The 71,025-nt window shown below is 35.7% G+C and overlaps 7 protein-coding genes and 2 pseudogenes across 8 annotated transcripts; 4 read left to right on the forward strand and 5 right to left on the reverse strand.

Moving 5' to 3' along the window:
- The first annotated feature begins 2,679 nt into the window (after window positions 1-2,679).
- Window positions 2,680-5,761, forward strand: LOC125204055 (protein MANNAN SYNTHESIS-RELATED 2-like). Its single transcript, XM_048102594.1, has 6 exons — window positions 2,680-2,889; window positions 3,734-3,857; window positions 3,930-4,000; window positions 4,369-4,454; window positions 4,572-5,148; window positions 5,243-5,761. Exons 1-6 carry the CDS (start codon window positions 2,788-2,790, stop codon window positions 5,519-5,521), a joined length of 1,239 nt encoding a protein of 412 aa, XP_047958551.1. The 5' UTR covers window positions 2,680-2,787; the 3' UTR covers window positions 5,522-5,761.
- Window positions 5,762-8,572: 2,811 nt separating this feature from the next.
- Window positions 8,573-9,430, forward strand: LOC125207044. Its single transcript, XM_048106252.1, has one exon. It carries the CDS (start codon window positions 8,573-8,575, stop codon window positions 9,428-9,430), a length of 858 nt encoding a protein of 285 aa, XP_047962209.1.
- Window positions 9,431-11,233: 1,803 nt separating this feature from the next.
- On the reverse strand, window positions 11,234-19,649 carry LOC125205895 (calcium-transporting ATPase 9, plasma membrane-type-like). The gene is made up of 32 exons (XM_048105073.1): window positions 19,413-19,649; window positions 18,973-19,089; window positions 18,843-18,882; window positions 18,355-18,470; window positions 18,133-18,264; window positions 17,938-18,027; window positions 17,570-17,639; window positions 17,302-17,372; window positions 17,115-17,198; window positions 16,967-17,044; window positions 16,812-16,883; window positions 16,257-16,340; window positions 16,090-16,172; window positions 15,914-16,022; window positions 15,780-15,835; window positions 15,650-15,692; window positions 15,471-15,554; window positions 15,241-15,378; window positions 14,990-15,052; window positions 14,806-14,907; window positions 14,463-14,573; window positions 14,198-14,365; window positions 13,904-13,963; window positions 13,538-13,702; window positions 13,332-13,448; window positions 12,925-13,161; window positions 12,666-12,766; window positions 12,354-12,399; window positions 12,118-12,252; window positions 11,904-12,011; window positions 11,726-11,817; window positions 11,234-11,651 (listed from the first exon to the last, which is right to left on the reverse strand). Exons 1-32 carry the CDS (start codon window positions 19,560-19,562, stop codon window positions 11,531-11,533), a joined length of 3,243 nt encoding a protein of 1,080 aa, XP_047961030.1. The 5' UTR covers window positions 19,563-19,649; the 3' UTR covers window positions 11,234-11,530.
- Window positions 19,650-19,964: 315 nt separating this feature from the next.
- Window positions 19,965-22,169, forward strand: LOC125203365 (60S ribosomal protein L7-4-like). Of its 2 annotated transcripts, none has more exons than XM_048101695.1 (7): window positions 19,965-20,079; window positions 20,587-20,764; window positions 20,847-20,944; window positions 21,034-21,091; window positions 21,480-21,559; window positions 21,640-21,742; window positions 21,830-22,169. In XM_048101695.1, the coding sequence occupies exons 2-7, from the start codon at window positions 20,588-20,590 to the stop codon at window positions 22,043-22,045; spliced, it is 732 nt and encodes a 243-aa protein (XP_047957652.1). In that variant the 5' UTR covers window positions 19,965-20,079; window position 20,587; the 3' UTR covers window positions 22,046-22,169. The 2 variants fall into 2 exon arrangements, with proteins under 2 accessions (XP_047957652.1, XP_047957651.1); XM_048101694.1 differs by lacking the exon at window positions 19,965-20,079 and adding an exon at window positions 20,086-20,103.
- Window positions 22,170-25,173: 3,004 nt separating this feature from the next.
- On the reverse strand, window positions 25,174-28,229 carry LOC125207045 (polyphenol oxidase I, chloroplastic-like). Its single transcript, XM_048106253.1, has 3 exons — window positions 27,711-28,229; window positions 26,278-27,081; window positions 25,174-25,607 (listed from the first exon to the last, which is right to left on the reverse strand). Exons 1-3 carry the CDS (start codon window positions 28,227-28,229, stop codon window positions 25,266-25,268), a joined length of 1,665 nt encoding a protein of 554 aa, XP_047962210.1. The 3' UTR covers window positions 25,174-25,265.
- A 3,507-nt stretch (window positions 28,230-31,736) lies between these two features.
- Window positions 31,737-35,267, reverse strand: LOC125207046 (annotated as a pseudogene).
- Window positions 35,268-39,353: 4,086 nt separating this feature from the next.
- On the reverse strand, window positions 39,354-39,632 carry LOC125207047 (VQ motif-containing protein 1-like). Its single transcript, XM_048106254.1, has one exon. It carries the CDS (start codon window positions 39,630-39,632, stop codon window positions 39,354-39,356), a length of 279 nt encoding a protein of 92 aa, XP_047962211.1.
- Window positions 39,633-46,295: 6,663 nt separating this feature from the next.
- Window positions 46,296-50,501, reverse strand: LOC125207048 (coiled-coil domain-containing protein SCD2-like). The gene is made up of 18 exons (XM_048106255.1): window positions 50,331-50,501; window positions 49,985-50,251; window positions 49,762-49,904; window positions 49,588-49,672; window positions 49,188-49,218; window positions 49,032-49,096; window positions 48,802-48,851; window positions 48,692-48,719; window positions 48,445-48,519; window positions 48,224-48,334; window positions 48,077-48,137; window positions 47,758-47,871; window positions 47,415-47,536; window positions 47,255-47,321; window positions 47,004-47,048; window positions 46,880-46,920; window positions 46,615-46,741; window positions 46,296-46,548 (listed from the first exon to the last, which is right to left on the reverse strand). Exons 1-18 carry the CDS (start codon window positions 50,499-50,501, stop codon window positions 46,418-46,420), a joined length of 1,734 nt encoding a protein of 577 aa, XP_047962212.1. The 3' UTR covers window positions 46,296-46,417.
- An 8,477-nt stretch (window positions 50,502-58,978) lies between these two features.
- Window positions 58,979-60,758, forward strand: LOC125207430 (annotated as a pseudogene).
- The last annotated feature ends 10,267 nt before the right edge of the window (window positions 60,759-71,025 follow it).

The raw sequence follows: 71,025 nt of genomic DNA on the forward strand, positions 1-71,025 counted from the left end.
TGGCCGACAGTAATTACATGTATTGAATGAATATGTTTTATGTTTGGTTTATTAAGATGAATATCATTTTAAATGATTTTAAATGAGTAATTATATAATAATGAGCTATGGTCATTTCTTCAATTCAAATTGTTTCACAACTTAATTAATCTTGGATGAATAATTAATGAGGTCATAGCATTGTACGACATCGTTTAATGTTCACTTAATGATATGATAACGAGTAATAGGCACTCCTCCAACCAAAATAATCTCACAACTTAATCCTATATGAATATTCATATAACAATGAGTCATCACAGTCGAAAATAATACAGTCCTTAGAAAAATTTATCCATAAACGATAAGAATAAAATCTTGTCTAATTAATTAATTAGGAATCAAATTGAAGTTAATTACAGATGAGATTTTAATGATCTGTCGGATGACTCTTTCCATATATAAGTGTTAACTAATTTAACATATAATCTTAATATATTAAATATGTGCTTTTATGCAATGATTTAGGAAACAAACAATTTATGCAATAATTTAGGATATAATTACAATATACAAATAATTAAGTATTCATAGGAAAGATTAATTTACAAATCATGTCTAAATTTATCTTACTAGCTATTTCCATACAAACTTTTGAAAATATATCTATATATATGTACCAGTCGCATAACACTCATCACCACTTTCTTGCTTTGTTCTTTTCTTTGTCGTCATTAATACTCATTATAGGTATGTATTAGTTGCCCTAGATTATTATGTATATGTTTTTTTGTGCTTGATTGTAGTTATTATGTGTGTGTCTCTTTCTCTCCTGCATGAATTTGAATTAATGCATCATATTACAAGTTGAGTATTAGTTTTCTTTGCTTTTTTAATTTTTTAATTTTTTTTGTTACCTTTTCCTTCTTTTTTTTGTATTAACCGTTAATGGATGCTAGTACATATATTTTCTCAAAATCATGTTTCTTTTAGTGTTGTACATAAATTTGTCAATGATCATACATGTAAAAGGGAATAGATAAAGGTTTAAGAATGTTACTTCGAGCTTATAATTAATGTTTTTTAGATAAATTTACTAAGAATGAACTCCTTTAAATTAATGTCAATGTAACCTTTAATTTTGATTTTAGATTGTTTTTTTATGATTTCAAGAAAGCATTCTAAATCGGAGCTTTTACTTTTAATGCAAAAATGGGGACGTGAAATCATAGTGCTTTTAATACAAATATGAAAAAAGAAAGAAACACATAATTTTGGTGATGTTATTAACTGATTAATTTTATGTTTGCTTGATCATTTTAAGAGGCTTACTTATTCTTGATTAATCAGTCAAACAAAGTATTTTGGAAGTTGCAAAATGTCAGATGTTACTAGAGAAGCCCTTCTAATGAAGATACAAACGGTAAGTTTTACTATATGATGGATTGGGTGGTTATCTCATTTATAATTATAATTATATCTTTTTTGGGTAATTCTCTATCCAGAACTTGAACTTCAACATTATGTTGGAAATTTCTCAACATATAAGTATAACTTTCTCAACATAACATGTAAATTTAAATCTCAACACAAAGACATAATTTTATCAACACAAATCTATTGAGAAAGTTTTGTCTTTGTATTGATAATTTTAATACATAATATTGAGATAGTTCTGAGTTCTGGATTAGAAACGTTGGTTTTATCTCATTTATAATTATAATTATATCTTTTTTGGGTCTTCTCTAAACTTCTTGTATGTATCAGGTTCACCACCTTATCGAAATGTGCATTCAACTTTACATGAATAAGGAGGAAACGATTGATTATTTGTCACAAAAAGCAAAAGTTGAACCTGAAATCATTAAAATTGGTAACTTTAATCAAACTAATTTACTTTCTTCCAAATATTTGGAGGACGGGGTAGTATATTTCTTCATGTGTTCGAATTTTTATAATTCATTAATAAATTTGCTTTTCTTCCAAAAAGATTATGTGGAAAGACTCGAGGTTTAAAATACTAAATTTTTTAAGGCCTATCATGCTGTAAATTTGTGGCTGGAAGGATCGGATAGTAAAGATTTAACTGAGCTGCTCAAGAAGCGAGGTTGAGCTTATGCGTAAAAGAGCAGGGATATTAGGACCTTTGAGCCGCTTGAATCGATCTCGCATGCATTCAAGTGAGCTTTCCTCGGCTTAGCCACTATATGCCACATTAAGTACTCCGTCATCACTTGATGACACGTTTCTTTTTTAGTTTGTCCGAATTAAGATTAGACATTTAACTTTTTGATACTCCCTCGAGTCCCGGATAATTTGGGGCACTTTGACCCGAAACACGAGTTCAATATAATGGAAAGTGGGTTGAAAAAGTTGGTGGGATGTGAGTCTGCTTTTAAAGTCGTCCGTGAATAGGAGTCTCATTTCTTTCTGACACGAGTTTTAAGAAATGTTAAGAAAAATGAGTGGAAAAAAGTTAGCAAAAAAAGAGATACTAATGCTGAGATTATGGAGACCAATCTTTTTCGGAGAACTGTCGGTGGTCTTTTTCAGTGGGAAAAAAAAAGTACACACACTGGAGGTGCCACTGCGCGTATAAATCTATAAATACAGTGATTATTCAAATAAATAATGTTTTATCGCATAATTCGCATTGATATAATTGTAGTTTTAAATATAAACAGAGGCAGAAGAAGACGATTAAACCATCGATAAGCGCCAAAAAGGATAAAGACACGCTGCTGCAGCTCAGCTCTCTTTCTGTTTCATAGCTATTGGGGGAGAGAGAGAAGCTGAGATCTGAAAGCAATGGGCGTGGATCCGAGGCAGGTGCTGGCGGGGGTGCTGACGGTGACTATGTTTGTAATGCTCGGCGACATGATCAAGCGCGACCATTTCGACGCGGTTCAGGTGTGATTTTGACTGCCAATTGTGATCGTAGTTGAGTGTTACAGTTTGATTTGATTGCTTGATTTATCGTTGCAATGGCGTGAGCTAGCTAGTTAGGTGATTTGTGTGTGGATTGGATTTGAGGTGTTTTGATGATTAGAGATTCGTGATTTGGAATGTATTGCAGATTTCTGTGGTGAATTGAGTGGTTTGGTGTGGATTTCTGTGGTCAATTGTGATCGTAGTTGAGCTGCTGTTTGATTTGATTGCTTGATTTATCGTTGCAATGGCGTGAGCTAGCTAGTGGATTGGATTGAGGTGTTTTGATGATTAGAGATTCGTGATTTGGAATGTATTGCAGATTTCTGTGGTGAATTGAGTGGTTTGGTGTGGATTTCTGTGGTCAATTGTGATCGTAGTTGAGCTGCTGTTTGATTTGATTGCTTGATTTATCGTTGCAATGGCGTGAGCTAGCTAGTTAGGTGATTTGTGTGTGGATTGGATTTGAGGTGTTTTGATGATTAGAGATTTGTGATTTGGAATGGTTTGCAGATTTCTGTGGTGAATTGAGTGGTTTGGTGTGGATGTGTTTTGTATGTTGATTTGATCTGATGTGAATTGATTTGTGATGTGCATTTGGAGTGATTGATGAATCTGTAGATTTTTCGATTTTGTCTCGATTTAGGGAGATACAGATCATCATTGACTTTGATTTTGCTATGTGGTGGTGCACTTGAGAAGGAAGTACTATCAAACAGAGGAGTTGAAAATTGGAATTGTGGAAATGATGCTTTTCCTTTTATAGTTTTTGTTTTGCATTTTGATGAAAATGTATGTCCTTTTGCTGATTTTACTCTTTGCACAGCCGGCTGTTCATGATACGAGCAAGGCCGTGGAGCATACGATTGCTAGTGTTGCAAAAGGAGTGGATGGGCCTTGGAAGGAGGATGGTGTGACGTTGAAGCCGTGTTGGAAGAAGGAGGTTTTTGGTAAGCTCATTAGATTTCTGAAAGATTTGGAACCTTTTTGTGAATGTGTCTTACTTGATGTTTTGGTAACAGAGGAGGCCGATGAATCACTAGGGTATGTCACCTTCTCGCTCACTAACGGCCCAGAATACCATGTTTCTCAGGTAGCTTCGTATACTTAGCCGTAGACATTGTTGTAGTCTTTATTTTGTTTCTTGATTGGGATGGGGCTAATCCAAGTTGATATTAATCAAATTCCAAAAAAAATTTGAACTTTCCAACCCACTCAATAAATGCATCAGTTAACCTTTACAATAAGCTTCTTGGCACTCATGTTGAGGAGTCAGCTTCTATATTTGAAAAGGAATACCATTATCCTAGATATAGATTTATCAGGATCAATTTGCATATTAGCATCCGTATTAAATGCTTCATGATTTGCAAATTTGGGGGATTCTGCAGCTTCTCTATCAAAAATGCTTCATTTCTTCTTTTCAATTGCTTGCTCATTTCTGGTTATCATCTTCATCAGATTGCTGATGCTGTAGTTGTTGCAAGACAACTACGAGCGACACTTGTGATCCCGGATATTAGAGGAAGTGAACCAGGTGATAGAAGGTAAGATGATGAAGCACAAATAGTTTCGTTGTAAACTGTTGCATGCTTGGAAGATGTTAAAAAGTAATACTAGCTGGAATCTGAATATTGACTTAGTACAGTGTTCGTATCTTTCAGGAACTTCGATGATGTCTATGATGTTGATAAATTCGTTACAAGCCTTGATGGAGTGGTCAAAGTTGTCAAATCTCAGCCTAAGATATCAGCTCGTAATCTTGCAGTAGTGAAGGTCCCTAATCGCGTTACTGAAGAATACATCGCTGACAATATCGAAACAGTTTTCAAAACCAAGGGAAACATAAGGCTCGTAACCTACTTCCCATCAGTTAACATGAAAAAAGATAAAGAGAGGACCGACACAAACTCTGTTGCGTGTTTAGCCATGTTTGGGACGCTGGAGCCTCAGACAGAAGTTCGTGAAGTTGTTGACTCCATGATCGACCGCCTCAAGACCCTCAGTAAGAAGTCAAACGGACAGTTCGTGGCGATTGACTTGAGGGTCGATATACTTGAGAAAAAGGGTTGTCACAAGAATGGTGGCTCTGGATCCAAAAGTTGCTACAGTCCACAAGATATAGCTTTCTTTTTGAGGAAGCTGGGCTTTGAGAAGGATACCACGGTGTACGTGACCCAAACGAAATGGCATAGCAGCCTCGATGCTCTGAAGGACTTCTTCCCAAAAACTTATACAAAGGTATGAATTTCATCTGAAAGAAGCTCATTTGATTCTTGATCTAGATACACATTTTGATAGTACATTACTTTTCTTTCTCTTTAAACTGATGTAGGAGTCCATAATGCCCATGGAGAACAAAGAAAAGTTCCTGAACTCGGACACTACTGAATTCGAGAAGGTGATAGATTACTACATTTGCTCGGAGAGTGATGTTTTTGTTCCGGCGATATCCGGGCTCTTTTATGCCAATGTTGCCGGAAAGAGAATAGCTTCCGGCAAGACGCAGATACTTGTGCCTGCGGATATTTCTACCCCAACTGCAGCTCCGGAAGAATTCGTATCATCGTACGTGACAAAAAAGAACCACTTTGCATACTCATGTTTTTGCTAGGATCAAGCTATGGGCAATTTTCCAAGATACCAAGTTGGGGAAAAGGTTTGTTTTGCAAAATGTATTTCACTTGAAACTTCTCTCGTTTTGCGGTTTTTGGTAGGTTGCAGAGGCGTTTTGTTGTGATGTAGTAATAGTTAAAAGAGACACTTGATTTATTCATACATTGCATAATTAAATGTAACTAATGTCACATCCATGTTTGATATATTCATTTAAATAAGTGTGATTGATACTTAACTTTCGTATTGAGTGATCCAATTGCTATTTTCATACAATGGGTAGCGAAACGGGTAGCGGATAACGGTTAATTTCCATCCCGACTCGATACCCACCGGATATCAGCTACCCGCTACAGTGATGGGATGAAATATACAAATATATACCATCTATATATATGGAATATATATTTGCAGTGAATTAAGAAAAAGTTGTGTTAGAGTTAAGTAAATGAAGAATAAAGTAGGAAATGAAAAAGGTAGAGAGATGTAGAGAGAATAAAGTAAGAGAGAGTAAAGTAGGTGGGAAGAAATGTGTTGACTTTTACTAAAAAAGGAAATGACTCTAATACACTTATTTGAAACAGTGACACTTAACATGGCACACTTGGTGTCGATTTTGTACTTAATAATACGAGTGTCACACCCGTGCGATGCACGATTGAACTGTTTTTGTTATTTGCACTAAATCAAAGCTGTAAATTCACATAAGAAACAATAACATTATATAGCAAATAATAAAAATCCCAAATGTATTCAATAACAATAATTTAGTATACCAATATAAACTCATATAATCAAATGCTTTTAGCACCCTAATCCAAAATTAAGACTAAATCTCCATCCTTGGATTTTAAAATGAGTGGATTTAAAATGAGTGGATAAGATTAAAGCTCACAAATCTCAATAAATAATAGACAAAATATCAACAAAAGAGTAATATCGTCATTATGTTATCATATGATAATTTTCGTAGGTGTTTTTTTATATCAACATTGTGTATTACAAATATCAACAATATGACATTAGAATATCAATACAAGGACAAGAAAATATCAACACATTTTTATTGAGACATGCATAATATTGAGATTTTGTCTACAATATATTGAGATTTTTTGTTGTATTTGTTGATAAAAGCTGCTTATCAACATGTACGAAAATTGAAATATAATTTATCAAATTTCATCACCCGAACATCGGAACATATGCAATTGAGATCTCGTTGGAATCCTTATTAAATTATTTTTAATTTGATATATTTTTTTGCGAAAAAATAATTTAAATTGAGAGAGTTACGTAAATTTAAAGATTTGAGATGATTTTGAAGAGAGAAAAGTAGTTAGTTATAATTACTACATATATGATTTGACATTAATACCCTTTAATTTAATTAATAATTATTTAAATTTAAAATATATTACACTTGGCTACAGCTTCAAGGATCATCGTGGGATGCTTGGCTTTGAAGCGGGAAGTGTGTATCGCCTTCCAGGTGGCGCGGCAGTTCCTCCACTCAGCACTGCATATCGATCGATGCTGCCCAACATCCCGGGGAACCCGTGCACGAGACCCGTGCATATTAATCGACGGCCGCTGGCTCTTCGGGGCTCGGGCCGTCGAAGATACTGATCCCCGAATATCGCTCTAACGCCCGCGCAAAATTCCAACGAGACACTTTGGACAGGCGGAAGATTCCCCAATGTGGAGGTACTCGTCGAACATGTCGGCCGGCCCTCCGTACGCCAGTTGCCTGATTGCGGCCGTACACTTCTGTATTGGCGTGTGTCCGGGTTTGCCAGCCAACATCCTCCACCGATCCTGAAAAACTCGTACCTCCTCTCTAATGCACCAACGATATGCATAAACCGAGAGGACGATGCATCCGAAAACGTCGGCGGAATAAGGCATCCCCAAAACGCGGCTGCGGGCAAAGTAGTCCTCATACAACCGAATATGTGCGGCGCAATGTGGTCACAGGGGTGCATGCCGTCGGCGATGGATCGGCCAAGGTACGGCCGCCGCCGCTGCTGCCTCTGCCGGAGCCGTCGATCAATCGCCTCTTGCACAGCGAGATCCAATTCATCATCGCTAAAACCATCACTATCACTAGCGCCTCCGCCAACACCACCCGCGCATTCTACTCGCCATTATAGATAGTTGAAAAATGAGGTTATAGAGAGAGAAACTTGTCAACACAAGTGGTGTGAATGAAATGAAGTTGGAGGAGCCCTATTTATAGAGTTTATTAAAAAAAAAAAAATTTAAAATGTCGGACGTCCGACCTTCGCCACAGTGGCGGACGTCCGGTCGGACGTCAACGCGAGGGGCGAGCCCATCGCAGGGGCACTCGGGACGGGCGTGGGCGGACGTCCCGCTCACTACGGCAGACGATGAGCTCGCCCCTCGCCATTATACCAATATAAACTCAAATAATCAAATAAGTTATAAATATAAAAATTGCACTCAAAACACCCGTCAATTATACTTTTCAATCTCTACTAAAAAGAATCAATCACAAATAAGTATCAAAAAATCTAGAAATATATATTAAAATATACATAAAATTCAAAAGCATCATGACCAACAAAAAGATCAAATGTCACATATTTTTTGTCCAAAATAAATTATGAGACTCTCCTAAAATATTTTACCTTCTCAACCTTGTGGGGGACTAATTAAGTATAAAAGTGGCCATAAATTAATCCAGAATCATTTTCATTGAACTAGGATTTCTCTGATTTCTTCTTCTTTCAGTCAGTTTCTCTATACGTTTTGCATCATTATTATAGTAACAAGTTTTAATAATGTAATCAAATTTTAATCATTAAGATTTGGTGCCAACTGCAAACTTTTAGACCATCCCTATCTACCCTTTTCATCATTCTATAATCGAACAACCTCAATTGTCACCTATAACTCTTAATACATTACAACAAATCACAACTACATATCAGATGATACGGTACATCTACAATTTAGTTTGCCCAATACAGATATACGATATACTAACAAACTCTCCATAGGGCTCCAACACAACGGGAAGTCATTAATGTCGTATGAATCCGACCACTTCAACGAGTTCGATTTACCCTACGGAGATACCAAGGGCCAAGTTAGGATATCTCAGCCAGTTAAGGGTCTAATATGCATCTACTGCAATTTGAAACTCAACGCGCCCTTAGCCATATGCAACCCTTTTCTAGGCCGACTCGAGATTCTTCCGCTCGCAACCCCCTCTTGTGAAATAGGAGGAGTATCTTGGCGCGAGGTTGCAATTGGTTTTGATGAAGATCACGAAGATTACAAAGTTGTGCAGCTGTATTCGTGCAACGCGTATAGTTGCATCCACGCCAAAATGTACAGGAAAAGGACGAATGCTTGGGAGCAATTGGCCGATGGAGTTTTTAATGATCTAAGAATCTACCATGTTTCACCCATAGTGTCGCGGTGTAAGAATAGCCACTTTGCTTACTGGAGTGCTCACTATGTAGGTGTTTATGATGTAAGGATTATACTGAGCTTTGATATGAAGAATGAAGTGTTTCGGAAAATCACATTGCCAGAACCTGACCCTAACCCTGTTGCTTTTAGTCAGGTTTTTGTAGAAGATGAGCACTCGTTTCTGAACATTGTTCTAACTAATGTGATTAGTCCTCTTGTTGGAGGTACTTCGACCGTGGAGATTTATGAGTCAAGATTTGAAGGAAGCGAATTAAGTTGGAATTATGTCAAAAATGTGGAAGTAACCTCCTTCACTCGAGTCCCCCTCCTGATGGCTTCTTGTGTGTTTATTCCCGACGGACTGTGGGGGAATTTCGTGTATGATTATCGTGCACGCAACATCATCGCGCGCCAATCCATCAACTACGTGCTTGTTGAGTATAGAGCTAGCTTAGTTTTACCTTGAGAATTAGTCCGAAATTTATTTTCATTTTCTTTAAGGATTTCTTAGACTAATTTAGTATTCAATGAACTTCAATTAGTAATTTTTTTCTTTTCTTATTTCTCTTGTACGTGCACAACAATAATTCATAACATGTAAGCATAATATATCTGACTTGATTGAGAATGATATCTTGGTAGTCGTAAGAAGAGTTCACATCATCGATTTTAATTTAATCCCCATAGCTTGTAATCGTGTTGCCTAGGTTTTCAAACTTCGTGGGCGTAAATTTAATACCTAAAGACGTTTTAACTATTTTGTTTGAAGAAACATCTTAATATGTTAAATTCTCTTTTCTAAAAAAATGTCGCATCCATATTTGATATATTCATTTAATAAGTGTGATTATACTTAACTTTCATATATGTTCATAATATTAACATTGGCTGGACGAATATACATACAGAGGAGCACTAAGGCACATCCTTAATTAGAGTAACAACATACACAACATTGTAAGAGCATCCGCTATGACGCGGCGGACGTCCAACCGGCGTGCCGGATGTCCGCTCGGGACGTCCGCCATTAGGCAACGACCGGGGACGCGGACGTGCGTTGAGGACACCGGAGTTCTGCGGATTTCGGAGGACGTCCATCGCGATGTCCGCCATGACGTGCGAGTTCCCGGCGGACGTCCCATTTTTAAATTTTTTTTTAAACTCTATATATACGGCTCGTTGCAAACTCTATGTATACGGCTCGTTGCAAACTAAAAAAATATGATTTTTAAAAAACTCTAATGCATGAATTATCGTAGAAAATAAAGGCCTAAAACAAAAGCATATCATACTGTCGGGCCAGGGGCACTCCGCGCCCCCGGACATGTAATTTAAGGCATAGCGGCAAACTATAGAGTTTTAAGGCATAATATGTAATTTGTTTGAATCGTTTTTTGGTTTGGGATGGTTTTTTTTTTTTGGTAACTATGTACTCCCTCCGTCCCAGGATAATTCGACCCAGTATTTCATTTCGATCTGTCCCACATAATTTGTCCCACTTCACTTTTACCATTTTTTGGTAGTGAACCTCATATTCCACTAACTCATTCCTACTCACATTTTATTATAAAGCTAATACTTTAAAAGTAAGACCCACATCCCACCAACTTTTTCAACTCACGTTCCATTAGATTTCTTAAAACCCGTGCCTGGTTAAAGTGTCCAAATTATCTGGAACGGAGGGAGTATTTTTTTAATTTAAATATGTATGCTTTTTTATAAAAATAAAATCGTTGCATTTTTCCCGTATTCGTGTCGAAATTTTAATTCCGTAAATTGTTTAATTTGGTGAATTTGTGAATTTTTATTATTGTGGAAGTCCGTCGGGATGTCATTGGGGATGTCCGCCATTGTGCAGAGGGATGTCCTTATGAGGTGACAATGCAGTGGGAGATCCTTATGACGTGTCAGGAGGTGTTTTTGGGATGTCCGTTGGGATGTTTGCCGGGACATCCGTTACATTGTGGATGCTCTAAACACTACCATGCAATATACATTGTGGAAATTGTAGATGAATTTCCGCATATTGCATTATAGTTATAAGAAAATTGTATTCTATATTGTTGAGTTTTGCATTATAAACATAAATTGACTGCAATGCTAAATAAACTATATATAAGTAGAATTCGTCTATATATATAATGCAAATTAAACATCTTTATGTATACAATGCAATATGCCTAAAACTACCATGCAATCCGCCAAAATCCATCTACAACTTCTACAAAAGTATGTTGCATTGTAGTTTTTACAAATTATGTGGGACGGATTGAAATGGAAAACTGGGATGAATTATCCGGAACGGGGGGAGTATTTTTTAAGTACACCCTTGATCCCTATACATATAAATTACATCTATATAGATGGAATATATATTTGTCACTAAATAGAATATCAATAAATGGAGAGTCCCTTAACCAGCATGCCACAATAGTACACTTATTTGAAACAACAATATATAATTGTGTCGATTTTGTAACGTTGCAGCTGATAATCACACTCAAACCATAAATTCGAAGAAATATGGACGGAGAGTGTTTATGAATCGGAAAAGGTAATGGCGACATTAGGTATTATTACGTTGTGTTTTACGAGCAGCAATGCAGTGTTGATATGGCTTGATGAAAACTTTTCCGAGGGGCGTTTTTGGAACCGGGATAAATTTACCGACTACAGCCAGAGGCCAGCTGCAAGAAAGAAGAATTTTAGTCTTGGTTTTAATATCGCTACCAAACGAGCCCGCCTAGAGGAATGGACAAACCTGATAATGCCTATAACAAAACATATCAGCCACTGTGGGATATTAAGCTTCACTGTTGAGGTGAACTTCCCAAGGAAATTGATTATGATTATCTAGTTCATAAAAAAAAAAGAACTTAGTTACCAGAAAATGGAAATCAAACTAGAATTTCAAACTATAAACCAAACCATGCACTCACTTGTAGTATAAATGTAGATCCAACTATTCCAGTGAAGAGGTGGTTTTTGGTCACACCACTGAAAACATTGAGTTCGTCTGGCTTCCGAGCATTAAACTCGTTGAAAATCTGTATATCGACAGGTGAATGGAAGATTTGTTCAGGTAATTCTATCCCAACATGGCTCTTTTTCTAAGTTTCTCGGATTCATTCACTTCAATTGGATTGCACTTACTTGGCATAGAACGAACGCGTTGAACACCACGGTGTTTTTCACCATGTTAGCATGCTCTATGGTGTCATTCTTCAGTTTGAGTAGAGTTAGCCCCTCGAAGTTGAGAACAAGGAGTACTGCTACTTGATATACAGCCTGCACCAGAAAAAGGTACAATGAGTTGTTTATCTAGAGTTCTTTTTTTTTTTCCCTTAAAAAACAGAACAAAAGCCAATTTACTGGAAAATAAAGTATACCTGGATAACTAAGTTCCTCCACATGATATTTGTTACTAGTGATTCCCTGAACGACGTGTGAACATGTAAGCAATGGATCGTATTCTCAACACGTTTACTACTCAAATCCGAAGCAGTTATAGTTTATGCTGTTGTAAAAGCTACAAAGGGAAATGTACAGAATATATTTTCTAACATTTTAGCAGTTCTACATTATTGAGTAAAGATACTTTGCATGTTATCTTTTAAGGACATACAGTTGATCTGAACTAAATTTACGCAATGGATGACATATTATTGAGAACTAAACTACGCGGGGTTGATAATTCGTACCTTCGACCAACTGGAGATCTGTCCATAAGATGATCAGTCGGCGGTTCAGTAGCCAGTGCCAAAGCTCCCAGAGTATCCATGATGAGGTTAACCCAGAGAAGCTGCAACGTTAACACAAGTACATTCAATCTTGTAAAAACCGTAGATAAGTTGCTCGAAGATTCTGTTTACATCTTCTATTTAAGGATCTAAAGAGTCTATGCTGCTATAATATCATAGACATCAACAAATAACCCGGGGTGTAAGAGAGATACGGCACCTGCACTGTATTCAGAGGAACATGGCCCGAAGTAACTGCAGCAACGACATTAATTGTCAAAGCGGCAACATTTACAGTGAGCTGGAACTGGATGAATTTTTGGATATTTGCATACACAGAGCGTCCCCATCGAACAACCTTTACAACTGAAGCGAAATTGTCGTCCAATATAATGATGTCTGAGTTTTCTTTTGCAACTTCCGTTCCTTGTATACCCATGGAAAGACCTATATCAGCCTACGAATAGAGAAAATAAGTAATGAGTAATTGATGTCAAAATAAAATACCATAACTGGCAATTTATCTATCACTTAAACTTATTTATTTCATCATAACACTAACAAGCTTGATAAATGCACGGAGGTATCTTTTAAAGGTTACGAAAAGCATATGAAATCTCATCAAACCTCATTGAGTGCAGGGGCATCATTAGTTCCGTCTCCTGTTACAGCAACAACTTCCCCTAGCTTACGCAGTGTCTGAACTAGCAAAAGCTTGTCAGTCGGAGAAGACCGTGCCATAACCTGTTCATCATGAAACGTAACACTTATTCGGCATTCATATAAGGCATAGCTTGCTAACAAAATAGGGAGGTCTGCTTGATAAAACATACAACAATAAAATTTGCAGCTTGTTCTCTATCTTTCTCAGACATCTCGCGGAATCTTTTCCCTTCCATAACGTAGGGTTCACCAGTGTCTGCATTTGATGAAAGGATACCACACTCCTGCGCAATTGCTTTTGCTGTCTGAATATTGTCTCCAGTTACCATGCGCACCTAATAATTGACAATCACGTCATGTTCTCCTTTTATATCAGAAAAACAACAAAAGTAAACTGCATTATCCCTTAACGATATCATAAAACCAGTGATGCCTTCTAGCAAATCATGCTTTATTTTATCTTTGTTAAGCAAATGAAGTATTTATATGGAGTAAAAGCTCTTCTTTAGGAATGTTGTAACAATCAAAATTGATACCTTAACGCCAGCATGTGTGCATAGTTCCACTGCTTCTCTGACACCTGGTCGACAAGGATCCTACATAAAAAATTTGATGAATACCACTGTTTAAGTACAAAAGTACATAAGAGGCTTGTATTTGATAATATTAGAAAGTTTGCACAATAAGCAAAACTACTATTGTGCTGAAACAAATTGTTGGTAACATTCAGCAGTCTCTATGAAGTTACACATAAATGTTTATCATAGCAAACATTCTGAAAGGAAAACAGAACTGACTGCTATAGAAACAGGATAGTGAGAGTTAGCTACCTTAATACCAACAATAGCCAGCAAAACAAGATCATCTGCTGGTAAAGTCCACTGTGCCAGCTGTTCTTGATCTGTTGGAACCGTATTTGCTTCAAATGTTTTGTAAGCAACAGCAACACACCGCAAGCTTTTTTCGGCCATATTATTAATAGCATCTTTAAGAAATTCCTGAATAAGAAAGGTGTTACACACATCTGTTAAGATTGTAGGTAATTTTTAATCTCGGGTAACAATAGAACTAGAAGGTCATGTACTGAATACCTACCATATCGTTAGCAATTGGTTTCACAGAACCATTTACATCAATGCACTGTGAACAGGAAGCTAAGATAATCTCAGCCGCTCCCTTCCAATGCACATGAACTTGGGATCCAGTCTGCCGAGTCAAGAAGAAAATCTTTCACAAATATATTTTTGGAAGAATGAACAGCATAGGCTTTTTTGACATATTGCTCAAATATTTCATCTATTTTCTATGATTTTCATGGATTCTGACCTTTAACGAAGCTCAGGCTATGCTCGTTAATACACAGACATCAAATTATTGTTAAAGAATAAAAACAGGACTTGCACAGAATTGCCACAAGTGTCTAGTATGGATCACTTACCCGTCCTCTAACTGCAACACCCCCTCGTTTTTTGGTAGAATTAAAAGGAGCGACATGGAGAATTATGGATTCAGATTTCACAGTGTCAAACTTCATTCCCAACTGAAAAGGTAAGGAAATAAAGGTGATGACAAAGTCGAGATGGTAACTGAAGAGTAGATAATAGAGCACGGGGAGGAAGTACCTTGACACCCCACTGAAGAATGGCTTTCTCAGTTGGAGATCCAGACACCTCAACTTCACCAAGCTTAAAAATACACAAATGAAAAAGATGAGTACGTAACATTATACAAGCTCAAAAGCTTGTGAAATCATGGATGTTAGCTAATTTGATGAGATGGCAAGAATATTTTTTCATGCAACATTAAAGTGCAATTTTGTAATGCTACATCTGCTACTCATATGTCCAAGCTTTTGAGCACTAAGGAAGAGTACCTTATTCAAGAATACACTGCCAGAAGTGTTCTGAGCGAGTCCCTCATCTACCAGAGAGGAAACTGATGCAGGCAACTGGGAACCATCTTCAGGAGGATCAATTTTCTTTTTCCCGACATATGCCTCAACTACGGTCATCTGTGTCAAAATGCAGTGTGCCAAGCACCTGATTAAATACGCATCCAGTCTTTCCACTTTTTGATAGGATTAGGAACAGAATTGAAAATAACCTGGTTCAGGGTCAAAGTTCCAGTCTTATCACTGCAAATGGTTGTTGCAGATCCCATAGTTTCACAGGCCGAGAGCCTACGCACCTGGATATCAAGTATAATAGTTTTACTGGAGATATAAAAAAATGTACATAGTTGATTGAATTAGAGACCTGGAAACAACAGAAAATCTTACATACCAAAGCCTTGTCAGCCATCATTTTTTTCATGGAGTATGCTAGGCTGTTACAATTGCAAAATAAATAAATTCTATTAGAACCAGAGATGGACCCTGAGATAATGCTAAGTAGGGAATATTTTCATACTCACGTCAAGGTTACGGCCAAAGGGAGCCCTTCTGGGACCGCAACAACAACTATTGTTACCTAAGTATGACATCAGTCAATAAACAGAAAAGAAGCTCTAAATGTTTCTCGTTTCCATTTCAGAGAGCGGAAACTTACTGCAGCAGTTATGATATGTATAACTCCGTCAATCGTGTGGCCAAGACTGGTCTTCCCACGAACAAACTGAACAGTTCCATCAGGATCTTTCGAAGTCCCAGTGAAATATCTGGGGTGATTAATTGTCATTACAATGTGACCACGTCATAAGATGCCAGAAACAAATCCCAAATTACCTGGCCAAGAGTATAACGAGTACAGAGAAAGCTACTGTAAGCCCAACAATTCCGATGAAAGTTGTAACACCATTCAGACGCACCTGTAAAATTTCATTAGGATCCGCAGTAGTATTATAAATGTCATATGACAAACTATGACTATACGACCACTATCGACTGATTACCTGCAGAGGAGTTTCTTCACCATTATCTTCTGATATACTAGTCATCAACAATCCCCATTCAGTGTTGATTCCAACACCAGTTACCTAAAATATAACCATGTAATAAATCATGCAAAATGACCAGATTGACAGTAAATTGTACTCACTGTAATTGAAGAAATGATTATCATCGATGAATATGAAACAAAGTCCAGATAGCTTTTACCAACTTTGCAGAATGGTTCTTCAGTGTTAATCACAACAGTTGCATTAGAAGGACATGTGTGTTTGTCTAATAATATTTGTGTTGCAAATTCAGTTACACAGTTATATTAATCACTCAAAAGACCAATACAAATCATTCAGTTGTTACACATCTTATAGATCAAAATATAGTCTTCATTAATCTAATGGTTGATTTATATTAGCTGAAAATAGCGTTCCAGTAGCTTGAGGTGTTGGGAAGTGTTTGCACAGAATAAAAACTCAGGTGATAGAACAGATATCCACAGTGAAAATATATATGTGTCTTGTATAGAATTTCTGGTCAATCGGAGTTTTAATTTAGATTGTTACCAGCATAGTTCCGGCACCATCTGCCACCTTGCAACCCGACATCAAGAATGGAGTTTTTTGGTCTTTTTGAATCTGCGTAGTGACATTAGACGTGAGAAATATTAGATCAGCAATCTAAAGTAACGACTAACGAGCAAACAATCTAACCAACTTACAATCTTGCTTTCTCCAGTCATGCTGGATTCGTCAATGGCAAGAGAATGGGAAATTGTAACTAGTCCATCAGCAGGAACCTGTATGCATTATGCCAATAAACTTTTTAGATAATGCAGGATAAAACCAACTCATCAAATCATTCATGACCTGGTCTCCGATTTTGAGAGGTATGACATCCCCAACCACAATGTCATATATGGAAACCTTCTCTCTCCGACCTCCTCTGATCACCTATTAAGTTTTTTTTTCATGAGTATTATCATCACTCACCTTACCTAAACCCAAAAATAAAGGACTGAAGGAGAAATCTATATCGTTTAATTGGTAATATTACCTCCACTTGAATATTTCGCTTTTCCTCATTTAAATTTTGAAACTGGAGGGACTGCTTGTAATCACTAGTTGCTGAAGAATAGATGCATAATAGGAAAAAAGACCATATATGTGTTAGTCATAATAGATACCAAAAAGTAGTTTCTCTCTCGTGGTAAACTTAAGCAAAGTTGCTCTTAAACAACTAGGAACGGAAGTACGAAACGTTGAATGCTTCAACCGAGGTAATCATTGTTCAAAAGAAATTTATATGAAGTAATTTTGTTTACCTGTAACAATAATAACCAGAAGAACTGCAAAGGTGATGCTTCCTCCATCATACCATCCTTCTTCAAGGCCCTGCAAGAAATGATGAATTTTTAAAAGAGACATAAAATGGCATTGAACTTGAGTTTGTTTTATGAAGGCAATATTCAAGTACAAAACACAACATTGTATCAACCTCAAACTTCTGAAGATGTTATTTCCAATAGTAGAACTGTAATGCTTTTTCAACTGGATGTTATATAAATAAATGTTATCAATGTGAAATGATTCTAACCAATGAAATAACTCAACTTTTCATTGGAAATTATACTTATAAATTAAATAAGTCAGAATGGTGAAAATGAACTTGGTACTTTTGTATTCTGGTTACCTCAGTTTTTATTCCTAGACCCAACGATGCGATTGCAGCTACTATTAGAATAATGAGAGTCGTATCTTGCCAGGCATCCCATAGGAACATCTGCACAATGTTAAATGCAACGACGTTATAAGACAGATTTGAATACAATTTTTTTAGTTCCCCAAGATGTATAAGCAAAAGGTAACATTCTATGCAGAACTTTACCCAGAAAGTCCTTCCCTTCTTCAGAGGATAAGTGTTCGACCCAAAGACATCTCTTCTCTGTGCGAACTCATGATCATCACCAGAAATTCCCGTTTCAAAATTTGTTCGTAGCAGACCTGATATGCCTTTAACCTGAACAATTAGTAAAACATAAATCTAAGTTACTAAGGCACACATCACAGAAACTGGCTAAATAGATGTAAAGAAGAAAGGTAGTCTTGCCCCTCCGTATTGCTCAAATGCAGCAATATTATGATCTCTGTTCATTGAAGCAAGCTGATCGGGTGAAACTCCATAAGGCCCAGATGGAGATGGAGGAATGACTGGTGAGCCTAACACTGAATCACCAAAAAAAAGATTTGTTTAACCTACACAGAAGTTTTTCAAGTGGCACTACTTCAATGAAAATCAACACTGAGGAAATCAGAGCGGAGAAGTCCAAATCCTAATAGAAGCTTGGGAATGCAAATTGTATGAATATCGGACTCATCTCAGAGCAGTATCTATCACTAGATGTTTGCACTCGTATTGGTAAGGTGTAGTGGAGAGTCAAGTCATTAGAAGATTCTATTCCTGAAGCTAGAGTTGTCTGTCTCTTGCACTACTATTTCGACAAAACTCAGAATTAAGTTGAACATAATGATCCAAAAACTTTGGGAAGGGTGAGTAGGAGTTAAGGTATACTGCAATAGAAGTAATTGATTAAATACCTTTGGCCTGCTGTCCAGCCAATTTGAAACGCAATGCAGCCTACAATTACCAGAAGACTAGTACATAAGTGATTAAAGAAGTTATTCATTTGAATAATTTATACAGGTGCTCAGTCCATTTTTGTATTACCCTTATGACTTGAGCATGCGCTCTAATCATCCGTCTTCTCTTTTCGTGCTGCTCATCCCTTTTCAAGTCTAACGTGTAGCGAAAGCGACGAGAAGCATTAAGCACAAGAGCTGCTTGCTGGAAAGGACCAACACTTGCAAATCAGAAATACATAGCTTCCCCTTCCGTCTTTATCAAACAATCAACAAATGCATCATCACTCCATATATACGAGCATATGAATCGATCACTATACACGTTTATACTAATTCGACCACAAAATCGCACATTATCACAACTAAACCACAATTCATTGCTGATCAATCGTTCAATTTCAATCTAAAACAGTAACATCACAGAATCAATCGGATTATCTTCGTTGAGATTCATACTTAAAGATGAACAGCAAGTGCATTTAAACACACACACACACAGACGTAAAACACATCCCGACGCCTTACCCTCCAGCGCTTGAGCATATTGTGAGACGCATTTTTGGTGCTGCCGATGTCGAAAGGGTCGGAAAACTCTTCATCGGCCTCAGATCCATCGTCGGGCGCCGTGCCGCTCTCGATGTCATGGAAAATGTCTTCTTCTTCGCCGTTGGTCATGGCGCCGCCGCTTCAGCAGAATTAAAACAACAACGAAATTGAGCGTCGGAGAAACTCAATCGGATCGATCTCGAATTGGAGCAGATTCAACGCGCACTGAGAGCTGCGATTGTTAACACAATGCATATACTGATCACTATCTCTCTCTTTACTCTCTGTCTCTCTCCACCTCTGTTTCTCTCTCTCTCTAAAAATAGGAATCCGATCCAACCGCCACGCCATGGAAAATAGCTATGATTGGGGAAATTTTTTGCTAATTTCAAACCATTTTCCGCAGTGATTTTACGATTTATTGCATACGAACTTGACCGAGAATTCGTAACGGCGAAGTTCATCGCCATGGATTTATTTATGAAAGCCCAAACTAAGCCCAAATAATTTTGTGAATAGGCCCAACAAATGCTAAACAGTTGGACATGGTAACCCTAGTTTTAATATAGCTGAAGAGCTGAAATCACTCTCTCTCTCTCCCCCTACCCACCCCCAATCCCACCGGGCTTCACCGAATCACGCCACCGTAAGCTCATTTCAATCTCTTCTTGTAATTCTCAGTCCGTTTCAATTTATAATGCGTGTATATGAATAATTGATTGAGCTGAACAGATTGATTTATGTTTCTCCGTTTGTGCATTTTGTATTTTCGTAATAGAGATTTGTGTGTTTGTGAAGGTTGTGATTCACTCTGTTTTTAATCGTGAAGTGGAAATTTATATGTAGCTTGTGTTGATGATTTCTGGTTTTGTTTGGATCATAGATTTTATAAATGCTAAATCGAATATTGGACCTATTAATTGGGGGAAAGACGAAAGGAAAGTGTTGTTTATGCATTGGCTGTTGCTTATGTTGATGATTTCTGGTTTTGTTTGGATCATTGATTTTACAAGGCTTTATTTTTATTTGCTGAAATGCTAAATCGAATATTGGACCTATTAATTGGGGAAAAGACGAAAGAAAAGTGTTGTTTATGCATTGGCTGTTGTTATAATTGGAAGAAGTGAGGAGCTGAGTTTTGCTATATGTGTAGGATGGCTGAGAAGGGAGGACAGATTGTTCCGGAGTCTGTTTTGAAGAAACAGAAGAGAGCCGAGGAATGGGCGTTGGCCAAGAAGCAGGAGGTTGCGGCGCTCAAGGAAAAGAAATCGGCAAACAGGAAGCTGATTTACAACCGAGCGAAGGAGTACGCCAAGGAGTACGCAGCGCAGGTGCTTTACGAGACTCTTGGTGCTGTGTTGTATGTTACTATGTGGTCGCTTACTTGACTTGTTTCGTTTTGTTGTGCTTTAGGAAAGGGAGCTCATTCAGTTGAAGCGTGAGGCGAGGTTGAAAGGAGGGTTCTATGTGAACCCAGAAGCTAAGCTGCTGTTCATCATTCGTATTCGTGGGTACGTAGTTGTGTTATGTGGAGTGGTTGGATTGGTCGTGTATGATTGATATCGTCTAACATACATGTCTTCTGGCCTTGATCGTTCAGTATTAATGCGATGCATCCAACGACAAAGAAGATTTTGCAGCTGCTCCGTCTGCGTCAGGTGATGACGCATCTCGTTAATGTTCTTTTACATTTCTATAAGATATTGGCTTCACGGTTGTTATTACCTTTAGTTGGTGTTTATGATCAATTTCTTAAAGTTAGCAATTAGATAGATAGCCTTTTTGTGAAATTTTAGTGACAGAACTTACTGAAAATCGGACACTTCATATTATGTTACAGACTTACAGTTCCCGTAGTGATTCATGGAATTTATGGTCCGCACTGTGAAAGCTAAGAACTGTTGTTTTCTGATACTGTTTAATGTGTATGCTGATCTGATCGAGTTTTATCTCTCTTGTTTGGCCCTCTTTTTTGTTTTAGTATGTCCTTGACTTGTGATCTTATTTCACGCCATGATTGTATTGAGTTCACACTTGTGCATACAGATTTTTAATGGAGTGTTCCTAAAAGTTAACAAGGCAACGGTGAATATGCTGCACAGGGTCGAGCCATACGTCACTTTTGGGTAAACTTCTTAATACTGTGGACACTCGAGCAATTTTGTTTATCAAGTATGCAGATCAACTAGATTGCACTTTCTCTCAGGTACCCCAACTTAAAGAGTGTGAGAGAATTGATATACAAGAGGGGGTTCGGCAAGGTCAACAAGCAGCGCATAGCTTTGACAGATAACTCAATTATTGAACAGGTTTGTTAATTTTCATTTCTTGGAAGAAAAGCTTCTACATTAGTACTATCCCTAATGTATCTTCACCAATGCTGATTTACGATACAGACTCTTGGCAAACATGGCATTATCTGCATCGAAGATCTTATCCACGAGATCCTGACGGTTGGCCCTCACTTTAAGGAGGCTAACAACTTCCTCTGGCCATTCCAACTATCGGCCCCCTTGGGTGGCCTCGAGAGGAAGAGGAACCACTATGTTGAAGGTGGAGATGCTGGCAACCGTGAAGATTACATAAACGAGCTCATTAGAAGAATGAACTGAGATTGAACTTAAGAATGAACTAAGTCTTTCTATTTTGTTACATTTAAATAGATTCTTTCTCTTAATGGTACGATTTTGGGCTTGTTTTCTGGATAATTTTGTGATAAACCTTTTATTTTGACCATCTATTGAGCTGGTAGACAGGACAATATACAAATATTTTTCAGTTAGGAGATATCGCGACTAAAATGAAAAAAACTAGACTCTTATTCGGGCCGCTGTAGTTGAAAGATTCTTTGTTATAGTGGCTGAAATGTAGTGTAAGATTTTGCTTTCCTGATTATGAAAATAGGATTCGAATATTTTAATGGATCTTAGTAGTAGTAATTGGTGTCAATACACAAGATTATGTGGAAATACAGTTAAAATTAATGTGTACTAATTTTAACTAAAATTTGAAATTCTGTGATTTGTTTATCCTAATTCCTGAAGGATGACATTGACAATTGACAATTGACAAGTAGTGCTCGAAGTTTTTTGTTTGTCCTAATAAAATTGGTTCTTTTTCTTTTTTCAGTCGTTCCATTAAAACTAGCTCATTCAGAAAAGCTTTTTACACAAGATTACAAATTTATTGAACTCGACTACTTACTAGTTTATATATCAAACACAAGTTTCCCCAAAAGTAAAATTCTACTTTTATTAGAACCAATGAACTATTTTATTTGCAGTAGAATCTTCACTCTTAAATATATTCCAAAATGTTTTGTAGTAATTGAGAGAGATCAATATAAAAAGTTCTATTTCAGTAAGAATCTTAAATCATCCATTAACTTTAATTCTATATTTTTTGTGACTCCCATTCCTTTGTGACGGCCCCAGGAATAAGCGACCTATTTCCTTTAAGACCATTCTCTTTACTTTTACTTTTACTTTCTCTCTACTTTATTAACTCTTTTACTTTATTCACTTTTAAAAATTTCACTAACAAATCATCCATTTTCTTAACTTTAATTCTATATTTTTTGTGACTCCCATACTGTACAATTGTCAATTAGGGATATGATACTAATTTTCAATACACAACAATATATGAACAATTCCTAGTCATTAGATTTGAAGATCTAGTGGTTGAAATAATTAGTATAGCTGTATATATGTTAAGATTGTGTTCATATTAACTGATAAAATAGATTGTTCAAAGTAGTGATCAAATTTATTTGAAAAGCCTAGAAGCAAAGAGAGAGCATAATTCAATAACACAATAATTCATTGATATAAACCTAGGAAATAACAAAATATAATAACTAGTACCAAAGAGAAAGTTAACAAACTAAATAACAAACTTCCCAACATCTTAAAAATTATTCAAACGGAATGATAAAGAAACAATAACGACTAGATAAGGTAAAATATGATAAGAACACACATTTTACGGTAAAATATGCTCGGAATCTCAATGGCGAGGCCGGTCACCTCAGAGAGATGCTGAAGCAAAGAATTAACCGACTATATAAGGCGGTCGGTGAGTTCAGCCAATTGAGCCCTCAGCACATTATTGCGGGACTCAACGAAGAAGTACACCCGAGTCACGGCTTCAGTCATCTGGCGCAGCTTCTCGTTTTCCTCCTCCAGCCGGGCCTCTTCCCTGATCAGCTCGCGCAGCTGCTCCCGCTCCTGCTGATCCATCCGAAGCCTTTTCGCGGATTTGCGATTGGACACCCTCCTCCGATTGCTCGTGCTTTCAGCATCACTAGCCATTCCTCTTAATGTATTGATCAAGTAATGTTTAGTAGTAAATGTTAATGATCATATAATATTATATATATAGGGATTGAGATTGAATGATTCGAGAAAGGAATCAAAGACTAAAATAAAACGGATCCTGCTTAGTAAAATTAGGGTTTGATTAATCAGCATCGTCTCATAAACTTATCAGAAACGGATGTCATAAAAATAAAAATAAAAAAAATCTTTACAAAATTAGGGTTTGATTCATCAGCATGGTCTCATAAACTTATCCGAAACACGTCTCAATCGTAGATGGATATTGATTCCCATCACAAGAAAATGAGTGAATTAATTGGGTTTTTAATCTACGTATCTTAAAGTACATTTGTTAAAAATGTTGTAGTACATTAATTTTATTTTGCAATAAAACCTTCACATTTAAAAATGTTCAAAAATGATGTGTATTATACATTATTTTCTCTTTCTTACTTTACTTTTCTTACCTTTTTCTCTCTACTTTATTCACTTTCTACTTTATTCTTCCTCTCTTTTCTTTTTCTTACTTATTTTATCTATTTATTCAACACACTCAACATCCATTTCTTAAACTCCGCTGGCCAAAAGTTTCGCTCTCAACTATAAAATAAACGGAGGAGGCTTTATTTTCAAAACGAAAAGCAAAAGAATATGACTCAAGTAACTTTGTACGGAGGGAATAGTGATTAATAATAAATGGATATTGATTCCTATCTCAGGAAAATGAGTGAGCTGGTTGATATTGATCCTCATCATATATTCAGACGATCAAGGTCTTTGGTATTTCATCAAACAGTTGAGTGAATGAGAATGTCCTTTAATGAGTAACCATCATTAATATGTCATTGACACCCAACAGTTCCACCATGAACACTTGAGGAAAGATTGTTTCCCCAAATATTAAGAATAGTAGGTGGAAAAAATTTAGTGTTTAAGGAATGATATTTAAATAAGTTAAAGTGGAGAGTAAAGTATGAGAGAGGGAAAAGTAGAGGAGAGAAAAGAGAATAAAGTAGGTGGAGAATAAAGTAAGAGAGATGACTTTTTGCTAAAAATGGAAATAGGTCACTTATAGTGGGACACCCTAAAAAGGAATACAAGTCACTTATCTTTGGGACGGAGGGAGTATTAGTTTTAAATAAAATGTGAGTGAAATGAGTTAGTCGAAGGTGAGACCCTATTACCATGGTAAAAGTAACCGGAATTCCTATTCATGGACGGACTAAAATGAAAAAACGGACTCTTGTTCGCGGACAGAGGGAGTAAGTTATAAGTATTTTCGTTCATATTTGAATTTTTTGTAATATATTGATAATTGTCTGCATACAATAAATTAAAAATTATTGCTAATACAGGAATCGAAATCATTTTATTAGAAAATAGAAATGCATTTGAAAAGTCCAACATATTACACATCAACTTTCAGAAAACAAAATGTTTCCAAAGAAACATTTTTTATTCGAACAGAATCAAACGTTTATTCAGCCACACAAAACACATGGGGAAATGGGAATCAATCAACGCGGGGGATGATCTTAATACCGCCAATGGTGACAGCGCCGCCGTTGATCGTCGGAACAATCGTGACGACGACGCGATCATCATCGGCGATATTAATGTTCTCATAGAGCTCCTTCAAGTTCAACCGCAGGCTTCTAGTGCTCTCCTTCGCCTTCACCCTGTGCGGCAGCTGCGTAAACGCCCCGGCATACTCAGCCCGGTCAACCTCCTCGGGCATCTCGTACTCGTCGTTAACGAACACATCGAACTTGATGAGCTTGGTGTTGTCGGTGACGATGCCCTCGATCACGAGGACATCGTCAGCCTTCCCCTTGCTCGGCTTCGCCACAATAACCTTGTGATATGTATCGAAGAAATTATTAGAAAAGAGAGAGAGCATGATTCATGGATGAATACTAACAACTTATGGAAATAAATGTCATTTACTCCCTTCGTTTCATAGTAGTTGAGTTATTTTGTCATTCTAGTATATTCCATAGTAGTTGAGTCATTCCCAGTAAAAGTCAACATATTTCTTCTCAATTACTCCCTTCGTCCTAATTTAAGAGTCCTATTTGCTATTCTCTTCCATCCCAATTTAAGAGTTCTATTTCACTTTTACCCTGAATAGTAAGTAAGTAGGTTCCACATTCCACCAACTTATTCCATTCACATTTTATTATAAAAGTATATATAAGTGAGACTCATATACCACTAACTTATTCAACTAACTTTTCTGTACATTTCTTAAAATACGTGCCATAACTAATTAGGACTTTTAAATTGGGATGGAGGGAGTACTTTACTCTCTTTTACTGTATTCGCTCTTCATCGTTGTAACTTTTTCATTTCCTACTTTATTCTTCTTTACTTAAACTCATTTTAACTCACGTAACACAATTTTTCTTAAATCGCGAGCTGAAAAGAAACGCCTCTGCTACTATGGAGCGGAGGGAGTACTCAGTATAATCTAGATTGATAGAGAAAATTATAAGATGCCATCGGAGTAAATATCTCTGTATTACCTTGACAGTGCTGTTGAGAGTGAGAGGGAACAAGGCCTCGTACGGAGCCTGCGCTGTCTTGGCGAGCTTCCGGATATTGGCCGGAACCGCCCTCTTCTGCGGCCGTTGGTTCATCCACGGAGTTTCACTCGGTTCGTACTCGTATCCCATTTTCCTGTGGTCAAGGCAGTCGGCCACAGTGACGCGGACGAGCCTCTTGTTCTCGTCATAGAACATGAAAGCGGAACTCAAGAAATCGTCCTCGGTGATGTCCTTCGAGTAGCGGGCGGGGATGTCCTTCCAAAGGGCCCACATTCGGTCGACGTTCGCGTGGTGGCTGTAGAAGAGCGGGTCCCGCCCGGCCGAGTAGAAGTTGCCCATGTCCTCGCCGAACTTGTTTCTGGGGTCCCCGACCCACCCGTGGACCGCGGTGTGGGAGCCTCCCTCGGAGGTTCCCGGGCCGTCGGGGAGGGCGTCGCCGGCTCGGTAGGGTTTCCCCATGAAGTCGGTGGCGGAGGCCGGATGGCCGATCATTTCGTTGTACATGAGGGTGAGGTTGTTTCTGATGGGCTGCTGCGGGTAGATGCTTGTGCTCCTCAAGGTGAGGTCGACGACGGCGTTGGGGAGGTGGGCCTGGTCGCGGTTGGCGTCGTAGGCGGGGGTGCCCGGGATGGTGAACATGTCGGGCATGTACATGCCCCGGGGGTTGTCCCAGTTCCAGTAGGGAATGGCGAAGGTGGGGTCGTCGACGAGGCTCCCGAGGATCCTCTCGAAGAAGAAGAGGTACCATCGGTGGAACGGGAAGAAGAGCCAGGAGTTGTGGACCTTTGATAGAAAAAAATAAATGTTGGTAGGGACTTTATTGAGTAACACTCCTACTACTAATATGAGATGGATTATCCTTTCGAAAATACTATTCCGTCCGGATATTTTAGGATCAACTTTGGCCAGAACACGGGGTTTAAGAATTGTAATGAAAAGTGGGTTGAAAAAGTTAGTGGAATGTGAGTCAAGGCTTTATATATTAGTTTTATAATAAAATGTGAATAGAGAATAAGTTAGTGGAATATGGAGTTCACTACAAAAAATGATAAAAAGTGAAGTGGGACAAATTATGTGGGACGGACTAAAATGGAAAAGCGTGGAACGAATAAAAGTATTTAATGATATTAATATCAATTTTTTTAATAATTTTAAGTCTGTGATTAAATGTTTCATATTTGACCGGCACGATTTTAAGAAATTGTTTTACTTTTATGTAGTAAAGTGGATAGAAAGGTTAGTGAAATGTGGGACCTACTTTTTTATATTAATTTAAATTTTTAATAAAATGTAAGTGGAATGAGTCGGTGAAATATATGAGACTACACTTACCAAATATAATAAAAGTGAAATGAAATAGTATTTCGTGGAGATGTTAAAGGAAGCTTAAGCCCCTGGAGTTCGCTACTAACCTGGAGATCAGTGCCAGGGTAGTCCTGCTGGTCGTATTGCCCGTTGCAGTAAGCGCAATGGATGTTGGCCTGCTGCGTGAAGCCACGGGGGTCGTCCGGGTCGGTGACGTCGAGGTCCCTCATCTTCTTGAGCGCCAGCTGGTACTTGGCTATGTAGTGGTGGCTCAGGTTGCGCCTGTTCGCGGACGGGCGCACCCGGAGCTTGTGGAACGACGGCAGCACGTAATTGGACTTGACGTCGGTGTAGGGCGGGCAGCAGTTGACGTCGAGGCTCTCCGTCTGCTCGCCATCGGTGATGGTGCCGGTGGTGTCGCACTTGCTTATGTCCGGAGGTTGGATCGGCTCGGCGCGGGCTCTCTGGCCCGAGACGAGGCTGCTGGCGCCGTACAGCCCGCCTAGCCCGAGCAGCATGTTGCGGCGGTCTATGCTGCTGCAGGAGATGTTGAAGCGGTGGCTCCGGCGTGCATTGGTGGTGGGGGTGGTGGCGAGCACCGTGAAGGAAGATTGAAGAGAAGCCATGTTTTAGTGATGGTTGCATTGGTGTGGATGCATGTGTTAATATAGGCGTGTGATTCCATGTCTTAATAAATTGAATTTAATTAATGTAATTATGATATTTAAAGTGAAGTACTACTAGGCTTTTATTTTACAATAAAACCTTCGGGTATTATGGTGACAATAGTAGATGAATATTGATTCCCATAGTGAGTTGGGTTGGATATTGATCCCCGTCACAGATTCAATAGAAATGTCACACTTTCCTTTTCAGGATTTAGGGGCAAATATAAAAAATTTCAAAAAAAAAATGCAAATTTGGAAAAAATAGCATATGTTAAAAATAGTTGAGGAGGGGCATTTGCCCCACCTTATATTAAGGTGGATCCGTCCCTGGTAATCCCATGACTGCGTCTTATACTTTGAACTACTATATAGAGTTTTAATAGAAATGTCACACTTTCCTTTTTAGTTTGTTTCACAAAAGATGTCACATTTCTTCTTTTGGAAGAAAGTTTCTTCTCACATCAATTATAAAATTATATTTTCTCTCACCACTTAATACATAAAAATAACATCTCTTAAAATCCTGTGACATCTCCCAAATGTGACATCTGCTATGAAACAGAAGGAGTATTTTAGGGTTTTTAATCTACGTACCTAAAAGTACATTTATTTAAAATGAAGTACTACTAGGCTTTTATTTTGCAATAAAACCTTCATATTTTAAAATGTACAAAATTGATGGGTATTATGGTGACAATAGTAGATGAATATTGATTCCCATCACAGGAAAATGAGTGAGCTGGGTCGTATATTGATCCCTATCACGGATTTAATAAAAATGTCACACTTTCCTTTTTAGTTTGTTCCACAAAAGATGTCACATTTCCTCTTTTGGAAAAAGTTTCTTTTCACATCAATTATAAAATTATATTTTCTCTCACCACTTAACACATAAAATAACATTTCCTAAAATCTCGTGCCATCTTCCAAGTGTGACATCTACTATGGGACGGAGGAAGTATTATTATAATGACAAGAAAACGAGTGAATTGGGTTTTTAATGCCTAAGTATCCACCCTAAGCCTTTCCTCGTTTGAACCTCGCCCTTAGAAATTAGAAATAAGGCTATGCCATCCTAAGGTGCTGCTAAATGGATGGATCTTATCAACGTCCATGAATGATAAATCATAGATCGAACCGCCGAATCGGAAAAATTGGGTGCTATCATTATCATATAGCTTTGTATCGACTAATGACAAGAAAACGAGTGAATTGGGTTTTTAATCTATGTACCTAAAAGTACATTTATTTAAAATGTAGTACTAGGGTTTTATTTTGCAATAAAACCTTCATAATTTAAAATGTACAAAAATGATGGGTACATTTATTTAAAATGAAGTACTACTAGGCTTTTATTTTGCAATAAAACCTTCATAATTTAAAATGTACAAAATTGATGGGTATTAAGGTGACAATAGTAGATGAATAGTGATTCCCATCACAGGAAAATGAGTGAGTTGGGTTGGATATTGATCGCCATCAGAGATTCAATAAAAATGTCAAACTTTTCTTTTTAGTTTGTTCCATAAAATATATCACATTTTCTCTTTTGGAAAAATTTCTTTTTCACATCAATTATAAAATTATATATTTTTTTTTGGGTTTTTAATCTACGTACCTAAAAGTACATTTATTTTTCCCCTAATTCATTTCTGCCGGTTACAATACCATGTGGCGTGAATGTTTAGCTAAAAAGAAAAAAAGTTATACTTTTAAGGGACAAACAAACTATTGAGTTTCTTTTTTGCACCTTTGAAAAAATTTCTCCATCCGTCCTATTATATTTTCTTTTCCCTTTTTGTCCGCCCGGAATAAATGTCAAATCTCCTTTTCTTATATTTGATGAATACTTTTTAAAAACCCTTCCACTCCTTTTTTATAAAAATTTATAAGCCCCCCCCTTCCACTAATTTTTCTCACACTTTCATAAAGTCAAAATTTCTTCCCCCGTGCATTGATGTGGTGGGGCGTGTGAGGGGAAAATTGGGAAAGCCATGGGTTTTGGTGATGTTTGCATTGGTGAGGATGCATGTGTTTATGAATAGGTTGAGAATTCCATATTTTGATAAATTGGATTGAATGTGATTATGATATTGATTATTGCTAGGTTTTAGATCACTGTTTGCACTTTGCCACTCGCCAACCAAGTCTTGATTATAAATAGTTTACTTCAACAATAAGAGATCACATTATAGAACTTCAATGATTTTAGAATTTACAATAGTATTATCACACTATAATAAGAAAACTTCCTTATTAAAAGAAAATACTTATACAAACTTATTTTCAAACTTCACTTAGGGTTAGTGTGTTTCCATTGCACAATGCACATATGTGAAAATTAATTGAAAAATGGTTATTATATGAAAAACTTATATATATACTACAACTTTGTTTATTTGCTTATACTAAGATTCTATTTGGAAACTAATCTGTTTCATTGAATTTTAAATTTCAATAGTTCTTTTTCTCAATTTTGAATTCTTACATATTTCGATGATTTAATATATGGAATAAATTAATACTAATTACTTATAATTTAGAAATCAATAGGCTTTGGATTAATTAATTGTGGAATTAAAATTTGAACACAAAATAACAATTGATATAAAAATGAAAAAGTCAAAATCTGACTTTTAATGTAGATACTATTTTCTCTTTAGTTAGGAACGGCTAGATCTACTGTATAGTTTTTAATAATTTAAGTCACGATAATTCTCCTAATTTTTGAACTTTTGAATTAGGTGCAATTAATTATTGTATTATAGCATATACAAACTCAGCCCTGCTCATTTTATGTGGGCTTGGGCCGAGATGGCCTCAACCTGACAAGGCCTTAATGGGCCTGAGTTGGGCTACAACGGTCCACTTCGAACATCAAATGAGAACTACTCCTCCGTCCTGAATAGAGATACCGTTTTATTTTAGTTAGTCGATAGAGCTACTGTTCACTTTTACCTAAATGGTAATAGAGTCTCCGTCTACTACCCTTTAACTCACATTTCATTTAAACCAATATATCTGAAATGGAAGCTCTATTCACTAAGCTTTTTTCCGTTTCTTAATATTTTTAAAACTAGTGTCATCCATAAATGAGCTCACAATGGCGGACGAGGTGTACCAATGTAAAACACAATTGCAACTAAAAAGAAAAGAAATAAAATCACATACTAAAAGAATCTGCCTGTTTTAACAAGAAAACCTACTATTCCTTCCCATACATATTTAATCTGAGCACCATCTCCATAGCAAACCACAAATTCAGAGACCACTGATATACTTGTGTGTGTAAATCTATATGTACAATCCATCCATCTCCCAAGAGATGGCACTGTTTCCAGCCAGATAATCGAAAACAACGGCCTCAAGTTCAGTTCAACGCAGTAAACTCTCCCTATTGAGTCCTCGGCTGTGCAGCCAAACACGGAGATGCTCCCACGATATTTCTCTAGGTACGAGACGCACCCAATGAGCGATAACCTGTGATTCACACGGCCAAGAAGACAAAAGTGCAATCAGCAAACAGATTCCATCTGCTAAAGCAGTTTCGTTTCATGATTCTAGCGACTAAGACTGACCTCACGAGCTTAGTGCCAAGCTACTCCCGGAGTACTAGTCCTTGCTCGAGCCTCAGCCAGTGAAACAGCCATGGCTAACATCATTTGCTCCTCGAAACTCTCGGGGATTATTGATCCTGCGACAGGTTGGCGCTGTTGTGGTTCTCGTCTTCCTGGGGGCAGAGGGGCTGCCAACATCGCCAAATTCATCAGAGCCTCCGTAACTAGTTCCTAATTCAGCCATTTGAGATCGATGATCAGCCCATTCTCCAGCATCCCCGGTCATTGCCAGCTGGCTGTCGGGTGATACCATAGTGCCACTCTCTGCGGGAAAATAATTTTCAGATTCCTGCCCCTCACCGTTGGAATACCTGCTGCTCCCAGACACGTTATATCCAGACATGTCGCCGCCATAGCTGGTAGGGGTCCCTCCGCTGACCTGCTGACGTTCAGCAAGGGCTGCGATAGCGCAAGCAAGACCACCAGAGGGGGACGACGATGATCCAGCTGCAGCAGGAACTATTTCTGCTAATGAGCTGCGATTGTCTACAATGTATTCTCCTGACTGAACTGCATCACTGTAAGATAGATCTTGATGCCTGCCATTTTCCTATATAATCTGGTTCCCAAGAGCAAATATTATGAGATTAACTGTATGATATCCTCAAGATCTAGGTCAAATTCATCCTCCCTGCATTCAGATTTAAAAGAAAATTAACACAAGAAATTTCTGTCACATGTTCAACCATCCACTAAATCTCAAAGTAGCAATCACTAATTTCATAGTTGCAGGTTGGAAAAAACCATATGATAATCAGGACACTTTCTGAAAATTCCAAATGTGCGAATAACTATAAATAGCAATGGGTTCTTCTAAATAGATCAAGCAGAAATGCCATACCTAGTCTGCCTTTGGCGTTGTGGTGGTCTTATTGCTGAAGTTTCACTGGACTCATGTGAAGCAGTAATTTCCTCAGATTCTATAGCAGAAACAGAAGTGGGCGCTGTGTACAGGCAAAGCGCAATGATTACACGAATAAGAAATCAATATATGCTGCAAGCAGCTTAGATCAGTTACCTTGGGTCGAGTGATATTCAACCTCAGTTGGTGCTCTCATACTGCTAGAAGAGCTTACTTCTCTTAGTTTCATAAACTTTTCTTCATCCTGAAGCTCTTGATGCCTCATCCTTATTTTGGCCTCAATGACTCGTTGTTCTTCCTGTAGGTGCAAATTATAGTGAACATTTCAGTGATGAGTGTGTTCAAGAATACCAAGGAAACTAGCAAGTTAAGACTGCAGATCAACAGCAAACCACTCTTACAAGTTGTTCTATGCTTTTCTCCTCCTTCGTCTTAACACCTCGGTATTCCACAGCATAATTTGAGGTTTTGCAGAATGGACACCTTTAACAGTTAAGACAAGCACAAGCCGAAAAACTTTACATGTAACGACTTCAAACACAACTTTCCATGAGCAAATACTGTTATGATATGTGTTTGTTTGTCTGTGTGTTTGTGTGTTTCGTGCGGTTTGACTCAGTTATGTGTAACATCTAACTCATAGACATACAATCTCTCCTTTCCTTTTCTCTGTTTCAAAGGGAACAAACACAAACAATTCTGACCAAACTCAAATCTATGAAATTAAGGATACTGTGTAGGCCGCGTCGAATTGGGGGTCTTCATCTGCAAAAAACACTCTAAAAGTGGGAGCAGTTTAGCAAAATAAAATAACACAAGAAAAAAATAATGAACATTCATCACTTAACAGGAAAAAAAAGGAAGAACATTTAGTTGAACTAAGAAACAAGCAAGAATCTATACCTGTACAAATGCCTTTCGTGCAGCATCTTGACCGATTAAGACTTGGATAGTACTGAAAACACCCAACACCAAGAAAGATATACATTATACAACAGGCATCTCGCATAGAAAAAAGACAACCTATCACACATTATACAAGAAACACTACAAACAATCAATCATCAAGGCTGAACAGTGAACAGCTATCACAAAATTCCAAATTTATAGATCAAAGCAAGTATTGAAACATAATCCACTTATTTTTTCAAACTATCACCTAACTACAATAAGGATAACAATCAAATTCAAGCTCCCCGTTAACAATTCATGTAAACTAGTTCGTTACATCCCAAACCAAGAAGGGTATGCATTAAATGACAGGCATCTCACATAGAAAAAGACAACCTATTATGAATTATACAATAAACGCAAGAACAAACTATCGGTCGTCAAGACTGAAACAAGTGTCACGTAACTCCAAATTTATAGATTAACGCAATTGTTGAAACATAATCCACTAATTGTTTCAAGATATTACCAAACTCTAATAAATACAACAACCAAATTCAAGTTCCCCATTAACAATTCTTGTAGACTACTTCAATTACAACCTATTCGCATTATACAAGAAACGCGGCAACAAACCATCGGCCATCAAGACCGAAACAAGTATCACACTGACTCCAAATTCATAGACGAAAGCAACTATCGAAACACAATCCACTTATCATTCCAAGCTATTACCTAACCATACACTAATTACAACAATCAAATTCAAGTTCCTTATCAACAATTCTTGTAACAAAACCTTTCTCCAATTCCCATACCATCACACATTCTTAACTTCTTCCAAAAGAGTCAATTCCCCCCAATTTTATCCCAACACAATCCCACCACATTTTCATTTCAGAGAACAAATAAAATTAAACAACATCTCCTCAAATGAAAAGAAGAACACAAACCAAGAAGCAAATGGGGCACTCCTCAAGGTCACAGGCAGAATCATCATCACCAGGGTAGCAAGGCGCCAGCTTGGAGTCAAGAATCAGCTTCCGAAGCTTCTTATGATCCACATCTCTGTGCTGGTACAACCCCTGAGGCCTAGTGTACTTCTCATCCACCACCTGCCTCCTCCTCCCCAATTTATTCCCCATCACCAATCCCTCTCAATTAACCCCCAAATACCTCAATCCCACCTAAATTCTCACTGCATCCCAACATAAACCCCCAATTCCACTCAAGATAAACACCAATTTTTCGAAAGAATTGAATCTTGATAATCAATTCTCAACTATACACAGGTAAACTATGTGCCTTCATACATATACATGTGTGTGCAACTCCAAACGGAGAGAAAGAGAGAGAAGATGGAACAAGATCAGAACTTTCTTTCTCTGTTGATATCTGTGTTGTTTTGCGTGTGTGAATCGATACATATACGTGCCTTGTGTGTGTATATATCTACTAGATTCGGTGTTTATGCCATTAATTAAACAAAATTGGAGAGAGAAGAACACTGCAGAGACGTCGACATATATATTTTTGAATTTAATTCGTCATCTCATTATCAGAAAATTTGAAACTAATAATGTTCCTTGAAAAAACATTCGAAAGTTTCGATTTTTAGCCGATTAATTTCCCTAATTGGCGAAGAAATTAATTTCGTAATCATGGGGATTAGGATTCTAATTAATGAGTGGGAGTGCAATGGACAGAAGCAAAGGGGTGGAGTGGAATAGCCGGAAAGAATCGAGGACTTGAGAATAAATAATAAAGTTGAGGAATATATATCTTCCTTTTTATTCTTTTCTTCTTTTATTCTTTTTAATTTTTTACTATATTTTTATTTGTGTTATTTTTTATATGAAGAATGAAGATGAGTTCACCTCTTATCACACTTCTTGTTGAATCAATAAGTCTGGATTTAAATCATAAACATAAATCATTAGGCATTAGGACATGTTCAATACATGGGTCTTGGCATATGCGCTGCGGGGGGGATAGCAAGGCGAGCCGTGGACCGGGGTATGGGCCATTTATGCAGACTATAGTGTGATCCAGACCGAGTGAAACTAGCCACTCACATTGATCCATGCACTACAATAAAAAAAAGCGGCTGAGGACATTTTTTTAATGTTATTAAGAACACTAATTTGTGTATCTAACTATATGAGTAACGCTTTAAGTACACTTATTGTTGGTGTCCCAACTAAAATTATGGGACATAGATACAATCGTCCTAAATAAAGCAAAAGTTTAATCAACTTAGGAACATTTTCTTTTGCGTCCTATATTATGATTATTTAAAAAAAATCAAACGATAGTAATTGCGTCTCAATTTTTGTGTTCTAAAAAGATTAGTTTTTGTAGTGATATGTGTCGATTTTGGGCTGGACTTGATACGTGGCCTTGACACATGTGTTGTGAGGGATTGGAACGCGAGCCGTGGATCGGGGCATGAGCGATTTATGCAGACTATAGTGTGATCCAGGCCGAGTAAAACTAGCCACTCACATTGATCCATGTGTCAATTTTGTGATTCAAATTTTCACTGAAAAATTTTCATTGTTGTCTTTACCTTTTTCACTTAATTCTTCATTTATTTTTTTAATATTTTATTTAAAATATGTATATTTAAAATTTTAAGTATGCCTTTTATTTATCACTTTTTGTTTTATAAATAAATATTATTATAATTTTAAAATATATATAAAAATAATAATAATTTGTGGTCCGGTTGTTGCGAGTGTTTCGGACATAGTATAAAATACCGATTGTACACATGAATATTGAATAGAGTACATAAGTCTAATTCATATGCAACTCATTAATTTGAGGTCCTTTAATGCTCATGTAAATATAAAAAAAGAATAAGATAAAAATGAAAGAGTTGTACGCGCAAGCTTATCATGCGTGTATACAAATGCCCCTACACTATCATTATCAATTTTTTGGTTTGTAGTTTGTGCAATAATGTATTGCTTTTTTGGCCCTTTTTCTTCTTTTAATTTCACTTTTTGTCTTATCATTGCAATAGTTTTACTATTGTGTATGAAAATAAGTAGTATATAATCATATTCCTAAGACAATGGAATGTAATAATGACATATATAGCTTAGGGTTCCAATTATAACTAGTGTGGAGTACTAGTTATCATTAGTTTCAATGGTTTCAAAATTTGAGTTCACTTCATTATATATGTTTCAACTTTATCGTGGTATGAATGTCAAATTATTTGTTTAGGTAGTTTTCATGTATGGTAAAATACTAATACTACTTGATTTTGGTTTCAAAAAATCAGTTGAATCAGACTATAAATTTGAATTTTGAAAATGAAAATCCAATCCAATCCAATCTAAAAATTCGAACTTAATTTAATACTATTTCAATTTGATTTGGTTCAATTATTTGTCCCTAATTAAACTCGATTTATCTTTTGGGGTCATATGGCAATATTGTACAATTGGTAGTATTTTTTATGGTGTGGTGGTTCGGCGATTATTGAGACAAAAAAATTTAGGAAGTTTCCTTATAAACCTAAGTTCAGTGGTAGTACTTGCTTTGTTTCCTTCACCCAATTCAGCAAATAAATTTCATCTATCTTGTGTCATTATTTGGATTTTGGATATTAATCATATTATGATTATATATTAATTTGGTTGCTAAGGGGCCCACTATGGTACATAAGGCAAATTTTGTCCAAAATCAAAACAAATCTCAGTCCTTGGATTCTTAGAATGGATGGTTGTGATCTTAATATCCGAGTTACATTATTACACTAAAAGCGTTACATTATTAACTGTGCTACATTATTAGACTGCGCAATCTACATTATTAGACTAAAGCACGTTACAGTATTAGCCGAGCTACATTATTTGACTACACAATCTACATTATTAGATGACACATGACATTAATCTAACGGTTACATCACAGGATCCAATGGTTGAGATTTGCTTTGCTTTTTGATAGAATTTTACTTATGGACCTGATCACATCCCTAGTTGCTAATATGTCTTCGGAAAGTTTGAGGAACTAACAAATTTGCAAAAAATTATTCTACATGCACACAAAATAAGAAAAAAATAAGTGAGAACAAAAATACCTCTCAGATCGTCAACAAACAATCACGAGAAAATGACAACAATACAACAGAACCAAATTATAAAACCATATCCAAACTATAATCAATCTTTAAATAAAATTGTTCGAAATTCGTTACTCCAGTGTCACAAAAAAATGTGTTGGGAAATCCTATGTACTATAGTGCAAGTCAATTATAGAGTTAATTAGTTAGCATTTAAAAAATATTTTAATATGCCTTTTCATGATGTAGACTTATGAATCTTTTTTTTCTCAACCACCACTAGACAATTATTGTAAACGCTTTAATGTGGTTACTATAGTTGTGTAGAAATTGCATATCGAAAACAATAGTAATAAAAAGTTTGATATCAAATTTCAAAATGAAGATTTAAATGGATCACTCATTCAACACAAAATTACCCTCTCGATATAAATAAATGGTTGTAGCTCGGCTAACCTATAATTTACATTAGTATTAAATTATTCTCAAAATTATGAAACCAACAATTTTTGTTAAGGTTGGTTATCCTAATTAGTTTTTTTTTAAACGATTAAACAATAGGTTAACCAATTATAAGTTAGAAATCTACCAACGGTGGATCAACGATTTTACACCAGAATTAGATTATACTCCTATTAGACATATAGATATGCGTTCAACAACTTAATACCAACAATCAAAATATTAAATATTTGTTCTAACTTCTAATCAACTAGATTCTCAACCATAAAATAAATTATCCACATATTATTTATGTAGATTAATTGCTTAAAACTTCACCAACTCTGATCTGATTGGGTAAATAATACTACTACTAGTAGTACTTATTAATTATAAATATATTAGAACTGCACTAATTCATGATCTGATCTACTAACTTTTAAATTCCATAAATTAATAGAATGCAACTTGGGCAGATTTTTCACTCACTGGGGTATACAATAATTATAATTTTAAGTTAATAAACAAATGACCCTTTTTGGACACTTATCATAATGATATTTTCAACATATTTTAAGTTAATAAACAAATGATCAAAGAAATGATCCAAGAAATTACATGAGCATGAATAATTCAAAGAATCATGAAGTTGCGATATGCTCCCTCCGTTCCTGAATAAGAGTTACTAATTTTCATTTTGATTCGTCCCCAATTAAGAGTAGCACTTCATTTTTACTATAAATGGTAAGTATGTCTCATTGCTGATGCATTTTTTGAAATATGGGTACCTCCAACGTTCGAATGACAATACATAAGGGTGTTTTTTTTAGTTCACTCTATAAAAAAATGGGTCACACATTTCACTAACTTTTTCAACCAACTTTTATTTACATTTCTAAAAACCCGTACCCGGTCAAAGTGTTACTCCTAATAGGAGACGGAGCGAGTTTCGAAATTATTCGAATATTAATTTCTTTATGAATAGATGATGTTGTTTAATTCTTCGACATTATCCTGATTATTAGTACAATTTTATACTCCTATAAAATACTAGTAATAAATAATTTCAATAAAATCTAAATCTTATAACTTTTGCCATTATTTAAAATTACAAAATAAATAAATAATTATTCATATATACGATAAAAATGGAATCGTGAGAAACCAAAACCCAAATCCCCCAAATCGGAAGCCTAATTATCGGCGTAAAGCCTGTATAACTCATCGAGCGGCGGCAATTCCTTGAGCATCCGATCGAAATCCTTGAACGACACCATCTTCTCCAGCCCCGGCGCCTTCCAGAACCCGGCCTCCTTTCCAATTCCCGGCCGAGGCTCCGCCGCCGCCGCCGCGTCCTTCCCGGTGAGCCTCTGCACCACCGATTTGAAGCTCACCGCGTCCGTCTCCACGTACTCGGTGTTGATTATCACCACCCTCACTCCGCTCCTCTCGCCGCCGCCGCGCATTGCCATTCCGATTCGATTTCCCCTAATTCGCTGCGTGTGTTTTCGTGTGTGTTTTGTTTGATTTGGGGATTTGATTGAGGGAGGAGGAGTATTTATACGGGTGGGCGTGTGTACGGATTTGAGTCTTGAGAGATGAAATAAGTTGACCGTCGTTTCATGCAGGATTAAGTCAAACCACGCGATTGGGAAAAATATATATTCAATAATTGATGAGTGACTTACCTAGCTGGAAGTTTACATCATTTTTAAAAGTTTGATTACGTGTATCATTTGAGAATTGTTTTCGCTTTTCGGTTTATAATCTCGACTTTTTATGAAATTGATTCACCAAATTCGGTTTACGTCTCGACGTTTTATTAGAAATTGGCACTCACATTTTGAAGGTGTCATTTGAGAATTGTTTTCACCTTTTCGGTTTATAATCTCGCTTTTTATCGAAATTGGTCACTCACCGCTTGATACTTAAAGTTTGATTACAGTGTCATTTGAGAATTGTTTTCGCCTTTTCGGTTTATAGTCTCGACTTTTTATTAGAATTTGGTCATTCACCCATTAAAAAGTTTTAGAAGGAGAGGATTATCCATACTTATATAGATGAGCTAGATCATCACCAAGTCAATCGAGACAGATTTATAGTTTAACACTTTTATTTTAGAATAATTTCGATTTATTGTCTCCACTTTGATTTAAATTATTGTACTATAAAATTTGTACTCTTCTTCCTTCTTAATAGAGACATTTTTTTCGCACGAAATTTAAGAATAGTTTGTTAAATGGATGGTGAATAAAGTAAGAGAGATGAAAAAGACTTTTGCCAAAAATAAATACAATTATCTTGAAACATTCCGATGAAAAATGACTTTATTAACATAAAATGGAGGAGTACTCTATAATTTGCGTTGTCACTTTAATAAGTACCACTATATAGTAAAAAGAAATATGTAGTTCATATGACACTCTTATATTTGTGCAAGAAGCCTCTATATTTGTTCTTGATTGTCATACACTAGTTGCAATTTTAATAATTGATCCTAGATAAAAATTTCAAGATCCCAAATTATTTCAAAGTCTTATAATCTACCTAATTAAACTAAACATTGGTCAATATATCAGCCTAACTTGTGTGTGGTTTAGACTTGCACCCACAATAAAATGTAGGTGGAGCCACGTAGCTATAAGAAGATACTGTCATAATGTTGACATATATAGCAACACAAAGAAATAACCAAACCCAAGATTTAATCATAAAGGACACAATGTCTTAAAGTCAAGTCGAAATCCAATTCTTTTCACAATTTATAAACTTTTGAGGCATATACATATGACTCCACTCCAAAAGCTTATAAAATCTCTATAACAAGATAACTTATTCACCCCATTTATAAGGGAGTTTCAAGGATTGCTCAGTCATAAAACTCGATGACTTAGATCTGATGACGTATCTAATAAATTAAATTGTTTTGATCAAACACATATGAAGAAAGTTGTCGTCGATGTTGCAAGAGTAAAGACAGGTCAGACGGTCGTCTGCTGCCGAGTATGAAGGACGAAGAATGAAAGTTAACCCCAATATCTAGGATTACAGTGGAGCTGTCGCAATGTAGGATCTACAACAATTTTTTTAGTGGAATTTCTTGGCCTTCATGGGCTGTCAGTAGAGTCGGTCTTGGATCTGCTCTTGACTATATATATTTCAATTTGTACGATAATGTGTTCATTTGTTTTGTACTACTAGTAGTGTTTGGCATAATTTTGCAAAAATAGTTAAATTTGTCTAAAAAGGTGAAAGATAATTAGATATTAAAGAATAAAATATAAAGGGAAATTATATTAATCTGAGTATTTTTCTTTTGCTGATTTTACGTGACCATTATATTACTCCCTCCTCATCGATAGAAAGTCACACTTTTCCATTTCTGACGCCCGAATTAAGAGTCACACTTTTTTTTCATAAATAGTAAGTAGGTCCCACATTCCACGACTCAATTCATCTCACACTTGACTAACATTTTCAATAACTTTTCTCTTTACATTTCTTCAAACTACGTCCTAAGTGTGACTTTTAATCGAGGACGAGAGTAAGATTATTGTAACAATAATAAAAAATAGGAGTGTATGTCGTGGTGGAATTGAAGCCGCAAAAGGGCAGTGACACGTCAATAAAAAATGTGCTGACCGGATTGCAAGTTGATTTTTGTCTTAATCCATTAATCCGTACCTTCTCAGCTTGGTGTCCACACCACATTAAAACTTCCAACTTCCAACAAAGCTTGATCAATTCACTGGTTAATTTGACCATTTTAGAAACAATTGATTAGTAGTTTTATCTATATTGTTTTAAATTGCCCATTATCTTATATATATGGGAAATTAAGTATGATGTGAATTCTGAAAAATACACCCAATCGAAACCACATCTTTAAAATATCGTCGTTCGGTGGATCTAGTCGATACGTCGGAACATAGAATATTAGGAACATGGAATATTAGGATTATAAATACAAATTGGATTGTAAATACAATCGTCGGAACATAAAAATACACCTAATCGAAAAAGGTCGTATTTCATTTTTTGGGTAATCTACCAGTTCATGGAAAATAAAGTATGATATGAATTATGAAAAATACAGCTAGTCGAAATCACATCTTTAAAATATCGTCGTTCGATGGATCTAGTCATCACGTCAACATAGAATATTAGGAACATGGAATATTAGGACTATAAATACAAATTGGATTGTAAATACAATTGTCGAACAAAAAAAATACACCTAATCGAAAAAGGGTCGTATTTCATTTTTTGGGTAATTTCAGATTTATGGAAAATTAAGTATGATATGAATTATGAAAATTACACCTAGTCGAAAACCACATCTTTAAAATATCGTCGTTCGATGCATCTAGTCGACGTGTCGGAAGTCGAACATAGAATATTAGGAACATGGAATATTAGGATTATAAATACAAATTGGATTGTAAATACAATCGGCGGGACATGGAATATTAGGATTGTATTGAAAAAGGTAGGTATTTCATTTTTGTGTAATGACCAAGTAAATAGTCAAAGAGCATTAATAAATATCTACAATAATTATGTAATTCGGGTTATTACGTTATTAAAAGGGTTTCCCTCCCACATTCATAAGTAGGAGAGTAGGGAATTAAGGCCTTGAGCGTGTTTCAAAATTTGGTAATTCATTAAATGGTTTCATAATTCATGGTCTCAAAATTCATCCATTGAAGAAGCATTAATTTGTAATATTGACATTTCGTTTTTAGTTTTCAGAATTTTAATAAAGTACACTAGGTAACTTTAATTGTAACAAAACTTGTAACTAATTGTTTGACATACAATAGTGTGATTTGTGTTAATTTGACTCGATTTAGATGTGAAAATAAGGGTAGAAATTAGGGTGGCAAATCGTGTGGGTCGTTATCGATGACGACACGTAACGACACGAATACGATAACAACAAACCGAAACGACCCGTTAAGAAAACCTCAAACACGAACACGACCCGATACCCCCAACCGAACACGAACGAACTCATTAACAACACGAACCATTTTGGGTCAACATGACACGAATCCATTAATGATACGAACCCGCCGGATCAACACGATACGATAACAACACGATACGGAGATGACACGATAGCGACTCGATAACAACACGACCTGATAACGGTTAAACCTATTAAAAATATCCAAAAACATCCAATTGCTGATTATAAAAATAAGAATAATAATATTAAAATATTATGTGTTAGCGGATAACACGAACCGAGAGAACGAACCAATTCTTAATTACAATTCATATAATTAAATGTTAACTATATGAAAATCCACATATAACATTTTCATTTTGTCGGCCAACATTAATATGTCTAAGATTATTTTAATAATTTATGTTATACTTAATTTTTTTTAATTAGTACACTTAACTACCTAAATTTTAAATTTTGGAATGTTATGATGAAACTTTTAATCCTTTATCCACTTAATTTATCTTTCTTTGGTATTCCTTTTTTATTTTAAGATTAATATATAAAATCATAATAAAATAAAATATTCATGGATGATGATTGTTGTCCACGAATTCTTTATTTCAACTAAAATATTATGAATGATCTCCTCAAATTTTGGACTTGACTAGCTGCTTATTTTATTTTACTTGTCATACTATATATGTTATCATGTGATGACGAGTCTCGATTTGTTTCCTAAAAAGACAAATCAATTAATTAATTACTCAAAGGCTCGTAATTAAGATAATCTGCTTTATATTATACAATAACTTACTAGTAACGTGTGGCAATGCCATTGACAGATTACTCACAAACAATGCTGATTAAACTTAAAGTGATAAGTATTAACCAATAGTATCTAAGCAAACACATATAAATTAAATGAATAAAACAAAGAAGTTACTTCCCTCATAAGGAAAAAACAAAATATCACTCCATTTATTAATTCAATTTGTCTTTTTTGAGGGTCCCTTGTATTTTAATAAGCACATAATTTCATACACAAACTCACTTAATTATTATTTTCAATATTATCGCTTATTTACTAATATTGTCATTGAACCCACTACAATTATAAATTGAGTAGAAGTGGTTTCGTTATTTGACTCACAATCTATTTCACAAAATTAATCAAATTAAAATTATACTAAAGTAGGATATATCAATATATAACTCACAATACAATTAATTAATGCAAGGTTTTCTTACAAGAAGTGTAAAATATAATTTATGCAATATCGAGCGATTAATGAAAATAATTCAAATTGATTGATTCACATAATTATATACGAATATGAATAATATGAGAAATTACTTGCCCTCTTCGGACTTCCATTGGCGTATAAGAAATAAGAATCTATGTTCACACCACCAATCAAATGACTTAATTTTCAGTCTTTAAATATTTGATTAGATTATCATTGAAAAATTTAGGATGTGTTTGTTTAAGTCAATATTAGCTTATTAATTTTGGTTTAATAGTACAAAAAAGTTATGATTGATAAAATGGTTCAAATATATTAAATATTTGTGATCATTTTATCACCCCAAATATAAATTGATTATTTATCATATTTTAATGCATAATAAAAAAAATCATAATCCTTCAATTTTTTTTAACAATCAATCAAATAATAAATTCAAACACAACACAAATTAACGCAAATAATTCTTTATCTTATCAAACTTATAAAATCACATCCAATTGAAAAAACGAATTTTTATCTATAGTCATAGATATGAAAAATGACAACAATCTAATTTAGTCTATATTTTATGACAATTTGACTTTTAATCCGTCAAATTGTGTGCAAATTTCAGCTTAAAAGTGACTTGTGAATTGTGATGTCTTAAAATCACATTTAACAATTGGAGATAAATGTTGCTATCAATGTGAACAAAATAATGTTGACAATTGCTTAATATACTACATTGATTTTGTAACATAATAAAATAATATAATAAGTATCATTGTTTATAATATTCAGATGACAGTCAAATTATTTAATATTCATATGACCGGGCTTCAAAAAGAACTTCTAGAAGAGAGACAAAATTATTGAAAAATTTGTACAAGCAACCACTGATAGACACACAAAAATTTGTATGGTAAAAGTAATATTTTTTTATTCATATTATATCGTCGAATTTTTCAGTATTTTATTTATATTGAGTGTTTTATATGAAACGTTGTACAAGAATGCAAAATGCATTTTACATTCTTATGATTCTTTTACACATCCAAATGATACTTTAAAAAATTATTAATTCATTTCTAAGATTTAAAATGATAGGAAATAAAAAATAATCATATCTAGAAAATGATTTTCTAGAGTCTAGAAGACAAGAAGAAGATTAAATTAGACCAAATTAGATTGCAACTATTTTCCAATGATAGGAAAAGTGTATTGTTGTTACATGACAAGATTGCGCCAATAACATTATTATTGTTTCCATTTTGACTGAATAAAAAGTTAAAGAGTTGTAGTTGAATATAACAACTACTACAATTTGTGGACCAATTCACACTAACCACATAATAATTTGTTGATTAGGAGAAAAAGAATATATACTCAATCAACTTCCTATAAATAGAATTGGTAACGGTTTTCGTCCAAGTTTAAGCTAATATGCACGCCCGTAACATTTTAGGAGTCCCGGTCGAGGTCTGACACATGTTTTAAGTTAAAAGTTTGTTTGAGTGTACAGACAAACAAATATCAGAAGTGGTATGTCGTGACCCACTTTTAATTGATTGTCCAATACATAAATATTGCAAGTGGATGTTGGGACTCACTTTTAACACTTTTTTATTAATAGAATTGGACTGCCGATATCCCACTTTTAACACTTTATATGTATTTTTTTATTAATTTATCTCAAATCTATGACTCCTAAAGTTTTAATTTTACTCAAAATTGATCAAACGTGGCTCCTAGAGCGGGACGGAGGGAGTATTATTCAAGTTTCATGGGTATTATTAATAATTTAATCAAGTAAATGTCATCATGATATTTTCATAAAGGTGACGGGGTCATGAGTGATCTCTAAATTCCAGATTCACGTGTGCATTCTCTTACGTAAAAAGTGTGAAGTAAAAGATCGACTTAAATAGCTAGTATGCCAGAACGATATGGAAAAGGAAAATATTCGAAGAAATAGCTCACTTTCCAATCAAGATTGATCATAAAATGATAGAAGCAACGCACCAAAATGTAGCAAGAAAAAATAAAGGGAAATGTAGAAGAAGAAGAAGAAAAAAGCTTATGACAAAATTTGGTACTCAGTTTCCAGCAGCGTTTTGTGCGAGGGGTTATGATCGATCAATCTCCGCGACTCCTCCCACAGCTTCGCCTCCATCCCCAGCTTCCGGAGCTCCAGAAGGCCGCACTCGACTGTCACACGATCACATATATTTACTTGTCACAAAAAATATGTGAACTAAAACTATGAATGAGTACCATCAACGGCATCATGTGAATTAGGCGGCCGGTTCTCTTGGCTGATCCAGAATTGCAGTCTATCATCAGCGATATCAGGTTCGAGCCCTAGAGTTTTTGCTCGTCTCCAGAAGTACGAAAGCCAAGCCTTGAACACGACAAATGTGAGCATATTCGACTCTAATAGCCATTCCATATGATCATTGATCTATGAGGTATCAATTTGATTTCTAAAGCATATCAAGGCAAGTGAAAACATACATAGCACTGAGATATTCGGACTTACTTGTTTAAGAAGCACGTCTTCGCACTCATCCGGACTCAATCCTGAAAAGAAGCATGCTCGGTAAATACATTCAGATATCAGACTTTCCATTGTACAGAATGAATAGGTGAAGACAGTAATCTACCAAATGTATCGGAATAGTTGGACTCAGCCGGTAGCTTCCCTTCATCTGCAGATCGAATTTGAGACGATGTTACCAAAGAACGCAATTCAGGTTGTAAAGTTATACAGAGATGCAACTAATAGAACCTATAGAGAATTCCTTCAAGCTATCATCTTCGATCGATTAGAAACATATTTTTGATATTTTGTTGCTCTATAAATCGTATTGCTCACATTTCGAAAGAAGACTCTGAGAGATGAATCCATACATACCTGTATTAGATTTTAAAATACACGGGCGACGCTTTTGGGCCGATGCCACAGCTATTGCCTCCTCTACCTTTCAAAGAAAGACAAACAAACGATTTTCGTGTTCGAGTTTGAATTATTCAGAAGAATTATCTGATAGAATTAGTGAGATTGGGAGCTGAACCTTGAGGGAGCTCAGTTCCCTGAGACCTTTTTCAACCATAAGCATACTTTCCACGTCGACTCTGTTTGTAAGGTCTTCCTTCTCCTTCAGAACTCTCTTCCTTTCTTCTAAACCATCGGTAGCTGACAATAACACAGGAGAAATACTAATCAATTTGAGTGTAGTTTCACCAACCAAATCATAGATTGCATAGAAAATACGAGATAAAAAATGGAGTCTTGGTTCGATATAACAAATAAACTTCACCATTCATGATTCAATACTGTAAACATGTTGAATCTTCTGAGAAGAAAAGAATTGAGTCGAAGAATGAAAATAAGGTTGACCGGAAAGGGAGCTTTACCGGAATATTGTGCATCTTTGGCCTTGTGCCCGGCTGCCAATATAACTTCGACTGGGCGTGAAGCAAAGCGTGACCAATATTCATGTCTTGCTTCAGCTATCTCAGCATGGACCCCTGCATAAAATGAATGAAAATATACCTATAAGTAATACTCTTGTCATGAACCAATAGTCATGTTTTTCCATTTTGGGTCGTCCACAAAAATTAGTCACCTTCTATTGTAGGTTTTCACCTCTTTCGATATTTTAGTTCAAACTGACATTCAGTTGGAGAAAGGAAAGATTCAAAGAATGGATGAAAGACGGAATAGCAAAATTACCATGACGAATGCATAAGCTCCAGCATCGAGCAAGCCAACACCTCTTGAGAACGACCTCTTCCTAAAGTATTAGACTGTCAATCAAATAAGTAAGGACAAGCAAAGAATGACTGTAACGAGCCAAGGTCTGGTTTAACCGGTAGATACCATCTCCTCGTGAGTCAGTATCATTCTCTGTGTAGTTATCCTAAGTGATTTAACTTCTTGCTCGGCTTCGTGGAGTTGATCCTGAACAGAGTTAGCTTCATCCCTTGAGGCCTTAAAGACAAAGCACATAAATCCTCACTTCAAATTAATAGAACTTAGCAAAATATACGTTGTTCAGAAACCGAACAAGGGCAAGGGTGATGTCTAATACTCCCAAATACCTCAATCTCCATTCGGAGGACTGCCAGCTCCTCATTGCCTCCACCGTAAGTATCTGCTGCAACTTTAAGAGCAACCTGGAAGGAGAAAACATTGTTCAACTTGCACACTAATTTTTCAAACTGTCGAAAGACTAACGAGCTACACAAGTTACTGATGAGATGTCGCAAGTTATTCGTACTATTTTTAATGTCGCTACCGATAAATATGGATTGGAAAACCAGAGTCACTAGTAAACAATCCACATACCTCTCGTTTCTGAATTTCAGCTTCCTTCCTGAAGAGTGAGCGTAGCAAGGAGACGTTTACACACAGAAATCACGATGTTTAGCAAAAGAGTTTGAAAAATCATAACCCACCTGCTTAACAGCCGAGCTTCTAAAGATACACCGTCTCCTAAAGACTCAATCTGAAAGAATACATATCAAAATAGTCCATTAAAGCCACATTTTAAGTGTAGAAAATGCACACGAGTAATGAAAATAACCAGAAAATAAATTTTGTCAAGTCACATTATAGTAAACTTCATAAGAGAAATTCTTTTTGAAAGTTTTCATCCAGGTTATAACAGATACAAAGCATCACTCACCTGTTTTTCCAGCTGCCTAGTTCTTGCTTCTGCTTCATCATACCGTTCTTCTGCTATCCTGAGCTGAAACAGATGGCCACGCCAAGCATGCTAACCAATAGGTAATTATAAGTAAAAAAGCTGTAAATATAAAAAGGAGCCTAGAAGGTTCACCTTTTCCAATGAAATTCTCATTTTCTTCTTGAAGCTAATGTCAAGCTGCAAATCAAAGCATCCTCTCAAGTGATAAAATGGAATGAAATAGACGTTTCTAGCATTACTAGAAAGGAAATTTTCACACCGGTTCCACGTGAAAGCATAGAAATGCACATAAGTTGGAGTCAATTCTTAACTTTTGACCATGGTTTCAATTTGGTGCATGAACGTGGATCCGGACAGCCTACATTTCCAGTTGAGTAACTCCTAGCTTATAGTATGCTTTAACAATCGGTGAGTGAAAGTAACCGTAGGCCGTCCGAATCCACCATACCAAATTTTAAGCTTATAAGTTACAGAGCCCTAACATAATATTCACACTTTCATAGAACCAATGTGGGATCATATCAAGATCGTGCACGATATATTGTACCTCGTCTTGTAGAGCAGAAGAAGACCGACCGCCTTGTTCTTTTAATTTGAAAGTTCCAAAATCCAGAGATAACCTGTGAATGATAAGAGTGAGATCAAAAATTTAACTGCAGCAAAAAAATTGAATTGAAAAAAACCAATGGAAGTTAAAGTAGATATCTACCTTTTATCCTTAACTTTATCATTTTGAGAATCTGCTGGATGTACCGATGAAACTCGTTTAAGTGACAGAGACACACTCGATGGCACCATGGGAACTGTCTTCACCCGTAAATTTGGCCGGCCAACTACTCGAGCAGACGATGGCTGTGGTGGTTCCTCCAAGAGCTCATTTGATTAGAGGAACGGCCGTGGATAGAGTAGTTAAGAGATGGAGACGGCTCAACAGTCTTTGATGGCCGATGACGAGCTGATGAAGGCTGCTGCTGTTCAGTCGATGGTTCAACGGGCTTGGAAGGAGCATGACGAGCTTGATAAAGGCTGCTGATGTTCCGTATTTGAAGACTTTTCAAGAGTCTTGGAACGAGCTTTCGATAACGAGCTGACGAAGGCTGCTGGTGCGGTTCTGGTGAGACAGAAGATGGTTCAACGGGCTTGGGCTGAGCTGGTCGGTAACGAGCTGATGAAGGCTGATCGACTGAGTTACGAACTGACTAGAAAGTAAAAAGAAGTTCAGGCATTACACAAGCTAATAAAATTACAACGAATTGGTAACTACGCAAGATTTCTTACCATTAGAGAACTGCTTCGAGCTTGCCTTCTCCCCGCAAGTCCTATACCAGCTGATGGACCGCCCGAGCTGAGATCGTATAGATCATCCTCCTCCTCTTCGTCGTCGGCTGGCTGGTGAGCCATCACCTCTGCAAGCCTTTGAGCAGCTGCCCTGTTCTGAGGTCTCTTCATACTCAGGTGAGACGACGTGGATCGAGTGTGTTGATGCGTCGGCGATGTCATGGTGAAAACTCAAGGAAGGTAGACTCTTTTGCTCTGGACTTCACCAATCTGATTCTGTAAACAATAGATGAAGCATTACAAAGGGACGAAGCCTAGAGAAAATCCTGACTAAGTATTATTGTGGCAGAATAGAGCAATTGTGACAAACATAAACGTAAAGAGACACAGAATTTACGTGGTTCACCAACATTGCGTTTGCTACGTCCACTCATGGAAACGGAAAACAAATATTATTCAAATTGTTTTCAGATTACAGTGAATAGGCATACTGATGACGAGCTAGGCCCAATACAAAATTAAGAACTAAAACAAACATATCATAGCGTCGTGCCGGGGCAGATTCCCGTTCGGCTAGCGCAAACTATACGATTCAAGGCATACTAACAAGGATACAATCCTAAACAACATACTCACAACTACATATATTCATACCAAAAACAAAAATGTCCTCAATATGCTACATTGATCATCCACATTGATCTTGACTCCTATTTACAATCAGCCAAGATTTATTTCTCAAGTAAAATCCTCACTAGAAATGCCTAATATTTATGCTAACATAAACTAACTAAAGATTATAACTCTGCCTGAACTAAATCAACTTTAAACTCTGTTTTTTTCCTCTAAATTCAACCCAATCAATGCATCCGACATCATTGCCCGAAAATCAACCAGAAAAACACGATCATTTATCAAATCAATCCGTGAATACACGCAAAAGGGTTACGGCATTTCGACAAACAAGATGTGTGCAATTGTGTGGAAAGTGTTAATTATGCATGAGGAATTACACCTTACCTTGTAAAATTTGGGGAAAAAAGATCAAATTCTTGTAATGTGTTGATAAATCTGTGTTTTCCGATTGCGGATCAAGGTTTCCTTGTTGCAGTTAGAGCTGAATTTGTATGGGGAGTGGAGTTGGGTTCGGAGAATTTAAGGAAGAGAGGAGAAGGAGAAGTTCACTGCGCCACGTGTGTTCATATTTTCTTCATTTGCATGTTAGTATAACTTAAGCCAATAGCCATGCAAATTCTTTTCTCTAATTTAATTTTATTAATATTTTTATAATTTTCATGCCATTATAAAAATATATAGTATGTAGTTTGATAGAATTATAATATCCTATATCTTACTGTATGAATCAATTTAAGAAAAAAATGTATTAGAATTTTTTCTACAAAGAGAGCATAGTATTTTTATAATTGTTCATTACTATTAATTTGTTTGTTTTCTCTATAGCTTTAATTAAATGAATAAAATATTGAATCAAGCTTTGATTTTATGAAAATTGTAGTATTAAAAATGGCAATAGCAATTTTTAATGTATTAGATCAACTAAATCAAATATACTAGTATAAAACAAAACATATAGCTAAACTAAACATACATTAAAGCAGAGTTACTGCCATAGTGACTCTCGTATAAAGTATGTATAATATCGTTTTCCTATTTATCAATAACTACAATTTAATTAATAGGATTGTGATCAAATGCAAACCGTAAATATTATACGGACTTCAAACTATGATCTAACCGTTAGAAAATATTAATAAATGATAAAATAATAGAAAAAAAATATTAACACAATGTCAACTATTGATGCTGCTTTGAAATTGTGTTGAAATCGTATTGAAATTGTGTTGAAATTGTATTGACATTGTGTTAACATCAAAATCTTGAAATTTTACCATTTGTATTATTGACATTGTGTTGATGTTGTATTACTTAATTAATAAGTGTAATTATTAGTATTATAACTTTTAATCTAATTTTATCACATAAAAGTGCTGCTAATCACTCTCTATTACTCTACCATTTTTTGTGTAGGGATGTGTGTATATATCTCATATTTCTCAAGTAGGTAGCATTCTTGATTCCAAGATTTAATGAGATTTCATAGATTAAACTATATGGAATATTTTAATTAAACTAAGAGTTCAAATCAAAGCTCTCAAAAGATATGGGAATCTGAACACAAAAACATAAAGAAGGTCGTTGTTGGATGATACAAACATTAAACACAACACCTTTTTTTGTTGTCAAGTTGTAATTAAGAATAATTTGGTTGGCGATAGAATCACAATTAGATCACTTTTCGAGAAAGAAAGTTGGCAATGATAAGGAATGGACAGCGTGGAATATGTTTAATTTAAGGTACAATTGGGGCTTTTTATCTACAATGTAATCCAATAAATGTTGAATGATTATCAACTATAATATTTTATTATATTTTACTATTTTGTTCAATCTAATTGATAGGATTAGTGTATTAGTAAAATAGTTGATGCATAACAAATGAGTCAGCTATAGTATATGATCTATGATAAGTTTTTAAAAATATAGTAGTACTAACTTTGCTAGAAAGTTGAGTCAATTTGTTGGAATTTCATTCAACATCCCATGTCAATTTTTCATGTATTAATAATGTAGAGATCATATGAAATATCTGTTGTTCAATTCATTGATTCAAGAAATAAGAAAATATCGAAAAAAACTGTGAGTGTCCGTCGTCCAAAAGCTAATCAACTATCTGCATAATTATGGAGAGTTGATTAGCTTTTCGACATTAAACTCCGGACCAAAATTGAAACTTTATACAAAATTCGAGTTGTTTAAAAAAATGGAAGTCATTTTTTTTTTTTTTTAAAAAGCTCAAATGTTTGAGCCACAAACTAGAACTAATCTTGAATAAATAATGAATTTGGTGCCTTTGTAGAAAATGAGTCTCAAACTTTCACAATTTGGTTCAATTCAACTTGTTCAATGAGGCTTGCAAACAGTGTGTCAAATGACTATATATATCAATTTATCAAAGGTCAACCATAATTAGATCCTTGCACAATGATATATGACTTTATTCAAATTAATTCAAAATCTCTTTAAGATTATTGGTTACTAATATACAAACAAACGACCAATATTGTAGAAGTAGGTGTCACAGTTAGATTCCAGCCTGAAAGTGGCTGTTTTGTCTAGTACTAACTAACTAACTAATCCATATATAGAAGTTAACTAAAGTTCAAATATAGTAATTAATCATTAATTGTGTGGATTAATTATTCTACATTAATGTAAAGGCTCTTATCGTCTAGTAAATAGTCTTTTTTTATTTATCTTATCTCATGCTAATTGCTGATAAGAGTTCAAAGAATTATCATCTATCAATATTATTATAAAAAAAAGATGTGGTCATTATATCCCTACGCAGAAATGAACGGGAGTAGGGGCTAAATTCTCAAATTTTATCTTAAAAATAAATTTGTAGGTAACTTAGATTATTAATAGGGGCTTTTATATAATAATGTGTATAGAATATGAATAAATTTTAGAACTTTATAGTAGAAAATAATTAAAAAAATGAATTCATTAGGGGCTAAAGCCCCTCCCCCATTATTATAAAAAAAAGATGTGGTCATTATATCCCTAACTACATCCTCCTAATTTTTCTTGCAAAAAAGTAAAATATGAATTATGAGAAAGTATATTGAGATATTTATATATGAGTTATCCCGTCGGATTAAGAATGATAAGTAAAAAGAGATTAACTTAAATACATAGTAAACCATCTATTACTAATTATTTTTCTTGTAAATTCTCACTCATAAAGTCATATCTCTCACTCTACTATATGGGGATGATAGAAACCTTACATAATTTACATCTATATCTATATAATAGACAAAATAATAATCCTCCTTTTTAGCATATACTAGATGGACATAGCTTAATTTTTTTTCGTTCACTTACATCACATCCTTATCTTGGTAATAACCTAATTATTCTTCTATAAAGCATCTCATTATCCTCTTATTAAGTAATTAATTAAGAAGATGAAACTTTTCGTGTTGCAACAATGATCATTGGATAGATACTTACGTCGCAACAATTTTTTCCAATAGAAAAAAAAGAAAATATTTCTTGAATAGAAAAAAAGTTGTAACTTGGGTGGGGCTTGTGCCTAACTTTTATACGATGGACCACATATATATATCACCATTAATTAAACCAAACTTCTTACACGTCCATTTAAACATTAATTATCTAATTAATGAAATTGGCCAATAAGCTCGGTCTAATTATGCTCTAATTAGTATTCAATTATTACTAGTTACTCAAGAGTCAAGGCTCGACATTAACGTTAAATTTGAAGTTGGAGCTTAAAAATAATCGGTAATAAAGATAAGATAATCATTATAGTCGGGTTGGATCTGTCCTTCATCGAACGAACCTAGATGTACTGTTAGGTTACTGATATATTGTCGGACTCCGATAATTTTCTTAAATACCATAATAGATGTTTCGTTTATAAAACTAATTGGTGATAAGTGGAGTTACCTATAAGACTTCTATAATTATTAATAATTTTCTCTTAATATTTATATGTAATTTTGTTCGTTGAATTTGCCAAGGTCACCAACCACCAATTAACATCATGCATGCACCAATTATCTTCTAAATTTGTTTGAAATCACTAACCAATATAAATGGCTTTTTTGTTTGAATGGGTAGTCCACCTCAAACTTCCTCCCACGTAAATTATTCAAATTTAAAAATTATTAAAAAAAAATTATACATAATGGAGTTTTGACCCCATCACATAATCCTTGTCGAAAAACAACACGTAGCTATCTAATTAATTTTGAAAGGTGAGATGAGGGTGCAAGTGTCATAAAGTTAATATCTCTATCAAAATAAGCCCTTTATATTTCCATATAAATAATTGATTTTTGGTACCCTACCAATTAACGATTTTTATATGAGCTCTTTTTCTGTTTATTGCAGTCATCAATGACATGATGGAAAACACTACTACTGCGGCAAACTCTATATTATACTCGTATTAAATTAATTAATCTCGTTAGAGGATATATATTTAAATATGAGTCGAGATATGGTTGTTAATCTATGATCTTCATGTTTAATTATTAAAATAAAAGCTAACTAAAGTTAGTCTGTCAAGAATCCGTACCTAAATTCTTTTGAAATATCAGGAGGGTTTTAACGTGTATAATTAATTAACAAACTTCGTACCAAATAAATAGCTAGTTTTGCCAAGATAAATAATTAAATTGCAACCCAATCTTAATTTTTATCTTGTAATACAAGGAATGAAAGTATTAGTAGAAATTTTTTTAAAATGACTATATTTATATATACATATAAATATATATGGATATAATGATGCAAATTGAACCTTTTTATCTTTCATGCACTTTTAACAAAAAAATTATTCTGAATCCCCAACTTGGAACAGAAGAAATATTTATGCATCTATGTCATAGATATAGTATACAATAAAATTTATTTTGCATGCATAATGAATGAATTCAATCAATATGTATAAAATATGCATATAATGATGAAAAATGAATCTTTTCTTTCATGCACTTTTAACAAAAAATATAATAAACCCCCAACTTGTAATAGAAGAAATATTTATACATCTACGTATTGAGATCTCCGTCCCCTTGTCTATTAACTTTTCTCCATCTTTTTAAAAATGATAAAAAATAATTAAAGTGGAGGAAATGATAAAGTAAGAGAGACAAAGTAAGAGAGACAATAATGTAATAACACTCTTCTCTATATTATTCTCTCTAATTTACCATTTCTCATCTTTAACCATTTTTTATCATTTTTATAAAAAGTAGGAAAGTAATTGATCATAAAGTTTTACTTGAGGAGAATGTTTTTGGTGAATTTAAATAGTCTCTTCCCTCAATTATTAAAGTGTTATTTTTGGCATAGGATGAAAATGCATATAGTAAATTATTTATTTAGGTTGCCATTATTGTCGAGTGGAAGATTGGGCAACGTTGTATTGAACCGGCGACCGGATAAAAAGGCAATGGTAGTGATGTTGACATAGATTCATGTTTGCTGCCACGTGTACTATTCTCCCTTCGGTTTTAGAGGCTTCAACGCGCACAAATTTTGACCTACCTCATCCCATTGCCAAAAATCACTTTCATGAATAACTTTACAAATTGCAATACAAATATATGAATGTAATATTAATGAGTAGTGATAAGAAAATGACGGATTCAAATGAGGTCGAGTGGAGTCACCGATTCATTTATCCGCCTATTAGGGTTGAAAATTTTCATTGTATTCAGCCTTCGAGCTGTTGGATATCCACGGCGATGGTTTCGTTCAACCAATCTAATTTGGGGCTCATTTAATTTACGTTATTTGTTTATCATCCGTTGTCGATAATGTCTGACCGCCTCGCTTCCTGATGTTGGCGACGACCTTCCGATGTTCTATTACAAAATGACGATTCAAATGAGGTCGAGTGAGTCACCGATTCATTTATCTCGCCTACGAGGGTTGAAAATTTTCATTATATTCAAATTTCCTTGAGCTCTTGCTATCCACGAGGCGATCGTTTCGTTCAACCAATCTAATTTGGGGCTCATTTAATTTATGTTCTTTGTCCCATCATCGTTGTCGATAACAGCCTCTGACCGCCCCTTTCCTGATGTTGGCGACGACCTTCGATGTTCTATCACAAAATGACTGGATTCAAATGAGGTCGAGTGGAGTCACCGATTCATTTATCTCGCTCTACGAGGGTTGAAAATTTTCATTATATTCAGCCTTTGGAGCTGCCGGCTATCCACGAGGCTACTGCTTGCTCAACCAATCTAATTTGGGCTCATTTAATTTACGTTCTTTGTCCCATCATCTCTTGTCGATAATAGTCTCTGACCTGCCTCTCGCTTCGATGTTAGCGACGACCTTCTCGATGTTCTATCACAAAATGACGATTCAAATGAGGTCGAGTGGAGTCGATTCATTTATCCGCCTACAAGGGTTGAAAATTTTCATTATATTCACCTTCGGAGTCCGGCTATCCACAAGCGACGATTTCGTTCAACCAATCTAATTTGGGGCTCATTTAATTTACGTTCTTTGTCCCATCACCAGCTTGTCGATAAAGCTCTCCTGACCGCTCGCCTTCGATGTTGGCGATCACCTTCTATTGTGTGGATGATAACCTTTTTTTATTGTCGCCTATTTATATTTCACATACTGTATTAGAATACACAAAAATTATATAAAAAAAATATTCACATAAAACACATCTTCCACTAGATCGATAAACCCATAAGATATGTTTCAAGGTTTGGTATTAGTTTTAAAGACACAAATCATGTGGTGTTGCATACTATCAAGTCTTTATAATTGTATGTACGTATCTTAAGTTGGTAATGTAACTACTTTTTTATTAAAGAATAAAGGAAAATAAAAAGCTAATGGTCCAATTAATTATAACTATAACTAACTAACATAGTCTTTTCTTTTCCATTAATCCATGTATTAGTTATTTGTCACTGTCACATTGCTTAATATTTGACATTAGAATTATTGTGGATCATGCACTGCATAACCAATCGTGCATGTTACATTGTATAATAAGTAATACTATTAAAAAATGCATGCACTCGAATATTTTCATTAGACCATTAATTAATACTAAGATTAATGCCCACATCTTGCAAGTAATCATAGTACACCACAAATGACTGCACATTCGACAAATTTTTATTTCCATCAAACTATTTGCTTTAGTATTTGATCACTAAAAACGTGCACAATAACCACTGAAGTTGAAGTATCTAAATCGTCAGTTCTAATTCATAACCAATGAATTTTAAATTGTATTATAGGCTCAATATCCTCCAATACACTGATTGTATGATCTATTTAAGCATCTAATTTTCTAGAATAGCCACTCTCGTCAATTTCGGTACAAAATTAAGGAAAAATTGGAGAATACTGAAAAAAACCGCTGAAATATGGAAAAACGAAACAGTCTTATACTCCTCCGTCCATAAGTAGAGTACATTTTGTCACTTTGCTACGTTTCATAGTAGTCACCTATTTTCCTTTTTAATAAAATCAACACATTTCTTTTCACTTATTTTACTCTTTACTTTATTCCCTCTTCAATCTCTCTACCCTTTCCATTTCCTACTTTATCCATTTACTTAACCCACTTAACACAATTTTTTCTCAAATCACGCGTTGAAAGAAAACTCGTGGACTAAAGTAGTAGAAAACGGCTAGAAGACCGTTTCGAACGAAATCGACGGTTCTCGAACCCGGTCATCCCTAGCCCCCAAGAGAGCCCTATGGAGTAGCACTAGTACTATAACTTTTGTCCAACAAGAATTTCTTTATGGTGAAGCAAAGGCACACATGGTGGTGTGGAAGTTTGAAGAAAGGATGACATGCTCACTCCACCCTTTGATTTATTGTCATGCATCACTTTTCCATGTATCCAACACGTGGACCTTCTTCCCCACAATTCACTATCTATATATACTCCAACCCCTCCCTTCTCTCTCATCAAACACTCTCCCTCCCTCCTCCACACTCCTCACCATTACACCCACACTCTAGTGCCAAAATAGATAACCATGGCAGCCTCAACTTCATGCACAAATTCTTGGATTAAGCCCAAATTATCAACTTCATTGCCATTCACCTCCACAAGAAGAAACAATCCCAACTCCAACCACATCAAATGCTCCCTCCAAACCCCCACCCTCCGCTTCCCCAACCAATCTCCGCCGCCGCCGCGGCCCCACCTCAAAACCGCTCTCCCGCGCCGCGCCGGGAGAGTGACCGAGAAAATTTATCCCACATCGAAGCCACAATGGAACATAATTCAACAAGCCGCGGCAATGGCGCTCGACGCCGTTGAAAAGGTGCTCACGCACCACGAGCTCGGGCACCCCTGCCGAAGACGACTCGACCCCGCCGTCCAAATCTCCGGCAACTTCTCGCCGGTGCCGGAGCAGCCTCGTCCGCCACCGCCTCCCGGTCGTCGGAAAGATCCCCGACTCCATCCGGGCGTCTACGTCCGCAACGGCGCCAATCCACTGTTCGAGCCCGAGGCCGGCCACCACTTCTTCGACGGCGACGGCATGATCCACGCCGTCACATTCTCCGGCGGCGGCGCCGCCAGCTACGCCTGCCGGTTCACCGAGACGGAGCGGCTGGCGCAGGAGCGCGCCCTCGGCCGCTCCATCTTCCCGAAGGCCATCGGCGAGCTCCACGGCCACCCGGCGTGGCGCGCCTCCTCCTCTTCTACGCCCGCGGCCTCTTCGGCCTCGTCGACCACCGCCGCGGCTGCGGCGTCGCCAACGCCGGCGTCGTCTACTTCAACAACCGCCTCCTCGCCATGTCGGAAGACGACCTCCCTACCACGTCCGCGTCACCGCCGCCGGCGACCTCGAAACCGTCGAGCGCTACGACTTCGACGGGCAGCTGGACTCCACCATGATCGCGCATCCAAAGTCGATCCGGACTCCGGCGAGCTCTTCGCCCTCAGCTACGACGTCGTCAAGAAGCCGTACCTCAAATACTTTCGATTTTCAATATCCGGCGAGAAATCAAACGACGTGGAAATCCCCGTCTCCGATCCCACGATGATGCACGACTTCGCGATCACCGGAGAATTTCGTGATCATCCCCGATCAGCAGGTGGTTTTCAAGCTGTCGGAGATGATCCGCGGCGGATCTCCGGTGGTCTACGACAAGAGCAAAACGCCCGATTCGGCGTGCTGGGAAAGTACGCCGAAGATGCTTCTGAAATCAGTTGGGTGGAGGTTCCGGACTGCTTCTGCTTCCACCTCTGGAACGCGTGGGAGGAGCCGGAGAGTTCGGAGATCGTCGTGATCGGGTCGTGTATGACGCCGCCGGACTCGATCTTCAACGAGTGCGACGAAGGGCTGGAGAGCGTCCTCTCCGAGATCCGCCTCGATCTCAAAACCTTAAAATCCACACGCCGCCCGATCCTCGCCGCCGCGGATCAGGTCAACCTGGAGGCCGGCATGGTCAACCGCAACAAACTCGGCCGGAGGACTCGCTACGCCTACCTCGCGATCGCCGAGCCGTGGCCGAGGGTCTCGGCTTCGCGAAGGTCGACCTCGTCACCGGGGAGACGAGGAAGTTCCTCTACGGCGAGGGAAGTACGGCGGAGAGCCGCTCTTCCTGCCGAGCGATTCCGAGGAGGCAGAGGACGACGGATACATCCTCGCGTTCGCGCACGACGAGGCTGCGTGGAAGTCCGAGCTTCAGATCGTGAATGCCGCGACGATGGAGCTCGAGGCGACGGTGCAGCTGCCGTCGAGGGTCCCCTACGGGTTCCACGGCACCTTCATCGGGGAGAGGGAGCTCGCCGGGCAGGCGTGACCGGAGAGCGGCGGCGGCGGAGAATTGCCTGAGGGATTGTCTAGAGATGCGTCCCCGGAGTTCCTCCGCCGTGGCTGATTTTGGCGCCTTTTTTTTAGGGTTTTAGGGATTATTATTAGTCAGAGTGTGAGAGGGTTTAAGAGGGACTCTGCTTGTAGCTTTGCTGTACATAGAAAATGGAAGCTCAGCAGTTTCTTCTCTTCAAATCTTTTCTCACACTGTGTGGAAATTGATACATATATTTAGTTAGGAATAAAATCAATCTTGTATATGTTCATGGATATATGTGTAAATCCCCTGTTTTTGCTCTGTTTTACTCTGTTTTTGCTTTTCTACAACACTGATCATTGATTCAAAAATGGCTGGATTATTTAAAGATTGAATTATTGTGTGACAAGACTTATGTGACATTATGGTTGAGATTAAGTATAAGGACTTATATACTAAATCTAGCAATATTAATGTTAAATCTTGTTTCGTCTCCTCACATTAGTTAGGCAGTTGTTAAGGAATTGATGGATGTATAATTAATAAGTTGAGAGGTGAAGTGTGTAATGTTGGAATGAGATGGTGAGTTAGATATGAGTGAATAAATGAATGAGTTGATAGCTGGTCCTCTTCGTTTTGGTTTTTTATTTTGTTTTGATTTATTTTGATATAGATAATGACATTATGAGTAATTTTATGAGCAAAATAGAGAATTCTAAATGCTTACTCCAAATATGAGGACAACTTTATTAAAAAATATTACTATAAATTCGTGACGGAGTGAAGTATATTAAATCAAATAAATGCAAGGAAAATAAATACCAAGTTGAATTCATTAGATATGTCGCCGCAAAAGTGCAAAGGTCTGCATTCATGTTGGACAAGAGATAAATTTGTCTATTTGGTTATGGAACATCCCGACATGAAGTCAATATATGTGAGTTTTATATTTTTATTTTATAACATCAAATAAAACATAATTATATCAGGACAGATAGCCCGTCTTAACGTGCTGGATCTCCTACTGTGCAAAATGCCATAATTAATTATAGATTGGATTAGCTTCTATAGTTTTAATGGGTAGGATCCCCTGTATGCAAATGCCAAGAAGATGTTGTGTGATCTATCTAAACCATTCATTTCTGAAATGAAAAAAAAACAATATGAGTATGTGAAATTAAGTGTAGATCACCACAACATCCCCTGCTATTGTGGCATCCATCCCTAATCTTAATCGACTTCCTCCATCCCACGTAAAATGTCACATTTTCTTTAGTTGTCACAAAAGATGTCTATTCACTTTTGGAAAAGTTTTCACAAGAATATATAAATTATATTTTCTTTCTTCATTAACACACAAAACAAACTCTAAAATCGTCGTCCCACAAGTGTGACATCTTTTGTGGGACGGAGAGTAGTAAAAGGAAAAATACCAATGAGTGCAGTGACAATTTCACTACTATTAAAAGCTAATAATTGAATATTATAAAATATATATTATGCGAATATACCTTTCACAAAGTTTGCTTTTTATCTTGAGCTTCTTTAATAATGTGAAATTGCACATATGTCAAGTATCACCAAGTCAAAATCATTACATGTTTTATGTGGAGGCAGATGATCTGCCGGTTTCAAGTGGGGTGCACTCCCTCTCTCCCTCTCCACCGTGAACGGACCAATTGAAAATCCAAACCTCAAGTCATACATCACTACTTCTATAACATGCTAATGGTTGAATACCATAACTAGTAGGATAAGTCAAATTGGATTACATAAATTTACTATATTTACGCATCCTAACGACAGTGACAATAGTTATATCGAAAATTGACGATATATTTAATTTAAAAAGAGCGTAAATAGTCATTTAAATCACGGTTTGGTCAACATATTGTTTATCCCAGTAAAGTTTGAAATTCGTTAATTAAATTATGAAGTTTCATTTTTCTAGTTTATCGCATGGGTCGAAAGCTGGAATCTTTCGATCTCTGCGATGAAATTCATCTGAAATCTCACTCCAACTTTAAGATCAGCTCCTTGTGATTACACAATGGATTGTACATTTGTACACGCATCCACGTCAACAAAGATTCCACCTATAATTCGACTTACGGGATAAACTCGAAAAAATTGAAATTTCGTGATTTAATTAGCGGATTTCAAACTCTGTGGGAATTGGGATAGACAGATTTTGACCAAACTTGGATTTAAATGGCTATTTACCCTTAAAAAGAATATTGAGCCCTTCTTCCCTCTATGCGACTCTAACCTTAGCCGAAACCCTGTCTAATTTTATCAAAACCCAATGTATGACCAAAATTCGCTACAGAAAAATATCCTAGTTGGCTATCTTTTTTTTTTTCAAGTATCTTGAGCGACTAATTCCTCGTCCTAACGGTTATATATACAGTAGACAGAGAGGACTAGTTAAATGGTTTGCTTCATACACATGGGCAGTGATCGGGTTGATAATTTTATCTTTAAACGATGAGACGTTAAACCATCATACTAATCATGTTGGTTATATCCTAGTCATTTTAATAATTTGGTATGTACAAATGTCGTGATAGTTGTTTGAAATTTGAGATGATGATATTTTTGTCATAATGTTTGTGACATTATACTAGAAACAAAGAGTCCACGAATATGTATCCCTATCTATAGTAATTGTAGCAACATGTTACATCATATCATTAAGAATAGTACATTATTAAGAATTAAAATAAATACATGTGGACACAATAAATTCATGGGTTTCCTTTACCATGGGACTGGGATCCAATAGCCTCCAAGTTCAATTTTCCACTTGCAACTAACCTTTTTTATCATTCTTATTATTTCTAGAAATATTTTTCATGCATACAATACGTTTCTTTTTATTGTATTAGTAATTATTTGTTTTTTTGTGATATCAACAAATCATTTAAAATTCTCTGATTTTTCCCAAGTCATATTTTATTAAAAAAAATTATTATTTTGTAGCTTCTTTTATGTTTTATATTATTAATTAATTCACATGGCTAAATTGCTTTCAAAGCAACACATGTGCTAGTTGCAATCTTTATTAGCTATCCCCATCTTCGAGAAAATGTTTTATGTTGCTCAAAATTGGTGGGTCTTACAATTTTTGTACTCATATTATACATGACTTTTGCAATTTAATAATTCTGCTCTTTTACTATTCATATCTCATTAATACAAGTTACATCAACATACATGTCCATTGTTGTAATGAAGACAAAATTCTGAATTTTATCAACATTGTTGTATGGTTGATTAGGGTACCTACAAAGAGACAAGATAGTGTTCAGAGACGACAAGATAGAGCGGCGCCTAGAGCACGGAGATGAGTGGTGGCGTCTTTGAGAGACTCATTGGCTACAATTAACAATGACTAATAAGATGCGAGGTATGATTTTTCTGGTGACACGATGATGGCCGACGACATGTTGGGAGAGGGACAAAGGGTTATATACGATTGTATTGTTTGAGTGAATAAAATGGCTAATTTATTTTTCATCTACGTTTTTTTTTAAATTGTCGAGGGTCCTGTTGACCTCGTGTAACAACTCGACTCCTAGACTAATAGTTGTTCCATAGACCAACGCAAGTCTCTCCAACGTACCTATCAGATTTATGAAGCTCTCCTTGTGTATGCAGTCCCATTCTGACAATATTTGGATGTTTCTAGACATGGTTTAACTAGTTGCAATTTCATTTATGACTAGTCAAAATGTTTATTTTTCATAAAATAAATTCCAGGTTGTAAGGGAAAATAGCAAACCGTTTTAAAAGATATGAGTCATCGTAATAAATTAATAGCAATACATATGATCATGTGCCATCGAACTTTCCTTGAAACTACATAGTAATAATATATGTTATAGAAGAAAGTTCACTAACCTCAAAATAGTAAAGTCTAGCATATTCTAACTTTCTAAGGAATTCTTAACATTATTTTACTCCATAATTTATGATTATGTATTCTACTCAATGGGATTATTTAATTAACACTGTTGTATAGTTATGATTATATATTCTAATTAGGTACTACAAATGGTTACTAAATATAGAATTAGTTTGACTCGAAGATTTTGTGATTTTATTTACAATATATTAATATGCTATGCTACACGAACGCCTAGTTATACGTGTACACGTCGATTTTTGCATGCGATGATTCACAAGATGAAATGTTAACGTTACAATTAAATAAAATATTAGAAAATTGATGAAGTTGTTTTGATGACTTGGAATATCACTATGTATTAATTTTTCAAAAATAAATTGCATGCATTATAATATTGCATGCTAACATATCAAATTAATTGCGACAAAATATTGTTTTCTTTTTCAATTAGGACGAAATCTCATTTTCACACACTTTTTGAATTTTTAAATTAAATTACACTTTATCCATCATGAAAAGTATGAACTATTTCTTTTTAATCTCATCTCAAAAGTATTTGAACATTCTAATTTTGAAAACGAGACTTATTCTCTACTAACAATACTTTAAAACTTTTTGTATCTATCTTCTTATAACCAATTAAAGTACTATACATTAAAATCTGTTCTAATCAAATATTTATACTCTTTGGAAGCGGAGGAAATACTGATAAAGGTTGTGCTTAAAAATATGTGTCACGGCGCAAAATGGAATATTATGTATAGCATATACCTTTGGCTAGGACTCAAATTAGAACCCACACCCACGTGACAAAAAAATGTAACCATGCATTTTCAAGAAACTATATATATATGTTTTAGTATATATAGTTATGGAATAATTGTAGCCTCAAATTTTAGAGGTGGAGTACATCGAATTGGTTTTTAATTAGTTAAGGTGGCATTCCATTTTGGCCTCACAATCTACACAAGCACAAGATGATGACATGTAGTAATAGTATTGTGTAAGCATGCTTATATTATAATGTTAGTACTAGTACTACTATATATATATTCAACTCAAAACCATGTACTACATTGGCAAATTAAACTACCAATTACAGCCATTAATTTTAGTACTACTATATATATATTCAACTCAAAACCATGTACTACATTGGCAAATTAAACTACCAATTACAGCTATTAATTTTAGTTCTAGAATTTGTATTCTCAAAGTAGAATTATATATAGTATTACTACGAAATTTCTCATTCACTAATAATAGAAGTAAACTAGTTTTTCTAGCTGGATTGGTCCATATATAGTTTCGAATTTCCATGTCAGATTTCACGTTAATTATAGTGATTCCTGACCTCATTGCACGAGTCACGAAATACGATGATGCAAATAAAGAATATACTTCTTTTTATTAATTCAATATTATGGCATCCAAAATAGGACGCCTAAGACGCTTCTTAGCACCCCACATCAGCATTTTTATCTTCCTCGCATTATCTATAGTGGGCGATTATAGCCCGCCCTAAGCATTTTATCTATTATTTGAATATTTAAATACTTCAAAATTTGAAAATTGAAGAGACGTACTCAAATCGTAGTCGTCGAATTCATTTTGAGACAATGAAAGAGAATAATTGAAGAGATGTGAAATTGGAGCGTGTGAAATAGTAGAGAATTGTAGTGTTTAAATAAGAAAAAGTTTTGAAAAAAAAAACAAAACAAAACGCGTGAGCATCGTCGACCCATCGTCGCGTCGTCCACGGTGGCGGATGATGCGACGGACGATGGGATATCCTCCGCGCATCGTCGCGGATGATGTATCGGGCGTGGACGATGGTTAACCCATCGTCCGCACCATCGCGATGCCCTTTAAGATTGTCAATTTGGACTTGAGATTAAATTAAACTTGACACAAACACAAACACAAACAAAATGTATGTTTTGATTATCTATGTAAATATGTAATATACCTTTACTATACAAGTGTGTGTTTTATAGTTTCATATCCTAAATAATTCTTAGAATAAGTTGTGATTATGCATTATAAAATATTGTTTGTGTTACATAATCTCATTATTAATGAGTATCAAAAATCGGTTTATACATTGAAAGGGTCGTGCCAAAATCTGCACCACACATTATTAATATATAAATTAAACTTTCTAACCTCAAACTCGAGAAATCTGTAACATTCTAAGGATATACTACTTATATAAAAAATATTGATCTCATTGAAAATATTTTTGCCTCATGATGATCTCTAAAGGGCAGGGCAAAAAGGGTGACATGTGTTAGTTACATATATAGAATCTTGAATTATTTGTTACTCCTATATAATATAGTATCCAATAACCATTCGTGTTACTATATATAGCAACAACTGTCCACCTTATTGAGTTTAGGATTTCCAAGTTTATTTACATAGACACGTGGATCTTGATAAAAGTGGCATTTTATAATTTTTTTTTTATTATTTTAATCGATATATGCATGCTTTAATTAATTAATATCGTGGGCTTGTTATGACAAATAGGGCAATTGTGAATCGAAAACAAAAGAATGTAAATAGACACAGAATTTACGTGGTTCACCAACGTTGTGTTGGCTAGTCCCACGGGCAAAAACGGAACAAATTGTATTATGATCATCGGTTTTCGGATACGATGGATCTGCAGATCACGATTATGTGCTTACTCCCATATATATAGGCACACATTGGACGGTGGGCCTATGAAACATAATCCTATCCCAATTAGGAAACCTAATCCTATATAAATTCAAGGTATACTAACGGGCTAAACATAGAGGATAAAAAGAATCAAATTAACAGAAAATGTCAGAGATTGATAAAAGGTGTTGAACGTATTCTAGTTAGGGATAAAATTTCATCCATACATTTTGAATTTGGACATGTTGAATTTGGACAGTTTTTGTTTCCATTTCAATAGTCTAAGTGCATAGACAGGATAATATCCACAGTTAAAATTCAGAAACCAAACTTTCTAAATTAAGAGAAGAATACAAATTCATTCTTTTCAGAATTGAAGAGGCTCAAACTTTGAAGCATACTACACATGATCACTCATATAAACAAAGTCAAGATTTCACCACATGCATCAAAATGTGTCTTTTTTATTTCCAAAAAGGTTAATGAGATTCGAATTCGCGATCCAGTAATAAATGCATAAATTAACCCATCGATCGCAAATCTATATGTTCAGAAGTTAAAGATGATTCTCGTTTCACCGGTATTGGTAAGAAATGAGAACGGTTTTTAACTCTCTGATCGTAGAGATCCATAATGGATGCATCTTCTTATTGGATGAATGTAACATATGCAGTATGAAATACTTCGTCCCGAGATAATTCGCTCAATTCCTTTTTATATCATCTTGCAAAAATAATAATAAATAGTTAAAGTGAGAGAAAGTAAAGTAAAAGAGAGAATAATGTAGAGAATAGTCTTATCTACATTATTGTTTCTCGTATTTTACTTTCTCTCAACGTTACCTATTTATTATTATTTTCAAAAGAGTGTGAAAAATGAAATGGGACAATTATCGGGACAGAGAGTAACCCATTATACACGAAATTTCAAACTCAAAATTAAGAATATATAGCCTCTAACGAAACAAGTTTTCGCGTCCGCCCTTCCGACGTCTAGGTCAGCATCAAGAATGATGATTCGATCCATCAAATAATGCATGCCCCAACTTAGAAAACTCGAAATTTTGATATAACGTAAGACAATCTTCACCAACTTTTCAAAGCCCAAACACACATTTTACACGTAGATATGGTGTTTTTGATGTTGTGTACGTAATGCTTAACTAACTATATATATATATTGCTCCATAACTCAATAAAAATATGATGAAAAAATAGGTAGAGAGACGTGGAAGCTACTAGGCCAGAAGTGAAGATTCTTACAAGAGTTTTTCAAAGTGATATAGTACTATTATTAATGTTCTAGAATGTGCCTTGCATGATGACTAGGATGTTCGGTTTCGATTATTTCATGTGTTCATATTATTTTATTTATTTATTTTATTTATTTGTTAAAGTATTCGAGTTCGAAACGTATGTTTAATTGGTTTTTGTGACAAATGGTATGATCCTCGAATTTGGGCCCATTAAAAGTGGATGTTTTTGCTCAATCATAGTGGGTTTTCATTTTTTTTTTATTTGTGTATATTGATTGCATTTGTGATTTTTTTTTCCTTTTAGCAAGTGGATGATGAGAAGTTTGTCGTGTGAATTATGATTATGTGCTAGTTCATTTGCATTTTGATTTCATAAGTTCGTTTATTGCTTTACTTTTATAATGATTTTGGTTAGATCATTTTTTTTATTAGTTGAATATGGTTTATAGGCTAAAGTAATTCTACATTGCTAATGTACCTCTAGCTCATTATTGTTAGAAATTTTTTTTGCCTAGTTATTTTGAAGGGAACTCGTTTAATTTTATCAATAAAGTTTCGCAGTACAATCATTTGAGGTCACCTGTAAAAAGTTACCTCTAATGCATTTGAATATTTGATAACATCTATATGTTTAGTATCTATAGTATTATACATCAAGAGTATGGGAATATATTTCATCATAATCATCATCATCCTCCTCTTCGGCCGCCATTTCTTCCTCATCATCATCTTTTCTTCTTCTTCTTCTTCTTCTTCTTAGTCAAATGCAATTGGATTGTTTGGTTTGCAAGATTGTATCCCGGATTAAATATGTAGTGCGTTTGATTTGTAAAATTCAATTCCACAATTCAATCCCAGATAGATAATCATGGGATAATTAGTCATAGCTAACCCATATAACTAAAATAATCTCAGAACTCAATCCTAAATTATATCTTGGTATTATTTTATCTAAGAAACCGAAGACGCTATAGAGATAAAATAGTCAATCTAGTATAATTTTTATATAATTGAGAAGATAATATACATTACTCCTCTCGGGCTCCGAGTATTAGACTCACTTCTTTTGGGCACATGATTTAAGAAATTGATATTTAAATAGTTAAAGTGGAGAGAGTAAAGTATGAGAGAGGGAAAAAGTAGAGGAGAGAAGAGAGAAAAAATAGGTGGAGTAATAAAATAAGATAGACGTTTCTTCTAAAAAGTTTAAATAAATTTAATATATCGTGGGCGATCCTAAAAAGCGAAAGCTTCTATTTAATAATGTAGAGACGGAGTGGAGTACAGAACTTTTTAAAAAAAGATAACAATAAAAGTTAAAAACTATGAACCAAGCCCAACTATTTAGGCCCAAGTTGAGAACTGTAGCTCCCTATGGGCCACGATTCTCAGTTCTAGCCCATTGAGTTCTAAAGGATAAACAATAAATAAATAAATAAATATTGCTATGTAAAGTACTTTTTGGGTTAAAATAATAAATATATATAATACTACGGTGTGTATGCCTGTCTCACATGACTAATTATCACAGATTATCCATCTGTGAGGATTAAGTTGTAGGATTATTTTAGTTGGAGGGGGAGGCTATGATAATTATCATGAGACTATCCAACTAGGATTAAATTGAGGAGGTCAATCTTATGAACTAAACATGATACATATTTAATCATTAGATCTTGCCAACCGAGATACACCCCGTACGGTAATAAGCGAGTATTCAGATTCTAGATCGAGTTTTTTCCTTACACAAAATGATCTGAATTTTGTGAAGTCTAATTCATATGTAAGTTACTTGTTTGAGATCCTATCCTTTAATACTCTTAGCAACTAGACATAAAAGGTAAAAAATGTCAATTGATTTCAATCCAACATGTAAGCAGTTCGTTACCAGGTACAATACTTATAAGTTCAAGTTAATATATATTGTAAACCTTGTCACATGCTTCGTTTTAATCGATCTTTTCTTATTAGTAAACCTCTTTGATATGGATTACGGGTGTCACCTAGGGATCATGCTCATCTATTGGGTCTCATGTGTGGCTAGGAAAGTTGGGTTAATTGGTTAGACCCCCTCTCGGGTGCATCTAACGCGTTGATCAATCTCTAATGTCGGAGTCTCCTCCCTACACTTCAAGACCGACTCCTAAGACCTACGGACCCAAGCCCTCTCTCTAGCTATGTATCTCTCGATTACATAAAACGCACGGAGTTGTTGATTATTTAACAATCTAATCAAGCATCTCTCAATGGCAATAATTAGAACAAGACATATCCAATTGGTAGCTAAGCAATTAGATAATGGAAAAAGCCCAATAACCAACAAAACCAACACAAAAGAGATAGATAAGCACAAATCAAGGTTTAACCCATGAATTCCATACAAACTTCACCAATATCCCTAATAAAGACTTAGCTACTCATAGTGGAAGCTAAAACAAAAGTAAATA

The sequence above is a fragment of the Salvia hispanica genome, chromosome 2 (assembly GCF_023119035.1).
Source record: "Salvia hispanica cultivar TCC Black 2014 chromosome 2, UniMelb_Shisp_WGS_1.0, whole genome shotgun sequence".
Taxonomy (NCBI): domain Eukaryota; kingdom Viridiplantae; phylum Streptophyta; class Magnoliopsida; order Lamiales; family Lamiaceae; genus Salvia; species Salvia hispanica.

What these genes read in the sequence shown, in the direction of transcription:
- LOC125203365 (XM_048101695.1), top strand. Translation starts at nt 20,588, where the DNA reads ATGGCTGAGAAGGGAGGACAGATTGTTCCGGAGTCTGTTTTGAAGAAA. An exon ending in AGCTGCTCCGTCTGCGTCAG is followed by an intron (nt 21,092 to 21,479) that starts GTGATGACGCAT and finishes TTGTGCATACAG; the next exon opens with ATTTTTAATGGAGTGTTCCT. An exon ending in ATAACTCAATTATTGAACAG is followed by an intron (nt 21,743 to 21,829) that starts GTTTGTTAATTT and finishes TTTACGATACAG; the next exon opens with ACTCTTGGCAAACATGGCAT.
- LOC125207048 (XM_048106255.1), bottom strand. Translation starts at nt 50,501, where the DNA reads ATGAAGAGACCTCAGAACAGGGCAGCTGCTCAAAGGCTTGCAGAGGTG. An exon ending in GTCATCGGCCATCAAAGACT is followed by an intron (nt 49,905 to 49,984) that starts GTTGAGCCGTCT and finishes GAACCACCACAG; the next exon opens with CCATCGTCTGCTCGAGTAGT. An exon ending in TCCTCCGAATGGAGATTGAG is followed by an intron (nt 48,335 to 48,444) that starts GTATTTGGGAGT and finishes TTTGTCTTTAAG; the next exon opens with GCCTCAAGGGATGAAGCTAA.
- LOC125207047 (XM_048106254.1), bottom strand. Translation starts at nt 39,632, where the DNA reads ATGGCAATGCGCGGCGGCGGCGAGAGGAGCGGAGTGAGGGTGGTGATA.
- LOC125207045 (XM_048106253.1), bottom strand. Translation starts at nt 28,229, where the DNA reads ATGGCTTCTCTTCAATCTTCCTTCACGGTGCTCGCCACCACCCCCACC. An exon ending in ACCCTGGCACTGATCTCCAG is followed by an intron (nt 27,082 to 27,710) that starts GTTAGTAGCGAA and finishes TTTCTATCAAAG; the next exon opens with GTCCACAACTCCTGGCTCTT. An exon ending in CTCTCAACAGCACTGTCAAG is followed by an intron (nt 25,608 to 26,277) that starts GTAATACAGAGA and finishes ACATATCACAAG; the next exon opens with GTTATTGTGGCGAAGCCGAG.
- LOC125205895 (XM_048105073.1), bottom strand. Translation starts at nt 19,562, where the DNA reads ATGACCAACGGCGAAGAAGAAGACATTTTCCATGACATCGAGAGCGGC. An exon ending in ATGGTGCCGGAACTATGCTG is followed by an intron (nt 16,341 to 16,811) that starts GTAACAATCTAA and finishes GTTATATTTTAG; the next exon opens with GTAACTGGTGTTGGAATCAA. An exon ending in GTGAAGAAACTCCTCTGCAG is followed by an intron (nt 16,173 to 16,256) that starts GTAATCAGTCGA and finishes GAAATTTTACAG; the next exon opens with GTGCGTCTGAATGGTGTTAC.
- LOC125207044 (XM_048106252.1), top strand. Translation starts at nt 8,573, where the DNA reads ATGTCGTATGAATCCGACCACTTCAACGAGTTCGATTTACCCTACGGA.
- LOC125204055 (XM_048102594.1), top strand. Translation starts at nt 2,788, where the DNA reads ATGGGCGTGGATCCGAGGCAGGTGCTGGCGGGGGTGCTGACGGTGACT. An exon ending in TTGGAAGAAGGAGGTTTTTG is followed by an intron (nt 3,858 to 3,929) that starts GTAAGCTCATTA and finishes TTTTGGTAACAG; the next exon opens with AGGAGGCCGATGAATCACTA. An exon ending in TCCCAAAAACTTATACAAAG is followed by an intron (nt 5,149 to 5,242) that starts GTATGAATTTCA and finishes AAACTGATGTAG; the next exon opens with GAGTCCATAATGCCCATGGA.